This window comes from Cannabis sativa, chromosome 8 (assembly GCF_029168945.1).
Source record: "Cannabis sativa cultivar Pink pepper isolate KNU-18-1 chromosome 8, ASM2916894v1, whole genome shotgun sequence".
Lineage (NCBI taxonomy): Eukaryota > Viridiplantae > Streptophyta > Magnoliopsida > Rosales > Cannabaceae > Cannabis > Cannabis sativa.
Window position 1 is genome coordinate 27228833 of NC_083608.1, and position 72089 is coordinate 27300921.

Here is a 72089-nt window from a genome sequence, read left to right on the forward strand (position 1 = left end):
TCATAATCATTTTGGGTAGCGTGCCTAATTATTTAGGGCGTTACAATTTGGTATCAGAGCGCCATGGTTTTTAAACTTCACCGTAGGCCAGAATTTGAACATGTACATTCGTCGTCAGAGATAAGCTCGACTCATGGTGCAGTAAGTATTGAGAGTAAATACTTGACTGTATGTGTGATCATCTATTTACCGCTTTCCGTTTTAGGCAGTATGCAAGCATATAGAGTATGTATGTGTTATGTGATGCCATGCTATAAATGTTAATTGTTTATGTAGATATGTATGAGGTAAATAGATGAGTTAGGATTTAAGGCAATAAGTGCGTAAGTGTGGTATTGGTGCTTAACTCGCTGGGGTTGTTGATTACAGGGGTACTAGTAATGGACCCTCCGCAATCATCTAGACCACAGGGCGAGCAAGTAGAGCCCGGGGCTACCCGAACCGATTCACCAGCACCGCCTCCACCTCCGCAAAATCCGAGGGATAATGCGGAGGCTGTTAATGCTAATCCTCCTGCTGACTGGCAGCAGATGTTTCATGAAATGCGGAGTGTCATACTTCGTCAAGAAGAAGAGTTGCAACGTTTGAGGCAACAAGCTGTCCCAGCTAATCAAGGGTTACCACCGGCTCTGTGCGGTGGTGGGTAACCAAGGGTATATTATGCGCACCGGGACTACGTGTTCGAGCGGTTTGTGAAGCTACAACCTCCGGCTTTTCTGGGAGGCATTGATTTTATTAAGGCCGATCAGTGGATGAGCACTTGTTACCGTATCCTCGATAATATGGGGGTGACGGGAGCGAGAGGGTGAATTGTGCGGCCTTTATGTTTCAAGATCATGCCCGCGTCTGGTGGGACATAGTGAATTAGACTCGAGATATCAGTGTGATGACATGGGATGAGTTTAAGAAACTTTTTGAAGAAAAGTTTTATAATGTGGCTGTACGGACTTCACACCAGGAAGACTTTGTGAAGTTGACTCAAGGGAAGATGTCGGTGGCTGAATATACTCTGGAATTTGACCGATTATCCAAATTTGCTGGTGATTTGGTGCCTACCGATTTTACCAGAAAACAGAAGTATGTTCGAGGACTGAATGCTACAATCAGTCGAGACTTGAAAATTACCACATCCCATGACACTCTGTATAAGAGAGTGGTAGACTTGGCCTTAATTGCTGAAGAGGCCGAGCAGCAAGTGATGAAAGAGCAGGGCGCCAAAGGATGCGCCATGGCATCGAGCCCTCTGTTGGTGGTAATTTCGGTAAGGGGATCGACGGTAGCAACCACGAGCACAAGCGGAAGGCCGAGGCTTCCGAGGCTTCGGGAGGAAATAGAAAGTTTCGGGGAAACGAGAGGTGGCCGTCAAGGCCGCGGGTCCTCATTCGGTCATACCACGAGTGTCCTAAATGCAAGAAGCATCATCCCCGGTGAGTCTTGCCGAGCCAAGGCATGTTTTCGGTGTGGCATGGTGGGCCACTTTATCGAGAGGCTGTCCCCAAGCCGAAAGAAGAGCCTAAGAAGAATGTTGCTCGGAACCGGGCGACTTTTCACTATAACTCGGGCGGATGCGATGCTAGTCCATCAGTTGTGCCAAGTCAGTTATCTATTAATGGTTGTGCTTATACTGTGTTATTTGATTCGGGAGCTACTCATTCATATGTATCGAGTAGAGTGATAGAAAGTTTACATAAGCCATGTGATATTTATGCTTCGGGGTTTGGAACCATGTTACCTTCGGGAGACCTGATAGTATCCACAAGGTGGATTCGGTCCTTGTCTTTTTGGATTGACGGTTGTGAATTGACTGCCAATCTAATTGAGCTACAATTATACGATTTTGACATAATCCACGGGAATGGATTTTTGTCTAAATATGGAGCAATGATTGATTGTAAGCGAAAGATGGTGGTGTTTGAGCCGATAGTGCTAACCGGCGGTGTTCGTGGGTAAAGTTCAGGGGGCACGCATACCGAGAATATCGTTGTTGAAAGCTAAAGACCTGATGGGTAGAGGTTGTCTAGGGTTCATAGTTACTACAGTGGACACTAGCCAACCTGTGACATCAGGGCCAGAGCATACGAGATTGGTATGTGAGTTCCTTGATGTCTTTCCAGAAGATTTGCTTAGGGATTGCCACTGTTCGGGAAATTGAATTTGTTATTGAAGCGCTCCGGGAGTGGATCCAGTGTCTAAGGCACCGTACCGAATGGCTCCAGCTGAGTTGAAGGAATTGAAGATACAGTTGCAAGAATTATTGAATCTGGGATTCATTAGACCGAGCTACTCACCTTGGGGTGCTCCGGTTTGTTTGTGAAGAAGAAAGACGGAACCACTGCGAATGTGTATTGACTACGAGAGTTGAACAAGCTTACCATTAAGAACAAGTATCCTTTACCTCGAATTGATGATCTTTGTTTGATCAGGCGAAGGGGAAGACGATCTTTTCCAAGATCGATCTTCGTTCAGGCTATCATCAGCTGAGAATTCGAGAGGAAGATATCCCAAAAACTGCGTTTCGTACTCGGTATGGACACTATGAATTTCTTGTGATGTCTTTTGGACTCACTAATGCCCCGGCGGCATTCATGGATTTGATGAACCGAGTGTTTAAGGATTACCTGGATAGGTTCGTGATTGTGTTTATCGATGACATTTTGGTGTACTCTGAGACAGAAAAAGATCATGAGTTGCATCTCAGAGCGGTTTTGCAAAGATTACGGGATCACAAACTTTATGCTAAGTTCAAAAAGTGTGAATTTTGGTTATCCCGTGTCTCATTTTTGGGGCACATAGTGGATAAAGATGGGATCATGGTGGATCCGGCCAAAATTGAAGCTGTTCGGGATTGGCCAGCACCGAAGTCAGCTACAGAGGTCAGAAGTTTTCTGGGTTTGGCTGGTTATTATCGTCGGTTCGTTGAGGGTTTTTCAAAGATTCTTTGTACCCTTAATGGAGCCGACAGAAAGAACCGAAGTTTGTTTGGACTGATCGGTGTGAGAAAAGTTTCTGGAGTTAAAGCAACGCTTGATTACCGCTCTGTACTAACTCTTCCTTCGGATAAGGAAAAGTTTGTGGTATATTGTGATGCCTCGAGACGGGGTCTCGGCCGTGTGCTTATGCGAGTGGGAGGGTAATAGCTTATGCTTCTCGGCAGTTAAAGGAGTACGAGCAGAGGTACCCTACTCACGATTTAGAACTCGCAGCAGTGGTATTTGCGCTAAAGATTTGGCGGCATTACCTTTATGGTGAGAAATGTGAGATATACACTGATCATAAAAGTCTGAAATACTTCTTCACCCAGAAGGACTTGAATATGAGACAAAGACGTTGGCTAGAATTGGTGAAGGATTATGATTGTGAAATTCTTTATCACCCTGGTAAAGCCAATGTAGTTGCTGATGCCCTGAGTAGAAAAGGTCAGAGTCAGCTAAGTTCTATGAAGCAAATCTCTCAACAACTGGCAAATGAAATGACTCGAGCTCAAATTGAGTTGGTTGTGGGGCAATTGGCTAATATTACCCTGCAATCCACTCTTCTCGAGAGAATTAAAGAAGCACAAAAGCAGGATTCAGAATTGATAAAAACCCGAGCTAGGGTTTCGGCCGGGAAGGCTAATGATTTTTCAGTGGATGAAACGGGAATGTTGAGATTTGGGAATCGAATTTGTGTGCCTATGGATGAGAACATCAAGAAAGAAATCATGGATGAGTCTCACACGACTCCTTTTTCAGTTCATCCAGGGTCGACAAAGATGTACCAAGACCTAAAAGCCATGTTTTGGTGGCCAAGTATAAAGAATGACATCGCTGAGTATGTTGCAAAGTGCCTTACGTGTCAGCAAGTAAAAGCTGAACACCAGCGACCTGCAGGGTTGCTGCAGCCACTGAAAATACCAGAATGGAAATGGAAAGATATAGCTATGGACTTCGTGGTAGGTATGCCTAGAACCACGGGACAATTTGACTCTGTGTGGGTCATAGTGGACAGGTTTACAAAGTCTGCTCACTTTTTACCTGTTCGGACGAACTTCTCCATTGATCAGTATGCTGAGTTATATGTCAGAGAAATTGTTCGTCTGCATGGTGTCCCAAAGTCCATTGTATCGGATAGAGATCCGAAGTTTACATCAAGATTCTGGGAAAGTCTGCATCGAGCTATGGGAACTCAGTTAAAGTTCAGCACAGCTTTTCATCCTCAGACGGATGGACAATCCGAGAGGACCATTCAGATTTTAGAAGACATGCTACGGGCATGTGTGCTTGACTTTGAGGGATCATGGGTAAAGTACCTTCCCCTGATCGAGTTTTCTTATAATAACAGCTATCAGGCAACAATCGGGATGGCTCCTTATGAACTTTTGTATGGAAGAAAATGTAGATCGCCCATTCACTGGGATGAAGTGGGTGAAAGAAAGTTCTTGGGACCCGAACATTCGGAAAACAAGTGAGGCAGTTGATAAGATTAGAGCGCGAATGCTCGCGGCTCAGAGTAGGCAAAAGAGTTATGCCGATCCAAAGCGTCGAGATATTGATTTTCAAGTCGGGGACATGGTATTTCTCCGAATATCTCCGATGAAAGGCATAAAACGCTTTGGGAAGAAAGGAAAGCTTAGCCCGAGGTTCATTGGACCTTTTGAAATCCTAGAAAGGATAGGGCAAGTAGCGTACAGGTTGGCTATGCCCCCAGCGCTGGCAGCTGTACATAATGTGTTTCATGTTTCAATGCTTCGGAAGTATGTCTCAGACTCGTCCCATGTTCTGAGTTATGAAGCATTGGAACTTCAACCAGACTTATCATACGAGGAACAACCAGTGCAGATACTTGATAGAAGAGAAAAAGTCTTGAGAAGCAAGACTGTGGCACTAGTGAAAGTACTGTGGAAGAACAGTAAAGTAGAGGAGGCAACCTGGGAGCTCGAGACGGATATGCAGCAGAAATATCCGGAGTTGTTCAGGTAAATTTCGGGACGAAATTTCTATAAGGAGGGGGTAATTGTAATACCCGGGATTAAGAAAAGGATTAGCAAAACCCTAACTAGATAATTATGAGTTAATTGAGAAATTATATTATTATATAGTTCAACATATGTGAAATTATATGAATTTAACATGTTAAGACCCCGTTGGTGAGCCAGGGGCATTTTGGTAATTATGACCCGAGAAGGGTAAATTGTTGAGATTAATTTAATTACGTGCTTAATAGAACTATATTATTATATAGTATGCATGTGTTGTCTTTTCAGGTGTGTTCTGACAGGTTAGCACGGTATAGTCACACCCAGGAATTTCGGGCCGAACTGGGTTCGGGCCCGAAATGTAAATTGAATTGATTATTTGGCATTTTATTTGACATGTGATAATCTGGAATTTATTTGGCAATATTTGAGTATGATTTGGCATTTATGCCCTTGAAAATGAATATGTTGGTTTTATAGCCTTAGGGGCAAAATGGTCATTTGACCATAAATGATTTGCATTGGATTAATTGGATTTTTTTGGGAAAATGAATTTATTTCTGGGTTCTCTTTTCTCTCACCCTCTCCCTCTCCCTCTCTTATTATATTGAATTTTTGCAACTTGGAAATTGAGGAAAAGCTTGGGATTTTGGGCTTGAAACTTGGAATTTCCTTGAATTGGCTTGGAATTGGAAGTGAGGTAGATTCTTTACTGAGTTTTAATTGATTTGCTTGCTGAAAATTCTTTTGAGATGAGCATGAACTAATTTGATAAGCTTGTTATGCATGTATGAGGATTTATAGCTAATTTTGATGAATTTGAGTATGTCTATGCTTGAAACTTTGATGTGATGATTACTTGAGCTATAGATGGGATTTTAGGGTTCCTCTTTACCTTAAATTCAAAATGTGTGTGATTAGTTGTTGCTGAAATTGTTCGGGTAGGTTGAAGTTAAGCTCAAGCTTGAAAGCTTGAATGTTGTGGATTTGAGCATGATTTTTAGGTCAAGTTTGGAGCTTGAAAGTTGTATATGGTTAAATCTGATTTTGGTTGTGGATTTATGCATGAATTTTGTGTTTTTATCCTCTGTTTTGGTTGAGGTTCGAAGTTATGGAAAATTAACATGTTTAAGACCTTAAAAATGGAGTTTTGGGGTGTTCTAAACCCAGTCGTCGCGACGGGATTTTCGGCCGTCGCGACTGGATCTGGCAGTGAGAAATTCTGTTTTTCTCAATTTTGTTTTGGCCATAACTTTTGACTCGGGACTCCGTTTGGGACGTTCTTTATACCGTTGGAAAGCTCTTTTCGAGCTCTATGTGATTATCTGTATTTGAAATGCCATGAATTTATTTTATGAATGTGAAATCAGGGGTTAACCCTATTTGTGAAAATCCCGGATTGTGTGTGACTAGGATTACCGGCACACAGTCGGGAGCACCGGGGATTTGGAATCTCTACTATTGCGGGACAACAGGTAAGACAGTGATTAGCACGTAGAGTATGCGCAGTGGCGCTTATGTTGAGAATGATATGCATGAATGTTTAAGTAACCGGGATTAGGGTTATTACCCTAATAGGAACGGTCTAATAGCCTAGGGTTATTACCCTAGTGATATATGTGTATAAATGCCATGCCATGTTAATTGAAATGAGATTTAAGGATTACGTGCTCAAGGCATAATCAGGTTGGACTCGGTACTCATAACCGAGATGAACCGCTTCTAAGGCCTTAATGTATTTAGACGTGTGATAGTAACACGTGGGTCTACGTCATGTAGATTTAATTAGATGTGTGAGCGCAACACATAGGTCTACGCCACGTAGACATAAATGGGCATGATGAAATAATGATCAGGTCTGTGCTATACAGACATATGTGAATGAGCATAATATATTTGTTATGATTTATCTTGTCTTCTTGCTGGGCTTGGCTCACGGGTGCTCTACTGTGCAGGAAAGGGTAAGGCATTAGCTGATTAGCCATGAGTTTCAGGAGCAGGGCGAAGAATGTACATGTTCATGCCACTTCAGACCAAGCGGGTTATGGGTCTAACAGTGTTGACTTTTGTATTCTGTTTTGCCGCTTAGGTCGGCTAGTAAGAAAGAACTTGTAATAATTTTGTAAATATTTTTTTGGGATCCCAACTATGTTTGAAAAAGTTTAAATGTATTACAAGTTTATTTTCAGTCTGTTTAATATAAAAGTTTAAAATTCTGAGATGTTTTTAATCAGTAATCCCGGTTAGGGGATTAGGGTTTCATAATCATTTTGGGTAGCGTGCCTAATTATTTAGGGCGTTACAATTTGGTATCAGAGCGCCAAGGTTTTTAAACTTCCTGTAGACCGGCTGAACATGTACATTCGTCGTCAGAGATAAGCTCGACTCATGGTGCAGTAAGTATTGAGAGTAAATACTTGACTGTATGTGTGATCATCTATTTACCGCTTTCCGTTTTAGGCAGTATGCAAGCATCTAGAGTATGTATGTGTTATGTGATGCCATGCTATAAATGCTAATTGTTTATGTAGATATGTATGAGGTAAATAGATGAGTTAGGATTTAAGGCAATAAGTGCGTAAGTGTGGTATTGGTGCTTAACTCGCTGGGGTTGTTGATTACAGGGGTACTAGTAATGGACCCTCCGCAATCATCTAGACCACAGGGCGAGCAAGTAGAGCCCGGGGCTACCCGAACCGATTCACCAGCACCGCCTCCACCTCCGCAAAATCCGAGGGATAATGCGGAGGCTGTTAATGCTAATCCTCCTGCTGACTGGCAGCAGATGTTTCATGAAATGCGGAGTGTCATACTTCGTCAAGAAGAAGAGTTGCAACGTTTGAGGCAACAAGCTGTCCCAGCTAATCAAGGGTTACCACCAGCTCCTGTGCCGGTGGTGGGTAACCAAGGGTATATTATGCCGCACCGGGACTCTGTGTTCGAGCGGTTTGTGAAGCTACAACCTCCGGCTTTTCTGGGAGGCATTGATATTATTAAGGCCGATCAGTGGATGAGCACTGTTACCCGTATCCTCGATAATATGGGGGTGACGGGAACTGAGAGGGTGAATTGTGCGGCCTTTATGTTTCAAGATCATGCCCGCGTCTGGTGGGACATAGTGAATTAGACTCGAGATATCAGTGTGATGACATGGGATGAGTTTAAGAAACTTTTTGAAGAAAAGTTTTATAATGTGGCTGTACGGACTTCACACCAGGAAGACTTTGTGAAGTTGACTCAAGGGAAGATGTCGGTGGCTGAATATACTCTGGAATTTGACCGATTATCCAAATTTGCTGGTGATTTGGTGCCTACCGATTTTACCAGAAAACAGAAGTATGTTCGAGGACTGAATGCTACAATCAGTCGAGACTTGAAAATTACCACATCCCATGACACTCTGTATAAGAGAGTGGTAGACTTGGCCTTAATTGCTGAAGAGGCCGAGCAGCAAGTGATGAAAGAGCAGGCTGTAAAGGATGCCGCCATGGCATCAAACCCTCCTGCTGGTGGTAATTTCAGTAAGGGGATCGACAGTAGCAACCCTGAGCACAAGCGGAAGGCTGAGGCTTCCAGAGCTTCAGGAGGAAATAGAAAGTTTCGGGGAAACAGAGGTGGCCGTCAAGGCCGCGGGTCCTCATTCCGGTCATACCCTGAGTGTCCTAAATGCAAGAAGCATCATCCTGGTGAGTGCCGAGCCAAGGCATGTTTTCAGTGTGGCATGGTGGGCCACTTTATCAGAGACTGTCCCCAAGCCAAGAAAGAAGAGCCTAAGAAGAATGTTGCTCAGAACCCGGGGCGACTTTTCACTATAACTCAGGCAGATGCTGATGCTAGTCCGTCAGTTGTGACAGGTCAGTTATCTATTAATGGTTGTGCTTATACTGTGTTATTTGATTCGGGAGCTACTCATTCATATGTATCGAGTAGAGTGATAGAAAGTTTACATAAGCCATGTGATATTTATGCTTCGGGGTTTGGAACCATGTTACCTTCGGGAGACCTGATAGTATCCACAAGGTGGATTCGGTCCTTGTCTTTTTGGATTGACGGTTGTGAATTGACTGCCAATCTAATTGAACTGCAATTATCTGATTTTGACATAATCCTGGGAATGGATTTTTTGTCTAAATATGGAGCAATGATTGATTGTAAGCGAAAGATGGTGGTGTTTGAGCCCGATAGTGCTAACCCAGCAGTGTTCGTGGGTAAAGTTCAGGGGGCACGCATACCGAGAATATCGTTGTTGAAAGCTAAAGACCTGATGGGTAGAGGTTGTCTAGGGTTCATAGTTACTACAGTGGACACTAGCCAACCTGTGACATCAGGGCCTGAGCATACGAGATTGGTATGTGAGTTCCTTGATGTCTTTCCAGAAGATTTGCCGGGATTGCCACCTGTTCGGGAAATTGAATTTGTTATTGAACTGGCTCCGGGAGTGGATCCAGTGTCTAAGGCACCGTACCGAATGGCTCCAGCTGAGTTGAAGGAATTGAAGATACAGTTGCAAGAATTATTGAATCTGGGATTCATTAGACCGAGCTACTCACCTTGGGGTGCTCCGGTTTTGTTTGTGAAGAAGAAAGACGGAACCCTGCGAATGTGTATTGACTACCGGGAGTTGAACAAGCTTACCATTAAGAACAAGTATCCTTTACCTCGAATTGATGATCTGTTTGATCAACTGAAGGGGAAGACGGTCTTTTCCAAGATCGATCTTCGTTCAGGCTATCATCAGCTGAGAATTCGAGAGGAAGATATCCCAAAAACTGCGTTTCGTACTCGGTATGGACACTATGAATTTCTTGTGATGTCTTTTGGACTCACTAATGCCCCGGCGGCATTCATGGATTTGATGAACCGAGTGTTTAAGGATTACCTGGATAGGTTCGTGATTGTGTTTATCGATGACATTAGGGGATTAGGGTTTCATAATCATTTTGGGTAGCGTGCCTAATTATTTAGGGCGTTACATGCTCCTTCTTATTTTGATGCGATCTAGAACATCTTGTTTCTATAGCTCTTGCACCATGCAATTTATCTTGCCAGTAGATCACGAGCTCTCTCTATCTACCCTCGCTGGGACTTTGTCTTCCAAGAGAGATGTTGGGATAAAGCTATCACTTTTTTGGGATTCATCAATGAAAGCCCCATCTCCAGATTCGTACAATTGGCTATCTGAGAAATCACTCATCTGAAAGATAGAAGATCTTTTCAGCGTGGTGTGAGTGCGGTTTAAAAGATGAGTGTCGTCACCAGAATAACAGATTTTAAATTCAACAAAAACAACAAAACTAACATCTGAGCCTCAACAAGTGGTTGGGTGTATCTCAGTGTCTTAAGAATTATATGGAAATATGAACATTAAGTCGCTGAAAAACACCCCACCACTTCAAAACTCGATAGTTCTAAATTGCGACTCAATAAAAAATGATAGAAAAACCAACTCCAAAATAGAACGGAGTGGTTGGGTGTATCGTAGTGTCCTAAGAATTACAAGAAGAAATAAGCATTAAATCTCTGTGATACACCCAACCAATGCCAATCATAAATTTGGAGACAATTGAGCCTAAGTATGCGAGTATGCAAAGAAGCTCTAATGAAAAAAGTTCGCGCATTGAAAGTTTGTCATGAAATATGCAAGAATTTAAGTTACATGAAATAATTTTCCAATTTTTTTTTATTTTGCCTTAATTCACTCAAAATTTTAGTTCTCTCAGTAAGTCCTATCCCTTACCCAGGAGGTACACAAACATTCAAAGAAAATAAAGTAACAGAGAAGTTAAAAAAAGAAATACCAACCTTTTATACGAAGTTTGTTCTTCTGAATTCAGTTGTCATTCTGAGACTCACTAGGTCTTCGAAAATTATTTATGGAAAAAGACAATTCAAAATTTTGAAGGTTAAATTTTTTAGAGAAAAAAAAAACTTCAAATGAGAAATTGAGAATGGGAGGAAAATGAAGTGTGATAATTTTGTATTTGAGAAAGTTAAATACAAATCATTCATATCCGTTGGGATATAGAAACGTGGTAGGTAAATATGAAAGGTCACCCAATCCAACGGTTACTGAGAGCATGCCTACACACACCCTGAAAGGTTTGATGACGTGGTATGTAATATCTCGAAAAATATAATAATATTTATTTAAATATATTTTATTAAATATGTAATTATATGAAAATTAGAGTAAGATTATAATCTTACTTAAGTTAATTGTGAGTTAATTAGTGATTTTTGAGTAATGAATAAATTGAGCGTAATTTATTAATTACAGAGATTTTATTGGAACATGTGGGTATGTTACAAAATCAACCATTTTTTAGTAGAATTAACTAACCCTAGGAGTCGTACATGTGTTGAGGTAAGTTCTCCATCTATTTCTCCTTGAATTTTAAAGTTTTAAGTTGAGTTTGTATAGATTTTTGTATGAATTCGAGTCTGTGGAGTTAATTGAGTTTAGAGCATATTTCTAGGTTTAATTTAAGTTTGTTTAAGTGTGGATTTGATGATTCTTTGGCTGTTAGGTTTGATTTGGGTGAATTGAGTTCAAGAACTCAAATTTCACTCAACTATGGTGATTTTGTCATTTTAAGGTATTATCGAGTTTTAAATACTTGAATATGTTGTTTTTATGTTATTGGTATGTTCTGGAGAGTTTTATTAGGTTTGGAGGTGAATTGGTTGGGTTTTGATGCAAAAACTGAAGTTTTTCATTTCTGCCAGTAGGAACTGGTCGACCGGTTCCATAGGTTACTAAGAAACTGGCCGACCGGTTGGCCAGTAGGGGAAACTCTAGTTTTTTTTTTTTCAAAACTGGCTTTTTGCTCTAGGTGTTTTTCAAAACCTAGTGTAGAGTGTTTTATTGATGTTTAGGTTGTTTCTTAAACCGTATTGATTAGATTTTGTCCGGTTGTGAATTGGGGGCTTATTTCAGGATTGGTTAAGTTATTTATCAAGTTTTGTTGTCGTGACTTAGGACCCAAGATCGTCAAGCCACTCAGGTCGGCCTGCACACCTGAATATTGGACTGAGGTAAGAAAAGCCAATTGCACTGCTTAGCATGTCAAATAAGATTCAATTATTATCGTTTGTGATTCGATTATAATCGAGGTAAAGATACGATAATTACCGTTGTTAGAAATTTGTTATCACTGACTTTTGGAAACCGTTGATAGGTTCCTTACTTATTAGTTGCTTCATTAAGCAACGATAGTGACATATAAAGTATCCAAGTCGGTTTGTGTTATAAGATAACTAATTGATTATCTTTACTGCATATGCTTGAATGACCGTTTAGTCTATATGATGCATTGTTTTAAGTTTATGCTTATGTGTTGATTATGTTTTATCTGCTTTTCTTGCTGACTCTTTGTGACTCACAGGTGCTCTGCGATGTAGGAAAGGGAAAAGGAAAACTGGACCAGCCATGAGTCAGAGGTCTCCCGACAATATACATATCAGCCGCCGTGTCTTGGCTCTTAATGGACAAGATCCATCTTTTTTGTTGTATTTTTGAAATGTAATCATATTTGTAATATGTTGTAAAAGTCTATAAACAAGGGGATCCCCGAAACCAATTGTATTTTGAATGAAAAGTTAAGTTTTAACTTAAATAAATTTTAGTAAAAGTTTTAATTAAACCACACTTTTCCTAAACCATTAGTTTATTATTATAAACTAATTAATAAAAGCACATACATGGCACCCTTATGGGTTAGGGCGTTACATGGCATCTTGGGAAAACAAAAATAGTAAATGCAACTGTCTTTTTGAAACCCTAGACAAGACAACTAAAAGTCATCATCTTGTGACAATAACTCGCATATCTCTCTTTAATAGTTTCCCTATATGACATAGTTGTCAATCGCGAAACCAGGGACATGTGTTATATTATAAAATGTACACGTGGATCCAGTTCCCGAGAAAAATATGACGTGTTAATTAATGACTCCCATAGAGTTAGTTTCGCTTGATCTAAACTCGTAAGATGCTGCGAACATGATAAAAAATTTACGCTTAGCAGGTCGCATACCTTGCTGCACTTAATACAAGAACAAATTAAATTGCTCATCATTTATTCCTTAAACATTTATTCTAATTTAATAATGTCATTTATTGTAAAACAGTTCTAAAACTGATCAGTTATGTAAATCCTAAAGAACATTTGCTTTCTATATAAAGGAGTAGTCTTAATCAAATAAATTAAGCTTTTAAACGTTTATTATGATTTAATACTATCATTTATTGTAAAACGGTTCTAAAACCGATTAGTTATGTAAATCCTAAAGGACAGTTGCTTTCTATATAAAGGAGTGGTCTAAATCAAATAAACTAAGCTGAAATCTTTACAACAGTAGACTAAGCAGACCAAGCTCTGACTAAACCACTATAATTCCCTTGTGTTCTTATTATTTTTTACTTTTATTCTGTTTGTTTAGTAGCCAATAGTTTGAGTACTCGCACGATTTTAACTGAGTGTTCTTATATATATTAGATACTCGCACAAATTTAATATTGTCTAAATTCTTTAGACAACAACGTTAAAGTAACTAAGGTAATTACAATATGTACAAGGTGGCGGAATTTCTTCAATATATCCAATGTAGTTTCATTATTTATCGTAAGCACATGTTAATAAACTAATTTATAAGCCACAACATTCAAATTGCGAAAGACAAACAAAATAGACAATTTAGATATATAAAAAGAGAGAAATTTCTTCCACAGAGTAGAAAGAAAAATGACAAAATAAATAAATCATTCCCATTTGCATCTAATCTGGTGGGTGTGCTTGAAATCATATGTAAAAGCAACGGTTCTGTCCATTCTTCTCAAAACAAAGCTCTCCACCAAAATATAGCAACCAAAGCTAGTCCACTCACCTAATCCATCATAGTTGTACTCTTTCACTACACTCCCTTTTCCCCCGTTACTAACCCATCCAACTCTTTCTTGCTCCCACTTCATTCTCTCAACAATAACCACATTCAACCCTATTCCATATTCTTCTCCCACTCTTTCACAACTTCTAAACCACACCACCTTTTTGGTATTCACATTTCTTTCGTCACATATAGCTTTCAATCCCTCAACAAAAACATTTTCTGTCTCAAGAACAACATTTACAAACACCGTGTTATTACTCTCGTTTTCAAGCTTTTTGCATCCCGAAACCCTTACCCATCTTTGCTCAAGTGTCATTTCGTAGAACATAGATCTCTTTACTTGGTCTTTCAACTTCATGACTTCTTCCACAAACATGAATGGACAATACCATTTCCCAACAATTAGGACTGTAGAATCATCGTTGTTAAGCAACGGAAGAGCACCACGAAGAGCAACGTTAAGACCTAGTGCTTGCCTAAGTTTGTAGTATGGAGGATACATTCGGACAATCAAATGTTTTTTCCTAAGAAAGTTAATAGGAAACCCATCTGAAGCAGCAATAGCTTTGGCTGAGAAAGAATCGTTGTGGCAAGTTATCTCAACCTGCTGATTCTGGTCAAATGGATCAAGTGGCATGGGTTTAATGTCTTTAACTTTATTACTGCTGAAACATGAAGTACTCATGTTCTTTTCTTTAGAATTTGTGTATGCTTTCCTACAGGTACCAATTGATTATCAAAATTATAACCAAATTAATTTATCTGTAAGCCTAAAATAGCATTCTTTTTAAGGAAAGTTGTCATAGCTAGTTAGACTTAATTAATTAGTTATGTAAGAAAAAGCTTATTTATGAAATTTTCTAATACGGATATATATTGAGTTTTTTTTCCTTGAGTAAATATCATTTTGAATTATGTGTTTTGTAAAAGTTATTAATTAGACTTTATTTTATTAAATGACAAAATGGATAATATATTTTCTAAAATGGTACAAATAGTTGTTTTTTTTGTTAAAATAAAGCTTAACAATAATTCAATTTAGAGGTGTTATAACAAAACTATCTATATTTTCTGTATCTGTTCATATTCGGAATTGTCTTCAAGTTAGTTATATTAAATAAAATTATCGAAAATTGAACTTAAGGTCTTATTTTTATTATTTTTAAAAATATTTAGTCTATTTTGTCATTTAACAAAATAGAAGGTCCAAATCGATAAAAAATACAAGTCCAAAATAGTATTTATCCTATTTAAAAGTACAAAAAAAAAAAAGTAATAACTTGAGATTATTTTTTGTTTGAATATCAATAAAGTAATATATTTTTTAAATGACCTTTTTTTTTTGAGTGTTTGAATAATAAATTATAAATATTTACTTATAAAATATTATTAAGTAAATATTTTTTTTCAAATATTATTATTGGAGAGAGAAATTATGAAGGAGGTGAAAGAATAATTACAATTGTCTTTTTTTTTTAAAAAAAAAAAAAACACAGGGTGTATTTTTTTTATTATTATTATTAAATTTTTGTTTGGAAATGATTATTATTAGAGTTTTTTGCGGTTAAACTCTATCATCAATTATTTCATTTGCACTTGACTTTTTAAGCTCAAATTTTGACAGTAAAACTTTCTAAACTACTGAACTGCTTGCAAATTTAAGGTGACATCCATTTTTTTTACCGTTAATTGCCAATATAGACTCCTTATGTGTACACTTTTATACATGTGTACAAATTCATATTGATACAGTTAATATTATTATTTTAAAAGTATATAAATTATTTTAAAATTTATAATATTTTTTATTTTTAAAATATTTTATTTTTATTTTTATAATTTTATTTAATTTTAAAATGAATTTTGAAAATAATTTTTAAATAATAATATTAAGTGTACCAATATAAACGTGTCATGTGTACAAGAGTGTACATATAAGCAGCCCATAGTAACAGTTAACTGAATGACACCTTAAATTTGCTACTAGTTCAGTAATTTGGAGGATTTTACTGCCAAAAATTTGAGCTTAAAAAGTTAAATACAATTGAAACAACAATTAGGAAGGTTTTGCTGCTAAAAACTCTTATTATTATTATTATTATTATTATTATTATTATTATTATTATTATTATTATTATTATTATTATTATTATTTAAACATCTAATTTTGCAATAAAATTTGCGTGGTTTTATAAAAAACAAGATTTTTGAAAAATAAAATTGGGTGAACTTTATATTTGAGATGTACTTTTTTTTTGGTGTAAATAAAAGTTCCCTAAAAGTTCTTACTTTGAAAAATAACTTCTTAAAACAATTTTTAGGAATAAACTAGGAGATCCAAATTCACTAGAAAAATCTTTAAAATTATCTAAAACTTTTCAAGTAAATGTTTTTAATTCTGCATTAAAAGAATATTTTTAATTCTAGATATGATAAGGGTTTTTCTCATAAATATGTTTTTGTTATTTGTTTTTTAAATTTTATTTAAATCTGTACTTATTTTTTTTTATAATTATACATTTTTTTTAAAATACGATAATAAAATTTTAAAATTACAAAAATAAATTTTTAAGCAAAAAATAAAAATATAAGAAAACAACTAAAAACAATAATAAATCAACCTCACAACAACTATAAATAAACTATAAAACAACAAAAAAAAATCAATCACATGACAGCTATAAATAAAATATAAAACAAATAAAAGAATATTGAACAGTTTATTATTTTTATTGTAAAAAATATTTTTATAAATAAAATAATTAAAATGGTAAAAATAAAAAAAAAAAAATTGTACGAATGTATTTTGTAATTTTTCAAAATTTTAATATATTATGTAAAAATTTATATGCTAAAAGCAAGTAAAAATAAACATACCTACATAAGATAATAGTCTATAAATTTAAGTTGCAGTTATTATATTGGATTTTCAACATAAATGCCCCTTTAATTATTCTTTATTTTGAAATTAGAAATCTTTTTCAATAATCAAGTCCTTCAATTGAGAAAACAGTAGCAATAAATTCTATTAGTTAATTTTCAACAAAACTCAAACTATTGTTATGGATAACACTTTTTTTTTTCAAATATTACACTCTTCCAATTACTTTAAGACATCATATTATAAATAATCTAAAATACCCATTAACTTTTTAAAAACATTAACTAAAAAGACTTGAATTGGTAATGTTTTTAAAATATTTTCTTAAATATATATATATATATGTATGGAACAATAATTTATAGATAAATATATAAATTTAATTTTTGACGCTAATAATACTAAGTTATACTTATAGAACTTTAGTAGGTACATGGACATTAAGTGTCAAGTCAATAATTACGTGGCAGCAGAATTAGGCCTGAGCTAAATCAAATTAGGCCCGCGCCTAGAGCCCACCCATCCCAGGGGCCCAAAGAAATATTTCTTTTAAAAAAATATATGTATTTTTAGTAGGGATAAGTTGAAGAATATTTCTTTTTTGTATCCATTAATAAAAAATACTCTCATATTATATTTCATTAAAAAGTACCCACTTTTGTGAGTGAGTTGTTTAATATAGTCTCACTTTCTACTTAAGTCTAGCACATAATTTATATTAACTTAAATGGTATAATGGAGACATCATCTATAAAAGTGGGTATATCTTAAAGAATATAGAAATAAGAGTAAAAATTAAAATAAGTAAAATAAAGTGGGTATACAATATAATTTCCTCTTTTTTAGTAGATATATTTTAATAAAAGAGCCTAATAATTTTTATTTTCTTAAGGCTCACTCAATCGGTCTTGTGTCACAGTTTCTGATTGGGGCAGGTCATTAAATTTTTATTTTTTATTGAAAAATTAATTTAAATATACCAATAAAATAATCACATGTTGATAATGACTTCACAACTAATAAATATCTACAGAGGTTCCAACAATATAATTTAAGTATTATTATGGTCAAAAATTAAAACTAATTATTTATTTGTAAATAAAAGAAAATTTCAAATATTTACCACCCAAATTACTCAATAATAATTGATGAAAACTTGTACTAATTTTTAACACCCGGATATGACTTCTTAATTTTCAGAATATTGATCATCATAACACATAATTCATTAGAAAAAACACACACATATAATAATTATATATATATATAGGTACCCTGTATGGTCGCCATGGGGCACTATGGCATAGTAACGGTTGGAAGACAATGGATGATTAAGAACTGGTATGAAGACGACATCTTTATGCAAGTCATCATCATGCTCAACTCTCAAAATTTTGTTCTGAGGTAGAGGCAAGTTCCTGAGTCTATCGAAGCCAGAGCATCCACAACAGCTCTCGCTCACCTGATCATCATAATCTTCTTCGTTAAACATTACCAGATAACCAGAATGAGGACCTTCCAATTCCGGAGTTATTGACATTGTTTCAGGCTCCCTTCTATACATCGACATAGGCCTTGTTACATACATCTTTTTATTTCCTCTCTTCCACAAACAATTGATTGAATTATGTGATCTGACTTTTATTCTTTAAAGTTGGTACGTGATTATATATATAGAAAAAATGATGATGATTCTTTTGTACTTAATTATGTGTTAGCCTGAGTTTCCTCATTATTTTATTTTCATAAGATTATGTCTTCACATATCATCCGAATAGAATTAAAACTAAATTGGCAAGATATTTAATGAGAGAGAGACTTTTCATATTTATTTTGTGGAAAATTATAATAGCCTATTTGCAATTTCATTAGCACTATATATAAACATTTTATATAATAATAATTTATGTATTTTGAGAAACAACACCTAAATATATTATAACTTATATCATCATCAACCAACTAGGCCATACAAAAAACTAATATTACATCATAAGATAAACATTAAAAGTTATATCCTAAAGAATAATTTTTGTTAATGTGTGGATCACTTGATTTTTTGGCATAAAAAAATGCGAAAACCACCATATTTAAGAGAAATCAATGGAAGCCACTCTTAAGGTTGCTTATAATTTCTACATCCACGTCATAAAAAATGTAAGCATGCATTGTTGGCTTGTCAAGACCCACTCCTAATTTTTTCAATAAGAACTGATGATCTTTGTAAGCACTCAATACATGAATGACCAAAATGCTAAAATAATGGATTGAGATCTAAAATTAGTTGACATATGGCATGGGATACATAATACATATATTTTTTTAGGAAAAAGTCTCAATTACCAAATACCAAAAGCAATAAGTACTCTAAGAAGGTAGAATCGAGAATTCATTCAATTAAGGATAGCATCAGCTATCAAAAAATCATTTATACAACTAGGATTACCTGGCAGATAAAGAAAGTTTTGGCCAAATCATACTACTACTAGCAGATAAAGCAAGTTTTGGTCAAAGAATGAGCAACCACATTACAAGACCTATAACAGTGGATAAAACTAACAACTTTGAACCTATTACAAAACTAACAATTTCATCTAAGATAAGACCCAAGGAAGTAATAATAGCACATTACTTTGAATGTTTAGAACGACACTCAAACAATCTGATTTTAAAACAATGTTGTCATACCCAAATGAAAGACACTAGATAAACACATTGCAAATAGTCAACGCTACTGCCACTTCTGGTTCAAATTACAAACTTCCAATCTCTAACTCGTCGAAGCTCGAACAACTCCCCATTCATTTCGGATAACCATGCTAAGGCCACTACATTTTCCAATCGAATCAATGGTTGCATCTATGTTAACTTTGAGTAATCCTGAAGGGGGAGGTCTCCATTTATCAGTCGCCGGAATTGGGTGAGGCCTCACCAACGGTTGAGAAGAGGGAGCAACCACTGTATCCATTGACACCCGCTTCTTGTTTTGGAAGCTCCTAATGTAATCATGATCCCAATTAACCACTAGGCTTGGCAATAACTCCAAGCTGTTGTGGACTTTTTTGTTACGCTTGTACCAAAATCTCTACAAAATTACCATCACCAACTCAATCTTTTCCATTGGGAGGGGTTCAATAAATCTATACATAAAATTTAGAAAAATCCTCACAACGAACAAGAGGATCCCACAAAGTAAACTCATAGATTTTCCTACAAGACATCAAAGCGAACATCCCCAAAGCGCATGATGAGTAGTTTTTTCGTTCATCTCACATATAGGACACTAGCCATAAGATAAAAGTTCGTGGCGAGCTAGATTAATTTTAGTAGGAATCCAATTATTAGACACTTGCCGAAGAAAAATTCTCAACTTAGGAGGGACATTAAGAGTCCAAATCTTTTTCTAACCCTCCAGAAGGATAAGTCTGATCCAAACCCATATTGCAAAGTGCTAGCTAGTAGCCACTCTTGATAGAATACCGACCTAATTTTTCAAAATTCTATATCATTTTATCTGGGACATCTATGGTGGAACAAAGAATAGATAGAATAGCCTCCGCTTCATTCGAAAGAAAACTGACATGAACTAGATCTCCGTCCCAAACACCTGAAGATTCACACAACAAAGAAACCTTACTTGAATCATCAAAACAACATGGAGAAGAGACAATGATGACGACACAGAAGGAATTCAGTAATCAGAGTAAATAAAAATCATGGATGACCCCAATTGCATAATACTTAGAACAAGGTATTCTCCCAATAGACTGGAACGTAGCTAAGAAATTGATGAGAAAAGTAGCCCGCTTCATCTTCATGCATGAAGTAATGTACAAAAGATGCTACTCAATGCCACTTCTAGGTGCGTCACAAAAGAAGAATCCAAGCTCCTCAAGGTCAAGGTACATGAGGGTTTTCATGGAAACCATTCTGGGGGACAAAGCCTTTCAAAGAAGATATTAAGACAAGGGTATTTTTGGCCGATAATGATATGTCAGAAAGCGTGACAAGAGCCAGAGATTCTCAAAGATACCTAGAGCTGCCCCAAACAAACTCTAAAGTATGCAAACTCCTTAGCCATTCACTGTTTGGGAAATCAATCTCATAGGTTCACTACCTAAGGGAAAAGGCAGAGTTCAATATGCATTAGTGGCAGTAAATTACTTCACCAAATGGGCCGAAGTAGTGCCCTTAGCCACTATCACATCAAAGAAAGTTCTTAATTTTGTGATCAAGAACATCATTTGTCACTTCAGACTCCCACAAAAGATAGTGTCAAACAATAGAATGCAGTTTGATAGTGATCTCTTTACTGACTTCAATGAAAAACACATAATCATTAAGAGCTTTTCGGTGGTTCCTTACCCACAAGAAAATGGACAAGTAGAAGTGGTAAACCAAATTCTTAAGGATATGCTAAAGAAACTCCTGGAGCAAGCCAAAGGGAACTGGCTTGAAGAACTACCTAAAGTGTTGTTGTCTTGCCGCACTATGGAAAAAATAGCAATAGGCCACACTCCTTTTGCTCTAACCTACGGGTACAAAGCCATGATACCCGTAGAGATCACACCACCTTCACATCAGAGACTAACATATGACCAACATACCAATCACCAACGATTGGCCAAGTCTTTAGATGAAATTGAAGAAATAAGAGATAGGTATGAGCTTAGAAAGGCAGCGTATCAGCAAAGAGTCAAAGATATACAACTCCAAGGTTAAAGACATGAAACTTAAGTATGGAGACATGGTGTTACGATGAGTATTCCTAAACACAAAAGACGCAAGAACAGGAGTACTCAGACCTTCTTGGGAAGGATAATACATCGTCACTGAAGCACTAGAATCCAGAACATACAAGTTGGCACATTATACTACAACTTAAATCCAATATTCGTACCGAGATACTGGAATGGGGTGCATCTATGAACATACTACCAATAAAGTATTTGTCTTCAAAATAGCTCGTTTCATAGTGAGATTCACTTTACCATATGCAAGTGAATCGACCACCTCTTAAACTAAGAAGATGTGACGAAGTCATCTTTAGGTTAGGAGGTCTGCACTACTAGTTGAATAGGGCATTAGTGCAGTGAGAATCACTTCAGCTAAGCCTTGATGAAAAATGAAAATCTGCAAATACTTGTATTTAATTTTGAGGAATAAAAATATTAAATAAAGATTTTTTTGGTACTTCAATAATATATTGAATTACAGCTCACGGACCTGAGGACGCTTTCAAATGCTGACTAAAGCTTGTAGAGTTGGTGTTGAGATAACTTCGGTTATTTATTTGGTGAGTTCAATACTACCAACTCACGAATCTCTAGATAAGTGGATAATTGCTCACACGTGTAACAATTCTGTAAGAGTCATGATAAAAAAGGTCCAACAGGATTTGGTATGACAAGTGACCAATAAAGGCACTTCTTTGATCACTTGGGGGCACATAGAATATGCTATGGTATACTAGTAGGGTTGAGTATTTGGGCGGTTAGGCCAACCAACTCGGCCAACCCAACCCGTTTTTTGGCTGAAATAACCCCATTTTATTGGGCAAAAATTAATAGAGTTTAAAAGGCTTCAACTCGTGGTCATTGGGTTGGTAACAGGTTGATTATATTGTAACTTATTCAACCCAACCCGAGTCGGCCCATTAGACAATTTAAAAATAAAAAAAATTATAGACAACTTTTAGTCCACTAGCCAGTGGCCCAGTATGTGTATCCTTTACCCTAACAAACACAACACACTCATAACTCATACATGATAACCATATAACGAAAAAACCCTATCACTCTTTCTTTTCTCACAAAAAAACTTAGCAGCCAAAGCTTTTCGACGTTCACGTGCGACCACGACCACAAACCGCTAGTAGCGTTCAGTCCACAGCAGTAGCAGTTCCATTCACGCACATAAACGGCGACCACCGCTCGGTCGTTGCCTTTCTAGAGGTAACACAGCAAAGCCAAGGTACGAGAGTAATCTATCTCTATCTCTAGTCCATATACAAATACACGCAATTACACACTAGTCAATCCATGTTGGAGCCTCATTGATTTTATTTTTTTCGATTTTGTATTACAAGAATTATATTGTTCGTTGCCGAAATTTGCCTCTCAAGTCATTGTCGAATCCTCGATCTCCTACAATGACGCACAACAGTCACACTCACACCCCACAAACTCAAGTTAATATTCATCTTTAATTTCTTAATTTTTTTTTTCTAATAAATAATGGTATATAAAAATTAGTATATAGTTTTTTTGTGATTAAAATATAATGTATATAATATGAATATTAGTTGTTATTAATATTATAAAATAATATATATATTTAGAATATATAGAGCAATATTGTGATATTTGTGATAAAAAATAAGTGTTTGTTTTTTTATTTGGCTACTGATATTTATTTTATTTTTTATTTGATTATTTTTGTATTGTTATGATCTTGAGTATATAAATTTTTTATTAGTTGCTATTATTATAATTTATTTTTATCGATTTTTCGTTGGTATTTTTTTCTAAATTTTTATTTTTTTTGTATTGTTTTATTTTTGCTATAATGTTGAGTATATGTCATTTTCTTAATCAATATTAATTTTATTTTTTATTATATTTTTATTTATTTATAATAGTTTGACTAACTATATTTATTATAATTGTAGAAACTAAATTAAGGTCAATGAATCATCACCAAAAGCAAAAACTATTGACATTGAGATTGTTAAGTGATGCCAATACGGAAACTGATTTTATATTGTCAATGTAATATTTAGTTTGTTATGGACAATTTCAATAGCTTTAAGATTTTAAGTGACTCTGTAATATTTGATTTTTAATATTCTGTAACTTCGGATGAATATGTTAATGTTAGAATTTTTAATTTTCTTCTCTCTAGGTAAGATTCTGATAATATTCAAATCTGATTTTTTTTTTTTAATTATGGAAAAAGGGTTATAACCCAATCCTAACCAACCTAATCCAACCTATAAAAGAAAAAATAGGTTGGGTTATAAAAAATTCAAGAAGTGAATGGGTTAAAAATCTCTAGGTTGATGTCATTGGGTTGGGTCATTAAAATACTCTGAACCCGACCAACCCAACCCATGATCAGTCCTATAAATGAGAGCCATATGTAATATGAGCATTCAAAAAAAAAATCACACATGTGTAAGTACTTCCATGGTAAAGATAACGTTAAGAAACATTCATGTTACTCTTAGAGACCGAGTTTCTTAAGACATGGAATATGTGCAAGTGTTAAAAGGCCAAGCGCTAACGGATAAAGTAAAAAATAAAAAAAGAAAACAATAGAATAAAGTTTTTATTGAATTAGAATAATTTCTAATTTAATTCAAATAAGTCTAATAAATTTTTATTGGGACTTATCCTTATTAAAAGGACGGCCAAGACGACCAACTAACACAGTAAATCTAAAAGCTAAAAAAAGAAAAGAAGAAGGACTAAGACAGTGTCCTATGAAGCCAAGAAGCTATCTAAGTCAACAACATCTTCAATCTATTCCTCATTCTCTATTGGTGGTGCATTAGTAGGAGGAGGAATGTTATGATGCTAAGGATTGTAGCCTTCGACCCTCGCAGCTTCTTTGTGTTGGATTAAAATCCTCAATATGGGCTCATATGTATATTAGTGTATTGCTATTTGAAGTTTGGCCCAAAATAAAGTGATCATTTTAGTAATTATGGGTCATTGGGTATTAAAGTGTCATGGGTTAAATGTGTAGATACCCTAAGCGATATTTCTAATTTATTGAGGGGCTAAATTAGAAATACTTAAAATTAATAACCTAGCTATGAGGTTATAAATTGGTAGTGGTCCCCAAGAAACAAGTGCCAATTTCTATTCTCATCTTCCCCCATCAAGAGAGAAAATTAGAAAACCTAAGTCTTGTTTTCTTGGAAGATCATTACCCAAAATCACCACAAAGATTATCTCTACAAGATGGATTAAGATCATCACTATCTATGAATTAAGGTACGCTTCCGCCATTTGAATTCTTCTCTTTGAATCAACAAAGGTATTCTTTAGATCTATAGTTATACACTTATAATTATATGTAATATGTTTATCTATAGAATTGAATTTTGTTGTTACATATTTTATGAGTGATATAGAAACTAACAAGTGGTATCAAGAGCCACTTTTGATTGATTCTTTGAGAATTTAAGGTTTATGTTAAAGAAATTTGGGAAATTTAAAAATTAGGGTTATGGTCTTTCCACTTTTTGGCTTGAGATATAAATTTATATATGTTTATATCATGATGATTAAGTAATGCTATTTTTTGGGTTTAAATTTTATTTATTTGTTTTGGTTTCATAATATATCGTTCTCCTCTGATGTATTGATTTTTTATGACTACCGTATAAATATAACTTGATGTTTGATTGCCATTGAATCAATGGTTTAAGATAAGTTATGAATTACAGTAGCACACCCTCGAGATTGCAACAATATTCATTCCAAATTATTACTACAGTTACCAATAAATTCAAAATACATGTTATATCTTTTATCCTAATATCAATTTCGTAGTATTTTTTTTTCATTAAGGGGATTAAGCTTTTGGATATACATATATGGGAATTAAGGATTTGGTAAGATATTATGTGGTATATATTTATTGTATTCATTATGTAAATATATATATGGGAATTAAGGATTTGGTAAGATATTATTTGGTATGTATTAAGGATTTGGTAAAATGTTATTTAGTATATATTTATTGTATTTATTATTTTTTATTTGGGATTGATGTGTTATTATATATTGAGATAAAGTCAAAACTCATTTGAATCAATTTTGTTCAAATTTGGCATACTAAAATTTTAAAGTTTGTCTCTCATTCTAAATGAGTTGATTGAAACATGATGTCGCCAAAGCAACCTCTCTTGTGTAGATTGCTCATGAGGAATGTTAGATGTTTGTGTGTGTATTTCTCATGTAAGTATTGATCGGCCCAAAGGAAGGTTATACTTATTTTGAGGGCACACATACTTGTGGTGATAAATATGTGACAATTATAAGGTTTCCATGTGAACAATATGTACAGTCCAAAGATTGACAAATTGTTTGACAGGATTTATTGTCAATATTTGATTGCTACAACAAGAGTACCGTTTACAGTTAATATTATTGTCCAAAGACTTGATATTAATGGTGTGTTTGGTATCTTGAGATGGGATTTGCCATTATTTGAACTTATTTTGTTATGTTGATTCTTTTGTGAACCCTTGGTTATTTTGTTCTATTTTTTTGCTCATGTTTAGTTATATCTACCAACATAAAGTTAATTCTCATGCCAATGAGATAAATTTTTAAGTAAAGGAAAGATGCAAATATGCTTCTTTAGCTACCTTGTTTAAAGAAAGGATAAGGACAAAGATAAAATTCAGTATGTTGCATATGGAACACTGTTAAAGAAAGTGCAAAAAGATTTTAGATATGGAATTATCTATGACTTTTACAAAAGGAATTAAAATAAGGTTAAAGTGTTCCAAGTATGTCATTAGACATATCTAATGAAAATAAGTTTCTCACTATGGTTTGTTTTGTAAATGATTTAATTTATTGTACCTAACTATACTTAATAAGTAATTTTTTATGAAATTTCTTATGTAAGTATACTATGGAAGATTATCTATGAAACTAAAAGCCAAGTGATGATGAAAGATTCATCTTTAGGGGCAAAAGTGAAACATCTACATATGAGGCTATAAGGATATTCAAACTATGGTTAAAGACTAGTTATTTTTTGGATTTGGAAAAGACTTATACAGTATCATCACCTAGATGAGTTTTGGTTTTGAATTCTATTTTGAATAAGTTAGGACATTCTTGTTCATTTAGAATTTAAAAGTCTTTTCCAATATTGGTTCTACTAGCTCTTTAATTTATGAATTTATTGAAATTTGCCTCATATAAAGAAACCTTATAATTTCTCTTATGGTACAAAATATAAATTGAATCATGAGAATTCTATTATACTTTGGTATAAGTATTAAGATTATATCTCCCAAAAGGAGAATAGAAGGACTTATTTTTAATAGAATTCTTGATCCCTTGATTTAATAAATTTTAGATTTTATAAAGGGGTAACAAACAAACATAAAGAAATCAAGCGACAAAATAAAAGTTTCATTATCTAAGAATTTATGCTATATTTTGGTAGATCTTTCCTCATGGTTTTATGGAATGATCAATAATAGTATCTTGTCTTCAGACTAATGAAACTTGTTTTGTTCATAAGGCATTAATCTTTAGACGTTTCTTTTAAATTTTTTAAACCATAGTTGACAAATCAACTAGGTAAGAAAATTAAAATCGTTGAAACTAACTATGATGGTTAACACTACCATGGGAGGTATGACGAATCAAGTGAATAACGTCTAAGATTATTTTGCACAAATACTAAAGAAATGTAATTTCATCTTCCAATACAAAATGTTAGGCAAACCTAACATGAAGGGTATTTGAGAGATGTAATTAACATTTATCTAAGGACATGACTAGAAGTGTGATAATTCATTCTTCGTCATGAAACTCGTTTTTGGGGAGAAACACTTAAGAATGCAACATAAATTCTGAACTGTGTATCAAGTAAAGTATAAGTTAAAACTCTTTATAAACTAAGGTTGTGGTTAGACTCATAGTCTAACATATAGATATATTCTATTTGTGGATGTTCGATTAAGATGAGGTCTTATAAGCCTCATAAAAGCAATACGGACTCCAAAATAGTAAGGAACTATACTTTACTGTATACTCTAGTAATTAAAAAAGCTACAATTTTTGTGATCCCACATTATGGTTCAATTTTGAGACGAGAAACTTTAATAATTTTAAGGATGTTGAGTTTGGGGGAGAAATAAGATTATTATAGATATTGTTCTTGAGAAGGAATTGACGTTAAACTCAATTCCAACTATCACTTTTGACAATGTTTAGTTTTTCATGACTTTCATTGATCAATAAGTGAATCCAGAACCTTGATAAGACAATATCAAACAACTTCTCATTCAAGATATGGTAAATGTTTCAGATAATCAAACTCAACAACCTCAAAGGTCAGTGTCATTAAAGAAATCCATGAGAGAAAGGACATAAGGAAATAATGGAATGATAGACAATGATCCAATCAACTTTTATCATGCCATGAAGGTTCCGACTCTCGAAACTGGACTGATATCATAAATAAAGAGTACAAATTGATGTGAGACAATAAATTTTTTGGTATTTTTCCTATTGCTATAAGGTGTAAAACTAATTGGTTATAAATAAATATTTATAATCAAGAGGGATGCAAATTGCAATGTGGAGAGATGCACATTATGTCTTGCATGTAAGGAATTACTTATAAAGCATATATTTATTCTTTTGAATAGACTTTCTTTGGTTTAATTGAAAGACTATTTCAAGACAAGCATGACACTGACTGCTCATTATGGTCTTGAGTTATATCAAATGGATTACTAATGTGTCATTTATCAATAATGATATTGATGACAAAAGTTATGTGTGCAACGAGAAAACTTTGTGTCCAAAGATCCAAAGAATATGGTTTGCAAATTAGGAAAATCCATGTGTATACTCAAGTAAGCTTCTCGTGAATAATTACACAATTTTCATTAAGTATTCTCATTTGGTTTTTGAGATAAAAGCTTTTGATGATTGTGTATATATCACAGGTTCAGTGGGAGTAAGAATATGATCCTGGTATTATATTGGTGAACAATTGCTTGCCATTAATGATATACTCTTTTTTATTAGGAATTCAATATATGTTGAGAATGTTCTTGAAATATTCTTGAATTATAACAAAAGAGATATATCAATAAAATATTCAAAAAAATTTGGCATGAAAGATACTATACTGTGTGATAAGCTTGTAGCTAAAGAAAATAAGTTGTCTAAATTATTGCCCTAAAAGCAACCTTAGAATTCAAGAAATATAGAAGATTCTTAATTTACATTAGAATCTAATATATGCTCAAGCATGTATGTATTTGTACTTATACATATTAAGAATGTTGGATAGATATTTAAGTAACCATATAAGGAACTTTCGGTATGCAGCCAAATAAACTATAAGGAATTTAAGGAGAACAAAATACTATATGTTCACTTATCAGAAATTAGAAAACAGAAAATGTTGGAGATCATTAAGATTTCTAATTCTGATCTTATAAAGCTTTTAGTTGTGAGATTTTTGTCACATATGGCTGCAAAAAAAAAAAAAAAAAAAAAAAAAAAAAAATAATTAAGAATGGTATTGAAAGCTATTAAAGATATATTTTGTGACAATAAATCAATCAGGTTGCATTTTAATAACAACATGAACTCTATGAGGTCAAAGGCACATTGACTTTGAGCTAATTGTTATTAAAATAAAGTTCAGAGTAATAAGGTGTCTATAGAACATAATAAGGACAAACTCTATATTTTGTGTGATCTGGATCATTAAGAATATACCACTTAAGGCTTTTCAGGAGCGTATTGCTCATATATGGATGTGGTATTATTTAAGATTGTGCTGGTTTAGTGGGAGTTTGTATTTGAGATGTTCTATCAAGCTGATACATATTTATGGTTTGATTCTGCAGATAAAGTATGGATTTAAGTTTTGAGTACTCTGAATGTATTCTTTCTATTGAGGTTTAAGTATAAGGTTAGAAAGAATTAATAAAGAATTGATCTCAATTAAGGAGGACCAGTTGGAAATAGACATGCTAAGATCACATTTGCATGTAATTTTCATGCTACGCATCCATGATTGATCTATGTCATTTGATTATATTGATATACGTGACCATTGATGGGTTTAGCTACGATAAATGTTGCGAAGGCCGCTTTGATCCTATGTTAGTATAATTAATGGACGAGATTGTTTTGAAATACCTATAATTATGATAGCAAAAGTTAAGCGCTTATAAGGTTACACACTATCAGAAAACATATGTAGCCCAAGTGGGAGATTGTTGGATTAAAATCCTCAATATGGGCTCATATGTATATTAGTGTATTGCTATTTGAAGTTTGGCCCAAAATAAAGTGATCATTTTAGTAATTATGGGTCATTGGGTATTAAAGTGTCATGGGTTAAATGTGTAGATACCCTAAGCGATATTTCTAATTTATTGAGGGGCTAAATTAGAAATACTTAAAATTAATAACCTAGCTATGAGGTTATAAATTGGTAGTGGTCCCCAAGAAACAAGTGCCAATTTCTATTCTCATCTTCCCCCATCAAGAGAGAAAATTAGAAAACCTAAGTCTTGTTTTCTTGGAAGATCATTACCCAAAATCACCACAAAGATTATCTCTACAAGATGGATTAAGATCATCACTATCTATGAATTAAGGTACGCTTCCGCCATTTGAATTCTTCTCTTTGAATCAACAAAGGTATTCTTTAGATCTATAGTTATACACTTATAATTATATGTAATATGTTTATCTATAGAATTGAATTTTGTTGTTACATATTTTATGAGTGATATAGAAACTAACACTTTGACCACTAGCTCACCACCATTCAGGTCAAAATCAATCCTCTAAAGAGCATCAACATTGAAACATTGCTTGTAACATTGGAAAGGTCGTCCAATTGAATGACTATGTGCCACCATTGGATGACCAGGCACGATAGATGGCATCAAAGCATAAGCCATTATAGAAGGCAACATAAGCAATTGCCTTCTTCTCCAGCTCTACCACTTGACTCCCAAGGCGTTGAACCTGGTCCTCTAGCTAAGCAATGCTTAGAGTCTTCTCATCAAGTGACTGACAGAAAGAGTCTTCAACCTCATAATTCTTTTTTTGAGCAATAACTAAATCTTTCTTCAAGCTATTATGTCAAGCTTTGGCATTGTCAGCCACCCCTTGAAGACTAGATACACTGCTCTCAAAGTCATTAATGGCTTCTTCAGACTCAACCACCTGGTTCTCTACAGTGGTGGCATGCTTCTCCGCAGCTGAGAGCTTCTTAGCGAGCTCGACAACCTTCTTGTGTTCATTTTCCATGGTGTAGGCATAATCAACACAAGCCAGGAAGCAAAGAAAGTAAGTCAAATGATGGTGAATATAAAATAGCCAACTCAAGAGAAGACAAGAAAAGATTGTTACCCCAAAGATATTAGTGAAGCATCTTTGGGGAATGACGTGTGGAGGCTTGGAACTAACCAATTTTCTCAACAGAATGTTCTCAACCTTGGATCCAATCAAGGTATATCCACCAGCAAGAAACCAAGTGCCCTGCTCCACCAAATCCAAAATAGCGTCTGGAGTACAATTATTACCCTCATCTAGAGAAATCTCAATTGGAGATGCAGGAGATCCCTCATTAGCCTCAACAAATTTAGACTTCTCTTTTCTAGAATCCTGGACAAGGGGAGCGGGCCTCAATTTCTTTACTATAAAATATTATAAAATATATATTATAACGAGATATTTACGTTCTATAATATAGAATCTACAAAATATTGAAAGAAATAAATTAAAAATATAATATATTAGATGCTTTAATTTTTTTAAAAAAATTTACTATATTTGTTATACATTTATAAAATACTATTTATCGCTTTAAATATATTAAAAAAAATTAATTATTTTTTGTTTTAATATTTCTTTATATAGGAGGATATGTGTATATATTAATATTATATATTTAAAATTAATAAAAGGAATTATTGCATAGAAAATATAAATTGATATTTTATTTACAAAAATACCTCCATAAGGTAAAGACAACATTTATATCTTTTATGTAATTTTAATTACCAAAGTACCACTTATACTATCATCACTTACACAATAAGATGATGGTTGCAGGGTGGTTGCTGCGTGGTTGCGCGGTGGTTACATTAGACGATAGTTGCAGGGTCGTTGCTAGGTGGTTGGCCGAAGGTTGCATGAGACGAAGGTTTCAATCAGACGAAAGTTTTTGGGTGGTTGCTGGGTGGTTGGCTGAAGGTTGCATCAGACGAAGGTTTCAATCAGACGAAATAACTGTTAGCAAAATATTTAGGCAACTGTAATGCAACTGTTGTGAAACATTAAAAATCAGAACAGTATTTTCACGTACGTAACTCTATCTACATGTCTCTTAATGATTTAATATGAATAAATTTACCATTAGAAATTTAGAAAACAACAAAAATACACAAGGATAAATATTTTACTATAGTATTGATGTAATTTTTTATGGATTATACTTGAATTTGATTGTTTGGGAACTCCAGTTCAAATTTTTGAGATCTGCCTTTCATGGATCTAAAAATTGAAGTGAGGACATTAGTTTTATGCAAATTAAACTGGATTTTTAGTTGAATTTTAGTTTTGTAATAGTTTTTCTACACCTTTTTTATGAATTCGAAGCAACCCCTGTTTTGATTGATTCTGGTCGTCTTCTCAGGTGAAGTCGCCGGAATTAATGGTGGTTCTCTTTCTGATTGAATTTTGTTTCGGTTGCGTTGGGTTGCTGCGTAGTTGCACGATGGTTGCGCGATAGTTGCTCAGGAAGCATGGATCCTAGGTTGAAGGTATGTGTAAGTGGTATTTGTGTAATTTTTTTTTTATTTTGGCTGTATATTTGTTTATTTGACCAGTTGGAAGTATTTTTGTAATATTATTACTTTTTAGTTAAAACTAAAAGAAGCCCTTAATAAAATATATTAAAATTTAAGAAAAATAAGTAAGATGTATGTAAGAATTTGAGGTAAAATAGATTGAGCTTGTAGCAACTTATTTTAGACAATAGAAAAACTGATTAGAGTCTATTTGAAAGTTAATTTTGTTGGTTCTCTTCTGTATTTTAGTATTTTAGAGATTAATCACATTTATAACAGTTGATGTAAGTACCATAAGAATTCTAAGGAATTTCCCATTATGTGTTCACCTTAATGTACTCACAAAATAAATTATAAGTGTCCAACTAGTACGTTGCTATAATTTTTTTTTTAATAAAAAAAAGTAGAATTCATGAAAAAACTCGTTGTTATAGAAGAACTTAAAAATCGAGAATAAGCATCTGTCTAAATACAATCTCTTAAACTAGAAACAGAGATTGCTAGGGTATAAACAACACCATTCGCTAATCACAAAATAAGAGTGCAAAAACCACCAACATCAACAACTAATAATTCATATCACATCATTAAATAAGTACTTGAGGTGGACAATGCTTCCAAAAACACTTGGTTCGAACAAAAACTTTCCCCTGTTTTATGAATAATCCGTGAATAAGATAAGTTAGCTTTTATACACTAATATCTCCTGTCATCCTGAAGTGCTGAACTTTACCATGAATGTTGTTCTACCTCCATTAAATTGGGAACATGATCCAAAATTTCTTCAATGCTTGTGGTCCATAATTGATAAATGCATAGCAAATGAAAAATTAAATATATAAAGGCATAACAAATGAAAGAAAACTAAGAAGCCATCTTATTATTATATTCATCATTAATACAATTACAAAATTTTGTATCCACAATCTAAAGAACCAATGAAATTTTTTCACTTAATAATAATAATACTAATGCACAAAGAATACACTAATTTTTCTTGCAGTAGTGCAAAAATACACGCAAGCACGCAGAAAATCAAATTGTTGCCTCCATGACTATGGTGATAATTCATGAAACAACTGAGAACATCATTAACAACATCCAAATCTCTGCCTTAATCATTCCCATTTGGTCCTAATATGATGAGAGTGCCTAAACTCATGGCTAAGTGCTGTGCTTCCATCCATTCTTTTCAAAACAAACCTCTCAATCAACACATAACACCCAAATCTCTTCCAACCCAATGATCCTCCACATTCCTCTGTCCTCTGGACTCTCACTTCTTTTTCTTTCCGCTTAACCCATCCAACCCTTTCTTGCTCCCATTTAATTCTCTCAACAACAGCTAAACTCAACCCAATACTAGTCTCTTCTTCATCACTATTCATACTTCTAAACCACAAAACCCCATCAGCCACAAACTTGTCATCAACTACAGCTTCCTCACCTCCAACCGCAACCGTTTCGTTCTGAACAACAGCATCCACAACCACACAACTCCCTCCTCCATTGCTATTATGTTCCTTTTCACATATCAGTTCCCAATTTTGTTCAAGTGTCATCTCGTAAAACATGTAGTTCCTCATCTCGTCTTTCATGGTTTTGGGAGTTCCTTCTTTGATGAACACAAAAGGGCAATACCATTTTCCTACAACCACAGGCTTGGATTTCTTAGTGGCTAATGGGAAGTTGAAATCAGGATGGTGGGCTCTGAGGGCTGCGTCTACACCATCTGCTTGGCCTAGCTCGAACCAAGGCGACTCTGAGAATGTGAGTTTCCAACCACCATTTCTACCCAAGAATCCTGGAGCAAAACCATCTGGGGCTACTGAGTCCACTTTGAACTTTTCACTACCCCAAGGAGTGAGATATCTTCCGTGGAGAGAAAGCTCCAATTGTTGATACTCATTATGGGGATCCAACGGCTGTGGTTGAGTCTCAGGAGCATATTCGTAAAAGCAGAAGGTTTCCAGCTCATCTTCTTTACAGCATGTAAAAGCTTCCCTGAAGATAATTCCAAAAGGGTATTCGTTCGTCAGTCTTGGTTAAAATCAACACAGTTTAATTTCATCAGAAGGATATTAAAAATTGGGTAAATATCACTACCCATTAAGCTACACCAAGAATAATTTAAAAGGGTATTCATCAATCTTAACGAAAGAGAACAAATTTATAAAAATATCACAATTTAGTATAGATTAGAAGACACAATTTTGGATCACTAATTTAACACGACTAATTTAGCTTCTTCACTGAGTGAATTCCAACAGGGTATTCGTCATATTTTCGAATCAAAAGCTAAAAAAGCAACGTAATTCCTTGAAACAAATATCTGAATTTGGATAATTAAGACTGCCCATTAAGAACCACTCATTAAATTTCAAAAGGGTATCCGTAAAAGTTGGTCAAGAACCAAAAAATCAATCATAATTTCATTTAAAAAAAAAAATTGAAATTGGATCACACATGAACCATTAAGGTTACTTACCCTCTATCTTTTCCAAATGGATGTACAGCATAATATTTGTTAGAGGACAATGGCTGACCAAGAACCGGAATGAACCAGACACTGTGAAAATGGAGATCTCTATCGCGAGCGAAGCCTTGGACGTAATAAACTTCAAGTTTTTTATTCTGAGGAAGAGGAAGTCTCCTAATCCTATCGCTCTTCTTTAGACCAAAACAACATTTGGGCTGAGCTTCCTCATCTTGAATGACGATGATCCCAGAGCTGGGACCCTCAGGAGGAGGCTCCGACAGAGCAGAGGGAGATTTTTTGTACAAAGAGAGAGGCCTCGTCACATACATTATCGATCAAGTTTTGTTTTTTTTTCCTTTTCCCCTTAATGAAACTGCTATCGTTTACGTACGTTTTTGCAAAATTGTAAGAGAGAAAGAGAGAGAGGTTTTAGGTAGAATAACTTGGTGAAAGAAGAAGAAGAAGAAGATGAAGGGGTTGGTTTGTGATAGAGTAGATCGCAGTGGGGCTTATATACAGTACTACTAAGCCTTTTTAGTCTCCGCGTTAAGCTGCCCGATTTGAACATGGTTGAATTTTGACTGTGTACGCCAACAGCCTAATACAGGACCACAATCACTAAAACCCATTATAAAATTATGCAAATGGGATTATTATTTTGAGATTAATTACTTCACTTTATACTAAATATATTAGTTATGAATCGTTTGTGGACCATTAATTCGTTTTGTAACCATGAAAATTATAGTAATTAACTTTCGTATTTAATATTTATGTTCTTAACACCAACTAAAGTCTACAAAGGAGGTTTTTCTTAATAAATATTAATCAGTGCTGAGCTGTTTCTGTTTTTATTTTATTTTATTTTTTTCACTCTCTTTTTTGGTGGAATTTTATACCAAATACACATGCACATAATATAAATTATCTTAATGCAAAAATAAACCAACATAAGACGTAGGAGTAGGAGTAGTCTTTCATAGTGCTCGCCACTCCGAGTAATAGATGGGCAGATTGTGACTTTGTGAGGTGTCTGACATTAGCGAATAGAACAAACAGTGGTATGAGGTTCGATTGAGAGTTTGAGTGACATCAACTTACTCTTCTTCTTCCTCTCACTTTCCAAATTCTTTTTTCTTATTTATATTATTGGAGACTTTGTTATGAGCCTATTACAGAGTAGCATTGCTATTTTCGGTATTAGGGTTGTATAGGTAACGCATTATCATTTATTAAAGATATTTTTAAAATTTATTAAATTAAATTATATAAGATTTGATATTTAATTGTACCAATAAATGACACCTAAAAGTGTACTAGCTACTACTAATGCTTATAGAGCATTCACACTTCTCAAAGATATTAAAAATTTAACTAATTAGTAATTTTTCCCCCGAACTTGGACATGTACTAAATCGTGCCCCCTGAACTTTTTTGGCCGTTAAAAATTCCTCCCGAACTATTAAGATTGTTAAATTTAAGGACTTTTATCTAATTTTAGTAAAAAAATTCTAACATGGATGAAATTTCAAGGGGCATGATTTAGTACATATCAAAGTTTGAGGGACATGATTTGGTAGATATCAAAGTATGGGGAGCATGATTTAGTACATAAACAATCACTGAAATAGTAAAATTGAATGAAATTAGACAAAAGTCCTTAAATTTAACAATCTCAATAGTTCGTGAGAAATTTCTAACGGCAAAAAAGTTCAGGGGGCACTATTTAGTACATGTCAAAATTCAGGGGGAAAAATTACTAATTAGCCTAAAAATTTACACATCATCTTAAAATATAATATTTTATCTCTTCCATATCACTTTTGGCACTATTACGTCTAAAATTAATTCAATAGTAAATATTATTCAAGATTGTTACTATGATCCCACACATTATTCTATAATATATTATTTATAATAATTATAAATATTATTATACTAATTTTTAAAAAAAACTCATATAATACTATAGATAAATAATACACTGTTTTTTTAAAAGCATGCACATCCATGTACAGCTACATTGATCGTCCGATGAACATGAATTAAGGATACTCTTAAAAATTTAGATTACAAACTTGTCAAATCTTCTAATAGTAATTCAAGATCATTGAAAATAAATGTCTATTATAAAAAGCAGACATAATTGTTAGGCAATACGTTTCATTTACATGAGCAGTAAAGCATAAAAAAGAATTTAATTCCAAGTTGGACCCAACTCTCATGGTCTAGCTTGGCCAGAACATGTACAAGTCATCCTTGAAGCTATCAAACTCATGGTTGACCCGACACTGCTTTAAACTTGCCTGCACCATAGAGAACCTGTGAGCCAAATAACAAGACATAAAATAATACAATATGAACAATTGTAATAATATAATTTATACATTACGCCTCTGCGTATATAACTGTGCCACCACACTAAATATTACATTATTTCATATATAATAATATCAGTATAACTAATGTCTATATAGCATAGACCTACGTGTTACGCTCACACGTCTCTTTTCCATTTAAGGCCTTACTAGGGTTTATCTTTGTTCTAGTTATCGATTCTAACCTAGTTATGTCTTACTCGCATAACTTTACTCAATTATTCACATAAGATACTATTGCATATTCATGACAACATATACTTAGGGTAATAACCCTCGGCTTCATAAAATAATCACACCTTATATAATTGCGCCACCGTGCTATACTCTATGTGCTTATTTCAATATCTTACCTAATTTTTAATGTATATGGAGAAATCCCAATTCATAGGTGATTCTGACCAAGCATCAGTATTTCTAGTCACAATGCTTGGATTTTTACACAATAAAGTTAATCTCAAAATCACATTCATAAATATCTACATATAAGACTCTAACACTGGACCAAATAATAGAGCTTGAAATGATAGCTTTCCAACAATATAAAGAACATCCAAAACAAAGTTTGGAGTCAAAAATTATGCATAAAATAAAATAATAAAGATTACACTGTCGTCGCCATCTAGTCGCTACCAATTATTATCACGACCAAATTAAAGCTCGTCGCAACCAGAGCCTAGGTAGAGGCTATCCATGTTCTAGGTTTGAGCCTAGTCGCAACGACCCAAAATTTGGTCGCGGCGACTGGGCTTAAAACCAAAAAAATAGGTTTTTACCCAAAGCCGAACTTAACCAAACCAATTCCAAACTTTTGGTTTAGTAATTGCTTTCTAAGCCAAATTAAAATATTTTCTAAGAATCTCATACAACAATTAACTTGCTTAACACTTTAAATAATACAAGCCATCACACAAACTAAATCACTCCAAATATGAAATCATAACAACCAATCATGCTTAAACATACTCAAAGCTTCACAAATCATACAATCCTAGCTTTGAAATTACAAATAAATGAAAACTCAAAGTTCCAAGAAAATCAACTAAAGCTCATGCTCGAAATTCACATAATTTACAGAGTAAAAAGACCAATACTTAGCTTAACAACCTGATTTTAAATCAAGAGGTACAAAACTCAAGTAAAGCCTAGTTTTCCATTTTATATATCCCATCCAACCATTAACAAAGAAAACATGAAACTTCCTAAAGAAATCCAATTTTCAGTTAAAAAAAAAACAAAAGAAAAACCAGAAATTACAACAAGTTTAAAGGTGAGAACTACCTCAACTACCTTTCCTCAAGCTTCACACCATAAATACCAAGAACCTGCTTTGATTTCTCTTAGAAATTTAATTTCAAACTTGAGATGAAGAAGGAGAAAAAGGGGGTTCGGTTGGGGCTTCAAGACCAAAGAACTAATTTTTAAAAATGAAAACTCATAAATCAATTTATTTCCTTTTTGCTTGAAAGGCTATTTTGCCCTTATGGCATAAAACCCACATAATCAACTAAGGGTATAAAAGTCATTCCAACCATACATAACTTCATTTGAACTCATAAATATCTCATATTTTTACTAATAATCTCATTCATAACACATAAGACTATTTTTGGTTCACAAACCCTATTTGAGCCCAAAATACCCAATTGTGACCATATAGCCCTTACTTGTCAAAAATCACATACAATAAAACAATATGATCATACTATATAATAATATAGTCCATTAGCACAATATGTAATAAAATTATGATTTTACCATTCTCAGGCCAAACTTACGAAAATACCCTAACTCATAAATGGAGTCTTATAAATGATAAATCTAAAGTAATTTCATATAATTAATTATATAATAATATAATTACTCAATTATAATTAATCTATTTTAATTAGGGTTTCTAATCTATTTACTAATCTTGAGATATTACAATTTTCTCATCCTTATAGAAATTTTGACTTGAAATTTACTTGAATAACTTAGGATATTTTTGTCTCAATATCAGACTCTAACTCTTAGGTCGCCTCTACGACCTTGCTATTCCACCATAACACTTTTACTAGAACAAGCATTTTGTTCCTCAAAACTTTCTCTCTTCTATTGAGTATCTGCATTGGTTGTTCCTAGTATGAAAGATCTGGTTGAAGTTCCAAAGCTTTGTAACTCGAAATATGAGATGAGTCTGACACATATTTCCAAAGCATTGAAATATGGAATACATTGCATACAGCTTCTAGTCCTGGGGCCATAACTAACTTGCACGCCACTTACCCTATCCTCTTCAGGATTTCAAAAGGTCCAATAAACCTCAGGCTGAGTTTCCTCACTTGTCAAAGCATTTCACTCCTTTCATTGGTGAAATACGGATAAATATAATATCTCCAACAAGAAAGTCAATATTTCACCACTTTGGATAACATAACTCTTCTGTCTACTCTTGGGTGTAAGCATTTGAGCCATAATCTTATCAATTACTTCACTCATTTTCTAAATAGCTTTTGGACCTAGAAACTTTGTCTCACCTAACTCATCCCAGTAAATAGTTGATCTACACTTTATGCCATAGAGTAGTTCATAAGGGGCCATCCCGATAGTTGACTAATAATTGTTATTGTAAGAAAACTCGAATGGATGGTACAACCGGAATTTCGGTTGGTGCAGCAGGCCCAAAAAAAAATCCCTAAAAATGTGCTAAAAAATCCAATTTTGACCCAAATGACCCCAAACCAATTCTAATACCTTTAATATGATAAAACAAAATTTCTCAAACAAGAAAATCTGAAAAATAATGAAAAATGACGATTTACGGTAAGTTTTTCGAAAATTGCCAAGTAAACTAGAACCGTACCAAAAATGAGTTTTATGCAACGAAATTGAAAAATTCTTTTTCCAGCAGTTTTATAAAATAAAATGTGAGGTGTACAAACTTACGGAATCGAAAAATGTTGAAAAATGAGAGAGTTTGGCGAAAAACACTCTTTTAGGCCTAAAAATCTAAAAATTCAACAAGTGAGGTACCAAAAATTTGTTTCATGCAAAATTCAATCAAGGCAAACCTATAGGCATACTAAATACATTCAATTTCACATATTACAGCATATAGACACATAAGAAAATCAAATATGCAAAAATTCACATGTTCACTTGTTTAAAGACAAGTCCAAAGTTCACCAAAAATCCACATTATGACCTATAATCTTGAGTTTTCAACAAGTATGGTTCATATAGGTCAAGTATCAATAAACTTTCTCATATATGCATATAAATCTCATTAATATCATATTTGGAACAATTATGCATAAATAAGTAAGTAAAGAGATATGAAATTTTTTATAGCTAACCAACCTTATATTTCATTTAAGTTGGTCATGCCTAGCTCTCTTCTAATGAAACTAAATCTCTCATCACTAAGAGGCTTGGTGAATATATCCGCTAATTGGAATTCGGTGCTTACAAAGTCTAGCATAATATCACCTCTTTGGATATGATCTCTAAGGAAGTGGTGCCTTATGTCAATATGCTTGGCTCTAGAATGCAATATTGGATTCTTAGAGAGGTTAATGGCACTAGTGTTATCACATTTTATGGGTGTACACTCAAAATCAATATCAAAATCCTTAAGAGTTTGTTTCATCCAAAGTATTTGTGCACAACAACTACCCGCAGCTATATATTCGGCTTCGGTTGTGGATAGAGCTACCGAGTTTTGTTTCTTGCTAAACCATGACACTAAGGAATTTCCTAGAAAGTGACAAGTTCCACTAGTACTTTTTCTATCCGTTTTACAACTGGCAAAGTCGGCATCCGAGTAGCTAACTATTTCAAAGTTTGAGTTCTTGGGGTACCAAAGTCCTAGATTCATTGTGCCTATCAAGTATCTAAATATTCTTTTAACGGCACTCAAGTGGGATTCTTTAGGACAAGATTGGTACCTAGCACAAAGACCAACACTAAACAAAATATCCGGTCTACTAGCGGTTAAATATAATAAAGAGCCAATCATACCTCGATACTTGGTGATGTCTACATTCTTACCGCTTTCATCTTTGTCCATCTTTATGGATGTGCTCATGGGTGTATTCATGGACTTTGCATTTGCCAAGTCAAACTTTTGAAGAAGATCCTTAATGTACTTAGTTTGACCTATGAATATGCCATCCTTTTGTTGCTTGATTTGAAGTCCAAGAAAAAAGTTGAGTTCTCCCATCATGCTCATCTCAAACTCACTATGCATACACTTAGAAAATTCTTCACAAAGAGCATCATTAGTAGCACCAAAAATAATATCATCAACATAAATTTGTACTATAATAATGTCTTTGGATTTTCTTTTTATAAAAAGTGTATTATCCGCTTTACCCATTGAAAAACCATTTGAAATAAGAAAAGTGCTTAATCTTTCATACCAAGCTCTAGGAGCTTGCTTTAAACCATATAAAGCCTTTTTCAATTTGTAAACATGGTTAGGGTATTTATGATTTTGAAAACCGGGTGGTTGAGAGACATAAACCTCTTCCATAATGTACCCATTTAAGAATGCGCTTTTTACATCCATTTGATACAAGATAAAATTCTTGTGGCATGCAAAAGCTAACAACATTCTAATGGACTCAAGTCTTGCTACCGGGGCAAAGGTTTCCTCATAATCAATTCCTTCTTCTTGATTGTAACCTTGGGCCACTAATCTAGCCTTGTTACGCACAATGACCCCATGCTCATCTACCTTATTTCTATAGACCCATTTTGTTCCAATCACCGATTGATGTGACAGTCTTGGAACTAACTCCTAAACATTATTTCTTATAAATTGATTTATTTCTTCTTGCATAGCTAGAAGCCAAAATTCATTAACTTCGGCCTCTTTAAAATTCTTTGGTTCAATTTGAGAAATAAAAGCAATGAAATTACACAAGTTTCTAAGGGAGTTTCTAGTAGTGACACCTTGAGAAGGATCACCTAGAATTTGGTCTATAGGATGAGCACTTTTGAATTTCCACTCATGTGGAAGGTTAGAGTTCATACCTTGGCTTTCATTTACCTTTTCCACGGGTGGTTCCTCTTTGGGAGTTTGTGAAGGAGCATTGGAAGTCTCTCCAATTTCGAGATTTTGAACCTCATCTCCCAAACCTAGAACATCATCATCTAAACTTTTGCTTGTAGGCGGGTTAGTCTCATCAAAAGCAACATGAATAGATTCTTCAACAACATTAGTTCTTTTGTTATAAATTCTATAAGCTTTACTATGTGTTGAATACCCTATAAAAATTCCAACATCGGATTTCGCATCAAATTTTCCAAGGTTGTCCTTGGTGTTTAAAATGTAACATTTGCATCCAAAAACTTTAAAATAGCCAATGTTGGGTTTTCTTCCTTTCCAAAGCTCATAAGGGGTTTTATTCATGTTGGGCCTAATGAAAACACGATTCAAAATATAACAAGAAGTATTGACGGCCTCGGCCCAAAAATATTTTGGTAATGAGATTTCATTTAGCATTGACCTAGCCATTTCTTGAATTGTTCTATTCTTCCTTTCGACAACTCCATTTTGTTGTGGAGTTCTTGGTGCCGAAAAGTTATGGTTAAAACCATGATCATCACAAAACAATTCTAAGGCATCATTGTCAAACTCACCACCATGGTCACTCCTAACGGAGGTAATAGAGTATCCTTTTTCATTTTGCACATTTTTACAAAATTTGACAAAGTTTTCCAAAACATCACTTTTAAGAGTCAAGAAAATAACCCAAGTAAATCTTGAAAAATCATCAACAATTACAAATGCATAGTATTTACCACCAAGACTAGCAATTCTAGAAGGACCAAATAAATCAATATGAAGCAATTGCAAAGGTCTAGTAGTTGAAATTTCTTTCTTGGAATGAAAAGATGTTTTAATTTGTTTTCCAAATTGGCATGCATCACAAAGTTTATCTTTAACAAACGGAATAGATGGCAAACCAATAACAAGATCTTTTCTAACCAATTTTGAAATACAATCCATACTAGCATGTCCTAATCTTCTATGCCACAACCAAGAATTATCATTCATAACGGTTAAACATTTATTTTTACTATCAAAAGAATCAACATCAATAACATACACATTATCCTTCCTTACTCCAAGGAAAATAACTTCATTGGTTGAAACATTTTCAATGGAGCATTTTGAGGATTCAAACACAACACGAAAAACCTATATCACATAATTGACTAATACTAAGCAAGTTATGTTTAAGATTATCAACAAGAAGCACATTTTTAATACATGGAGAGTATATGTTACCGATATCACCAATGCCCAAGATTTTTCCTTTTGAATTGTCTCCAAAAGTGACAAAGCCACTTTCCTTGCTTTTAAAGCTTGAAAATCTTGATGGATCACCGGTCATATGCTTTGAACATCCACTATCCAAGAACCATAAGCTTTGGCTCTTTCTTGTTGATTCCTACAAAAACAAGTTCATTTGTTGGCTTTTGGTACCCATATAACTTTGGGTCCATTCATGTTAGTTCTAGAACCCTTTGGTACCCATTTAGTCTTGCCTAGATATGAAAATTTCTTTACATGACAATAGGAAATAGTATGACCATCTCGGTTACAATATGTGCATGTAAAGTGAGGTAGACTAGATGATTTCACAAAAAAGTTTCTCAAAAATTTTTGTTTCTTACTAGGATCATAACCAATACCATTTTTTGAAAAACCACATGATTGGTTTCTCACCATGAGATCATAGCCTTCCTTACCTCTAGTGAAGGTATATATGTCATTTTTTAGGCTTCTCACATGGGCTTTCAAATTAATAATTTCTTTCTTATGTGAAGCACATGTAGCACATTGAGATTTAGCTATAAGTTCTTTTTCATTTATTTTCAAAATCTCAATTTCTTTTAGAAGCATGTTGGTCTTCTCTCTAAGGGTTTGGTTTTTAACAAGCAATTTACCAAAATCATCAAATAGTTCCTTAAATGAATTAGACAACTCATCATATGACATATCTAAGTTATCGTCATCATTTTCGCTATCACAATCATTTTGGTTAGAAATGCTTACCCCATCATCAAGTGCCATCATGCACATGTTTGCCACTTCATTCTTTCCTTCTTCTTCGGAGTCCTCTTCGTCACTATTGAGCCAATCCGCCAACATTGCCCTTCCTTTGTATTTGTTCTTCTTTCTCATTGGACAATCCATCTTCATATGTCCGGGCTTCTTGCACTCAAAGCAAATTGGTGGATCATCTTTGCTTTTTCTTTCTTTTGAGTCACTCCCTCTTTGTGGCTTCTTCCCAAAGTTCTTTTTGAATTTCATGAACTTTTTGTATTTCTTAGAGAAGAGTGCCAAGTCCTCCATGTCACTACATAAGCTTTCCTCATCTTCTTCACTAATGGCATGGGAGGAGGAAGACTTGAATGCAATAGTCTTCTTTTTCTTCTCAACTTCCTCTTCTTCTTGAGCACTCATGAAAATTTCATGGTTCATGAGCGAGCCAATTAGTTCTTCCAAGGGAAGTGTTGAGAGATCCTTGGCTTCTTGAATGGCAACCACCTTTCCTTGATAAGCCTTGGTGAGACTTCTCAAAATCTTGGTCACCATATCCTTTTGAGTAAGTACCTTGCCAAGAGAGTTCAAACCATTAGTAATTGTAGTGAAGCGAGTATACATATTAGCAATGGTTTCATCCGATTTCATCTTAAAGTTCTCATATTGAGTGGAATAAATTTGAATTTTAGTTTCCTTCATAAAGACTAGTTCCTTGATGAGTAACTTCAAGCATTTTCCACATATCATAAGCGGTAGAGGCTTGTTCAATATTTTTAAAAATATCTCTATCCAAACCACATATAAGAGCATATTTAGCTTTAGCATTTTTAGAAAGAATTTTCTTATCATTTTCATCATATGCTTCATAAGTCTTAATTACTTCAACACCATTTATGACATGTTTAGCAACATAAGGACCACTAGACACAATATGCCACAAATCATAGTCAATAGATTGAAGGTAAGTTTCCATTCTAATTTTCCAATAAGGAAAATCTACTCCATTGAAGTATGGTGCTCTATTTGTGCTAAAACCTTCTAACATGTTATTTTGTGAATTACTTGGAAACGCCATGCTCTAGATTGTGAAATCTAATCAAATAATTTGAGCCCTTGCTCTGATACCAATTGTTAGCCCAAGATATGTTTCCAAGAGGGGGGTGAATTGGAAATTTAAACTAATTTCGGAAAATTAAAACTTTTAACACAAAATTATGCAATTAGTCAATTAATCAAGTAAAAGCAAGTAGTATGGCAAGCAATATATTAAGACAAATAATTAAACTTGTAAAGTAAAGAGTTTAAGGATTAGAAAATGCAAACTCTCGATTTTTACAAGGTTCGGTAGAACTATGCCACCTACGTCCTTGGTCTTCAAAGCTATGGACCTAGCTTTGAGTTCCAATATCGAGCCAAGTTAACGGGCTTGGCTAACCCTTACAACCGGGAAATTTTCACCAAGGTATTTCCAAACCTCTTACAATAGTTTCGCACCCCCGAGGACTATTAACCTCTTTCTCGGATTGTTAAAGTGCCAATCTCACTATTACCGGGTTGTTTACAAAACCGGTGCCAACCTCACCTCAATCACAATATGGAAATGTGTTTGATATACAAGCTAAAATCACTCTAGAAATATGATGATACAATGGAAACCTAGCGTGAAAAGCAAGCACACTTAAGATGAATAAAATCAAATTTTGGCTCAAAGTGTGTGAAAAGTGTTGGTTTGGATTTCAAACTTAGAAGCTCCTTAATCTCACTTAGATAGGTTAGATATATGTAATAAATGCTCAACCAACTTGTTTTTTGAAAGAAAAATCGAGTTTATATAGTGTTTGATAAAAAACTAGCCGTTTATAGCCGTTAGCACGTTTCCCGAGGTCAGGTCAGCCATGAACCGGAAGTCCGGATGGGAACCGGAATTCCGGATGGCTGACCAGTGGCAAAAGTGCCATTTTTCGGGACTTAAACGCGCATAACTTCTTACTCGATTATCCGATTTCAGAAATTCCAACTTTGTTCTCTTAGTTAAACAAAATGTAATTTATAAATCCAATCAAAAAAATTTTTGAACTATCGTGTGAGAAAACTTGTTGCACAAGTTAGTGAATCGGCCGAAATTCAAATTTATAAAAACTTAGTGTGCTATGCAAATCACTTTAACAAGACTAAAGTAGATTTATACCATTTAATTTTGAGTAGTCTTGATGTAGATGAGCCTCCTAGCTTGATTTGCATGTTTTTGATCCCAAGTTGATTTTTCCCGAGAGTTGACCTTGACTTTGACTTTGACTTTGACTTTGACTTTGACTTTGACTTTCGGGTTGACTTTTTGACTTTGGGATTTTGAAGACCTCTTTTGAATAGGGTCTTGAGTTGTTGATCCCTTGATGAATCTTTTGCTCTTGATATGCTTGTTGAATCCATTTAGTGTTGCTTTCAAAAGTTTGGTAAAAATACCAAAATATTTATTTTCTCTTTTAAATTTGCTACAAAATCAATAAATCATTAGTAACAAATAATAATCAAATATTTGTTAATCATCAAAACAAGGAGATCGAAAAGTTTGAATTAACATACTCTGCTACAGAAAGGATTCAAGGGTTAGAGATCTGAGTGGAAGGAGACATTAATTCCGCTGCATCAATGTAAGGTTTTCTTAACTTTATATGTGTTTAATTTATCGTTTTAGAAAGTTCATATTTAGGGTGTTTAAACAACATACTTGTGAGTAGATCTAAGATCCTGGTAAAATAAATTTCCAATAGTATCACTCTCCCATTGACACTCAGGGAAGCCCCAAAGACAGTCACCTGAATGACTGAATTTTTGGTAGTAGACCTACCGTCTTCCTACAATGTCATTTTAGGGAGACCGACATTGTACACACTTGGGAAAATTACATCTATTAAGAATCTAGCCTTAAAGTTTCCAACTACTACTGGGAACAAAATAGTGAAAGGAGATCAACTAGCTGCACGTGAGTGTTACAATGTGACTATGAGGGGGCGACCCCAACCAGGGGCACATATATTGGTTGTAAGTAAAGTTAATGAAGTGGGAAACATGGGAGCAAGAGAGGTTCTTGAAGTTGAAGAGATAGACCCTCGTGTGGGCGATGACTGGACTGACCTCGATCCCATTGAGGAACTTGAAGATGTTTTTCTTAGCCCCAATGATCCAACCAAAACCATAAAGGTTGGGAAGCACCTGAACAAGGATTTTAAGAAAGTCCTCATCTAGTTCCTCTGTGATAATCAAGAAGTGTGTGCATGGATGCACTCCAATATGGTGGGTATGATTCTGAACGTAGTAACACACGTGCTAAACTCAAACAAGGACACGCATGTCAAATGAAAAAAAGAGGAGGTTACTTGATGAAGCCAGATCTGTAGCCTTGAAAGAAGAAGTAAGTGAGCTCTTGGCCAATAACTTCATTAGTATAGTTCAAATTGAGTAGTACTTGGTCAATTTATTTTATTTTTATTCCAAATCCTTACTGACTATTAATATTTTTGTTTAGTTCAAAGTTTGAATAAAAATATTTATTTATTCAAAAAATAGTTACATTTATATTACCAAACTCAAAAATAAGTAACCAAGGATAATAACCAAACCTTAGTTACTTGGGGGTATAAGGGTATAGATATAACTATACTTGTTTCTAATCCTACAATTTTCATTAAGAATTTTTTTAAAAAAATTGGTGAATTTTGTAAAATCACAAATACTTAAACTAAAAGTTGTAATGGATAGAGAAGGGATTTAATCACAGTTACATGATAAGCACTTCATCTAGAAAAAGAATATCAACTCTAAAAAATTAGTAAGTTGAACATGTGACTCGAGAGAGCTTGAAGAACAAACTCATATAATTAGCTATTTAACTAAGAATAACTTAAAAAAAATAAAGTGTATTCGGTACTTCTATAAAAAGTGACCATGAAATGGAAAACATAAAGTCATCATGCAAATATATAAATAGCTTGAAGTGTAATCAAATGAAGCAAAGAGTACATGCGCTCTTCATAAATATCTCAGTAGGCTAAAACTCTCATGGAGGAGTACCACAAGGTTGGTTAGGAGGGACCACAAGAAGAGTGACTTTAGCCCGAGGTGGTACTTGCTCTACTACCTCATTCACCATCACTGAATTTTCCACCAAATGCCCACCTTGGGAGGATGAGGTGGGTGTTGTTGTGTTAGGAGGAAGAGAGGCCTCCCGAAGTTGCCTTGCTCTAAACTTAGAAACTTCCTCATCTCTATACTCTTTTGATATGTGGAAAAGTGTGATATTTGGGTTGTTTTTCCAAAGCAGTTAGAATTGGTCATCAAAGAGTCGACTATACACATCATCTCTTCGATCAGTGGTTGTTTGAAGCTCCTCTATTTTTGTACCAAGATCAGTGGCAGTGGTCTCAGACTCCATCATTTTTGTTTGCAATTTTTGAGTTTGTTCTTGAAGGCATCCCTCTCCTTTTCAACTCTGAAGACTTCATTCATTTAATGTTGTGCATCAACTTCAAAGTTGTTCTGCTCGATAGTCTTTGTAACAAGATCTTTAGTTGTTGTGGCAAGGTTGTTCTTAAGATTTTTGTTCTCCACCTCAAGCTCTCCCACCTTGGTTTTCAAGGTAGCCATCTTCTCTCGCAAGGTATGATATGTGTGCTGAGAGTGAATAATTCGAGCAACACTAAAAAGAACAAGAACACACAGTCAAAACTAAGATGTAAAAAAGAATGAAGTTATGAAAATCATTCAACATTTTGTTCCCAACTTACTCAAATGATATCTTGGAGACCTCCAGTGAGATCAATCCCCATCCAACGTAGACATCTAACACACCTCCTTTAGGGTGAGGTTATATGAACCAACTCATCAAAATGATGGTGGATCGATGATAGACCTTGAACAATATGTGTGCCAAGGAGTACTTTGAGTTGTGTGGTGTAAGGCCTCATTATGAAAGGGGTTTGTCTCCTTTTGGTCAGAGACAGAGTGTTATTGGTAGATAGAGGTTGAAAACTTTGACCCCCTTCCTGAATTTGAGGAGTTGGAACAAGAGAAAGAGCCTGAGGGGTGGTGGTTGGCCATCATTGGCCGCTGTTGTGTAGCGCTCTACCAAGCTACGAGACATGTCACAATCTACAAAGAAAAGGAAAAAAATATCAGTCACAATATATAAAAATAAACTACAACACTGTGAAATGAGCATAAAGTCAACAGTAAAATTAAGCAAGCAGTAAATGAAAAACACCTCTGGGGTCATTGTCACCCATCATCATAGTATTCCTGAAGTCAGTCTCGGTGTCAATCACCACCTCCTTACTCCTTCCTCTGGGAGAAGGAGGTAAAATTGGGTCGGCAGGTAAGTCACAAGTACCATTGTCTATAAGCAAAGGATATTCCATCCTAATAAGAGCTAAGAGTTTGACATTAGTTGGCTCTGTTGGGATTTATTTTACTAGGATCTAGATTTACTAACAAGTATGTTGATTAACATCCTAAATATGAATATCTCTAATACGATGAAATTAAACACATAAGAGTTTAGAAAACATTATATTGATTGGAGCGGAATAATACGACGCCTTCCACTCATATCTCTAACCCTTATTCCTTTCTGTTGCAGAGTAATAACAAGATCTGAGCCTGGATCTCTTTCTCTCCTTTGGGTTGGTTACCACCGTCTTCCGCACTATGATTGAGTACTTGACTTGCTATGTGTGGGCATGACACTCTAGAAACTTTAGAACCTCCTTCTATAGAATTCGAACCCTTCTCCCTCTCTTCTTCTTCATAATTTCGAGCCTTATAGTGAAAGAGTACATGCCCACCCATAGCAAGTCAAGTACTCGATCATAGTGTGTAAGACTGTGAAGAATCCAACACTTGAAGGAGTTTCGATCTCAGATCTTGATAATACTTTTCGACAGAAAAGAACAAGGGTTAGAGATCTGAGTGGAAGGAGTCATTATATTCCCCTGCAATCAATGTAAAGTTTCTCAACTTTATATGTGTTTAAATTTTATTATTTTAAAAGATTCATATTTAGGATGTTAAACAATATACATAATAATAAATCTAGATCCTGGTAAAATAATCCCCAACACTCTTCTCCTCTCTTCTAGACGCCTTAGGGCTCTCTCTCTCTCTCTCTCTCTCTCTCTCTCTCTCTCTCTCTCTCTCTCTCTCTCTCTCTCTCTCTCTCTCTCTCTCTCTCTCTCTCTCTCTCTCTCTCTCTCTCTCTCTCTCTCTCTCTCTCTCTCTCTTTTGAGATTTGACTACTTGATTCATATATTTTAATCTTAAGATAGCTACTGCAGATTCCACAACACTTGTGATCTCAGTAGTATATCTTTGGTATTAATACAACTAAAAAAGAAGTAGGTCATTACTCGCTAGTTAAGGGGGCTGAACCTTTATAAAATCTCGTGTCTTATTTACTTTTCTGTTCTTATTGTGTAACACGTGGCAAACATCAGTAATAAATACGACTTTGTTGTTGATTGGCCAAATTTAAGATCAATAAAATATATAAATTAAAAAATCTCTAATAAAATCTTATGATTTTTTAAAATGTAGAATATAATATAATAGGTAGTATATAATTAATATGTTAATATTTACTAATGTACATTATGTCAATTAATAAATAAAAAATCTTATTATTGTATTAAAAATAAAGTAAAAAAAAGTATAAACGTAAAAATTCAATTTTTAAAATATAGATGTACAATATAAATATTTTTTTTATTTCTTTTCTTGTAATTTAAATTGGTGACCCATAAATACAAGCCTAGTTTGCTTTAGCCAGCCGGACTTTTCACAATTGCTTTATATTAATAATAAACTTTGAGTCATCTCCATAAAACTTGTGCAACTTTGATTCCACCTGATGTTTTGACTATGCTCATAAAAAAATTGAGTATGTTCATAAAAACATTGATTGATTGAAAGTTCTTCCGCAGGCTAAATTAATGACAATCCTATTTACCACCAGTAATCTTTTTTGAAAAAGAAAAAAAAAAATCATATCAGAGATTAAGCATTTATGATAATATGTTTAAAGCATGTGAATGAACACTCATTTTCATTGCAGTTCTTATAAACGAGAAGAATGAATGTTATGTCACAATCTAAATGGTAAAGATTTAAATAAAGAAAAAAAAAACAGGAAACAAAAGGAAAAGTTATAAAATAATAGAATAAAGGAGTCAAAATAGAGAAGATGAAAACTCGCGCCAAAACAGGATTTTTGTTTCTTAAATAAATAGTTAAAAATGTGTGTGTTGGCTTAACAAGAGAATCTGCCAATGTTGATAGGTAAGTATATCTGTCTACTTGGCCAACACGCTTCTTAGTTCCTATTTCTTACACATATAATAATATGACACAGAAAAGTGATATTACTAACCCCCTACTACGTGCCCTTTTCTGGGAATTTGGAAACACATATTAAAGTTTCTATCTTTAAATTTGAGAAAATATGTTTGAGATCGTAAGTGTTATTTTGCTTTCAAAAGAAGATGGTATTTTGTTAAATTTTATTTGTTGGCCAAATTCAAAATTCAGACTCAAGATTGGAGGTGAATGGCAACCAAATTTAACACTAGATAGTCTATAGACTCTCTAGATTGTATTCTTCTTGTAGAGACAATCTTGGTCTGTGTGTTGTTTTATGTTTCTCTTTATAAAAATAAAAAGTGACATGAGTAAAAAATAACGCTTGTCCAACAAAATCACTATACTAGTAAAAAAATTAACCTCCGCAACCCCACTTTATTTGTTTTCACTTTGTTAAAAGCTAAAGGGGGAATATATATATGTATTGTCCATATGTGAAATTCGTACTAATATAAATAACCTTTGCAAACTTTATATATATATGCATTATTGTTTGTAGATCTCTATGTCTTACATTAGTATGTGCTTAAATATTCAAGCTGCAACCTTTTTAGCATTATTCTATGTCTCTCTCTAATCAACTAGTCCTTCCGAACAAAGACCAATTTGCTAGTATATGTGTTAACGTCTACACTTCTACTTCCAAAGTACATTAATTAATGTTCAAAGAATAAGAAGTCTCATCATATAATAATATTATCCCATTTTTCTCCCCTACGTGTCACCTATTTTCAACCTATAAAAAGTATGATTGAAAAAAAAAAATTATATAAAAAAATAGGTACATGTAACATAACACACATTATTTGCACGCTACCTCCATTTAGTTGAGAATATGATAAAGAATTTCATAACAATAGTGTTAAATTGTCTTAATAAGAGAGGTCCAAGTAGTTTAAAATATTGGCTAATAGTGTTTAAGATTCCCAACTGTAAGTGCCCCATATTCCCACTCTTCAACTTTATTTAATGAAATAATTTATCTCAGCCTAATCATCATCAATACTTAATTAATAAAACAATACAATCTAAAACATTTTAATCAAACATTTGAATGTACATAGAAAGAAAAAAGAAATGAGTTTATTAAGAGGAAAATGACATTAATTCTCTTTTTGCCAATCAAGTAAGTTAAACAAACACAAGCTAAATGGATTATAGAAGAGTATCTGATGGATGGGTATTTTGAAATTTGGAGCTAAATTTTACATTTTTAGTTGTATTATAATAGTGTGATCTAAGACTAATTATATGATCCAATTCAAATCATCTAAAATGAACTCAAAAAAGAACATAAACACAAAAACAGAAAAACTAAATAGAGAAGTGAATTTCTTCAAAGGAAAAAAAAGTGAGTGTGTAGTTTTGTTACAAGTGGGAAAAAAAACAAGAAGTAGAAGATGAATAAGAACACAGATAATTATATTGTTGTTGTAATATGAATAAAACAAATTTAACTTATTCTCTTTCTCATGTTTATTTCTACTACAATTTTTGTTGTTGTTTTTGTTTTTGGAATTTATCAAGATTTGAACATAAGATCTTCATCTTTCTTCCGTGAATTTCCCCAGCTAGGTTGATGCCTGAAAATCCATCGCCAACCCTTCAAGCTCTTCCTCCCTTTCTTCAATCCTGTGTCATTAACGGTGATCCTACAAGAACCTCCTCTATTGAAAATCCCATCTCCCATGGCGGCACTACTCCCAAAAGGGTCTCCATATTCATTGATTCCATACTCACTACCCCTTCTCATGCTCCCAAAAGCAGAATCAGAATCTGATACGTTGTTAACACCCATTTTCATCGAGGAAGAAGAAAACTGATGATCAGTCTTTGAATTTGACTCAGCAGAATAATCAAGTTTCAAATCAATGAAACCAGAATCATCCATTCCACTAAAATCACTCTCCTTAAGCGAGAACACACGTCTGTTGATCCCTCCACCATTAAAACCACCATTGTTATAGCTATTATTATTATTAGTAGTAGTAGTATTATCAACCTCCACAAGGCCTATTCTTCTCATACCGAACTCAGAGACCAAATTTTCACTATCGAAACCACTCTTTCTCGGCTCTGCCTCACTAAACCCACTTCGTCTTCCCGAGTCCAAAACCATACAAGCTGTAACGCTCGAACTCCGGGCACCCGAAATCGAGCTACGGGCGCCGGAAACCATCAAATCTCCACCGTCCTCTGATCCGAACCACCCATTACCACCACCACCTCCACCCCTGAAACTACACAAAGATCTCGATCTTGAAACACCATGATGATGATGATCAACAAGCCATAAATCACTTTTGTCATCGAACCCACCAACACTTTTGTTCCCACAATCTTTTTCCTTTCTCTTTTTGTTGAAAAACTTGCCAAATCTCCAAAACCCACTTCGCTTGATCTCAACGCAGCTACTGCTGCTCCTCCTCAGCACCAGACCCTCCTCTGTTTTTCCCACCTGGGTCTTTCTGTTGTCGTTCTTGACGGGATTACTTGGAAACGACACGTCGCTTCGTTCATTCTCGATCAGAAACGACACTCGGCCAACGCTCCCAACCTCGACGGTGCAGGAGTTTCTGTTGGAGGAGATCTCGGAACAAGAGCAAGAAGAGAGTCTCTGTTCACCGCAGTCGGAGCAAACCAACTTCACGAGGCGATCTTTTAGACAGTAAGCGCAGATCCCAACAGAAGAAGAAGAAGGATGCTTCTTGCATGGCATATCCGATGTCGTTGAGTAATATTCCATGTCGTTTCTGTTGTAAGCTTCCAAAGCTTTGCCTCTCTCTTTCATTTTTTTTTTTTGCTTCTAATACAATCTTTGAATTTTGTGAGAAACAAGGGGTTTTTCTTCTTTCTCTCTCTCTCTCTCTCTACCTCGTTCTTTTTTATTTTATTTTATTTATTTATTTATTTTCTTTGGTAGTGAAAAAGAAAAAGAATAGAGATTTAGGGAAAGCTGAAAATAAATAATAATTAAAAAAAATAAAAAAAGGAGGAAAATGAAAAATTTTAATATATACACACACTAAAACTGTAAAATGAGTTTGATTTTGAGGAAATGAAATTAATAAATGAATGAGTGAGTGAAGTTAAGTTAAGTGAAGTAAATTAAGATCATTAAGACAAGTAAAAAGAGATTTTGTTGTTGGAATTGAGGAGGAAGAAGAAGAAAAGTACTCTAAGATTAAGAGTGATTGAAATTGATAGATTCAGAAGCGTTACCTTTACGTTTGCTTTTCTGGCAAATAGTTTTATGTAAAAAAATAATATTAATATATATATATAAAAAAAAGAGTGATGTTAGAAAGCACCAGTTGCTGCAGGCATTATTATTGTATGTGTTTGGAGAGGAAGTGAATTTTACAGGAAAGGTTTTGAGTAAATCAGTGTACAAAATCCATCCCATAAAAATATAAAATCCCCCATTAAAACTGTATCTGTTCATTTTAAATCCCATCAATGCTACTACTAATGATACTACTACTACTAATAATAATAATAAAGTTAAAATAAATAAAATAAAGAAGTAAAAGATAGTCCCCACCCCACCCACTTGAAAAAAATACAGCTCCTTACAAAACAAAGTCCCACTTGATCAGAAACAGTCATTAAATCAACTGGTTTAAACCCCATCAATGTATGTCACCAGTTTTCTCTTCAAGCTTTTTATATTTATTATGTATTTAGTGTTTAATTTCTCTCTCTTTACCTTTGACTTTTAGAAGATACAAAATGGGGAAAAAAATGTAAAATGGCTTAGGAGGTGGTGGAGTGATGAAAGTTACCCATCAGAGTAGCATGAGTGAGCACGCATATTAATTTGTCTACTCTCTTTTTTTTAACATTCTTATTATTATTATTATAAGTCTTCACCATCATTCATTGAGACACAATCTTATATCATGTCGTTTTCTTCTTCCACCTTCACCACGTGTCCCACCGACATATACGTATGCATGTATGCATAATCATTCATTTATATGTGCTTTCTTTGGATTTTAAGTTGGGAAATTTGATTGAGAAATTCGATCAAATACTCTTCCATTAGGTTTAATTTTTTTTTTAAAAAAAAAATTAAAGCTAATTCATATTGACCAACTACGCCAAATTTTATCTACTCTCAAAATTATCCTTCTTATTTTTCAATACAATCCCTCTTCTCTCTTCCTCTACTCTCTCTCTCGCTCTGTTCGAAGAGCCGAAGAACTACCACCGACCCAACCCCTAACATTAAACATCTGAGATTCTCTCTCCAAGCCACGACCATCATGGCATCTCAAACTCTTTCTCCAACCCACAACCAGACCATTGCAATGTCGAAAGTAAGATTTCGGGTCCTCTCTTTTTCATTTCATTTCATTGTATGTTTGGATTAAAATGTATGAATTTATTGATTTAGGATTAAAATGTATGATGAATCTCTGTGATCTGTTATGTTAGATTTAAGGTTGGATTTGGTCGGATCTATGTTTTGGCAAAAAACTAATTTTTACGCCAAGTTGATGTAGGTCTGATGCTGGTTTGATACAGGTCTGATGCCATTTTGTTGTTAAAATGAGTGAAACGAATGGTTATTAATTTTCCAAAATAGTTATTAAGATAAAAATATGTGAAATCTAATATTAAATTACACCAGCAACAATTTGAAACCTTACGGCAGGGCTGACCCTAGACTACGTCATGTTAGGCCCGCGCCTAGGGTCCATCTTAAAAATACCACATTTTTTAAAATAAGAGCCTAAAAGATGTTTTTTTAAGACCCATTTTTCGGTAGTGTTTGATACTATACTAATGCCACTGATCGAATTGAACTTTGGCAAAATTCTCTCTCTCTCTCTCTCTCTCTCTCTCTCTCTCTCTCTCTCTCTCTCTCTCTCTCTCTCTCTCTCTCTCTCTCTCTCTCTCTCTCTCTCTCTCTCTTCTTTTTTTTTCTTAATTAGTATAATGAAGTGATGTTTTTTCTTAATTTTTTTACAGAGTTATCGATAGATATAAGAGTTTTCTAATGAGTTGTCGATATGAGGAAGAATTGGTGAGTGGTTCTCCTTGTTTATCATCAAAATTTGTCCTTGGATCCATAGGTGTTTTAACAGGTTTGTTTACCGCATAACCCGTATCTTCGAGTAACTGCATAGTGTACTTATGTTGAGAAAGGAATAAACCATATTTGCTATTGAAAATTTCAAAACCAAGAAAATATTGCAGTGGTCCAAGAGTTTTGAGTTTAAACTTCTAATGTAAAGAATTCTATAGCTGACGTAAAGCAGCAACATTAGGTCCAACGATGATAATGTTGTCAACATAAACGAGTAAAGCTATGAATTGACAGTCTATGCCACGAGTAAAGAGAGTATAATCAGCTAGTGATTGCTTGAATTCCTCTTGAAGCAAGGCATCCAAAAGCTTCTTGTACCATTGTTTGGAGGATTGTTGAAGTGAATTTTACAGCAGCAACAATATGAAACCTTACGGCAGGGCCGACCCTAGACTACGTCAGGTTAGGCCCGCGCCTAGGGCCCATCTTAAAAATACCACATTTTTTAAAATAAGAGCCTAAAAGATGTTTTTTTAAGACCCATTTTCGGTAGTGTTTGATACTATACTAATCCCTTAAATTTTTCTCCAAATATGAGATCCGATATTAAACTACACCACTGATCGAATTGAACTTTGGCAAAATTCTCTCTCTCTCTCTCTCTCTCTCTCTCTCTCTCTCTCTCTCTCTCTCTCTCTCTCTCTCTCTCTCTCTCTCTCTCTCTCTCTCTCTCTCTCTCTCTCTCTCTCTCTCTCTCTTCTTTTTTTCTTAATTAATATAATGGAGTGATGTTTTTTCTTAATTTTTTTTTACAGTTATCGATAGATATAAGAGTTTTCTAATGAGTTGTCGATATGAGGAAGAATTGGTGAGTGGTTCTCCTTGTTGATCATCAAGATTTGTCCTTGGATCCATAGGTGTTTTAACAAGTTTGTTTCCTGCATAACCCGTATCTTTGAGTAACTGAATAGTGTACTTATGTTGAGAAAGGAATAAACCATATTTTCTCTTGGAAATTTCAAAACCAAGAAAATATTGCACTGGTCCAAGAGTTTTGAGTTTAAACTTCTAATGTAAATAATTTTGTAGCTGATGTAAAGCAACAACATTAGGTCCAACGATGATAATATCGTCGACATAACGAGTAAAGCTATGAATTTGTAGTCTATGCCACGAGTAAAGAGAGTATAATCAGCTAGTGGTTGCTTGAATTTTTCTTGAAACAAGGCATCCAAAAGCTTCTTGTACCATTGTTTGGAGGATTAATGAAGTTTATACATAAATTTGTGAAGTTTACATTCTAGGTTCGAATCTATAGAAGAAGGAGAATCTAAAGTTAGTCCTAGTGGTAATTGCATATAGACCTCTTCATTGAGGTTCCCATTTAAAAAGGCATTGGTAATGTTTATTCGTAACTTATGTCACTATTTTATTGTGGAAATAACAAGAAGTAATTTCAAGGTGACCATTTTGGCCACTGGACAAAAAGTGTCAAAAAATCAAGTCCTTCTTGTTGTGTGTATCCATGAGCCACAATTCGAGCTTTGTATCTTTGAACAGATCCATCACTGGTAAACTTGATTTTGTACACCCAACAGCTGCCTATTGCTCTTTTTCCTGGCGGGAGAGGTACAATATGTTGGAAATTATTTTACCAGGATCTTAGATCTACTCACAAGTATGTTTATTAACACCCTAAATATGAACTTTCTAAAACGATGAAATAAACACATATAAAGTTTAGGAAACCTTACATTGGGTGCAGCGGAATATAATGACTCCTTCCGTTCAGATATCTAGCCCTTGATTCCTTTCTGTAGCAGAGCATTATCAATATCTGAAACTGGATCTCTTTCTCTGAATCTTTGATGTTGAAACCTCCTTCTTGCTGAAAGTCTTTCTTCACGATCTTCCTCACTATGATTGAGGTATCACTTGCTGTGTGTGGGCACTACTCAAACACTAAGGATTTTCGAAATTGAAGGAAGAAGAAAGAGAAAGTGGGTTCGGCCAAAGATAGGGAGAGAGAGAGGCTCAGTTTTTTCTGAATCAGAAGTGTCAGAAGAAAAGTGTAATTTTCCTGAAGCCTTCACTATCTATTTATAGCATTCCACCAGGGTTAGGTTTGAATTATTTGGCATTAAAATAATGAAAATATCAGAGGGAAAAACCCTACAAAAGTGGCCGGTCCTACATAGTGGATTTGGGCCTCACTTTTTGCAATTTTGCAGTTTTATCTTTTCTGCATCTGATTTTCTCAAAAACGCCAATTTTCTAATTCAACCATTTAAATGCCAATTCTAACTATTTAATAACTATAAATAATTATTAAATAATATTGTCATTTATCATATTTATTAATTGAACCATACAAAGTATCATAATTAACAAATATGCCCCTAAAACTCTTTCTTTACAATTTCGCCCTTACTTAGTGAAAAATTCACAAATAGACATAGTCTAATTTGAGAATTATAATTGATTAATCAAAACTAATTACATGAGTCTTACAAGCAATATTATCTCAACTAGTGCGGGGACCATGGGTCTATATAACCGAGCTTCCAATAAGTAGATCAAGAATTTATTACTAAAATTCACTAACTTATTAATTCTTCGTTAAATCCACGCATAGAACTCAAAATTGCACTCTCAGTATATAGAATGCTCTATATGTTCCACCATATAGACACATCATTAGTTATCCATTGTTATAATCCTAATTTGATCAATGATCCTCTATATGAATGATCTACACTGTAAAGGGATTAGATTACCGTAACACCCTACTATGTATTTTATCCTTAAAACACTTGACCCCGTATAAATGATATTTCAGCTTATGTGAAATGAGTACTCCACCATTTATGTTCGTTTGGTCAAGCTCGAAGGAGATCATCCTTTGCTTACTATTCGCCAGATAGAAGCTATAGATTCCATGTTTATGCTAGCGCTCCCACTCAATTGCACTACCGTGTTCCCAAAATGTACGTATCACCCTGACCTAAAAGTAGGCTTAACTAACAAATCAAAGAACACGAATAGCCTTTCAAGATTGAGCCTAATCATAACAGGATTAAGAACATTTGATCTAGGATCAACTAGGCGATATTGACTTGAATAGATATTACGGTAAGTTTAATAAACCTAAGTCAAAGTTCAATATCGGTCCCTTCCGATGCATACTCCATGCATCCAACCTGAGCTTTACTTTAACCAATGCTCTGGAAAGAACATAGCATTTCTCCAAATGCAAGTAAACTCTTGTTGTAGATTATCATATCAGTAAAACCCTATGTCTGATAAATCTAGGAAACTTTATTCACATAGTCATGTTTACTTTCCAATGTGTTGACGGCACAATAAATAGGATCAAGTATGTGAAAAGGGTTTCAGATGAATTCATACATTATGTACATATAATCATGAAATAAATCATGTGAACCATGCAACATTAAATGTTATTTCTGATATATATTAATAAGTAAATCTGATTATATTGAAATGAGTTTTATTTAGGGCATAAAACCCAACACAATAGACCATGTTTTGTTGATTCTAGGGGCTGTGAGTTCAGTGTTCATGGCATCGAGCCATTGTTTAAATTGGATGGTCTGTTTGTATGTTTGAGATTCCTTTTGAGAAATTACTGCAAGAATAAAAGTTTTGTAAGAATTAGCAAGTCTAGTGTAAGAAAGAAACTTGTTAAGCGGATGAGGATTAGAAGATTGATCTTGAATAGTAGAATAACATTTGAAATCTCTAAGGTAGCTTGGATGTTTAGTGATTCTGCTTGTTCTTATGGGTACAATTGGTGGTGCTTCAGGTGAAACAAGAGGTGCATCGTTGGTGATGGTGGTATTGCAGGTGATGTTGTAGCATTATCATCTTGAGTTGGTGAACTAGATCCTGGAGGGTTAGATTTGTAGGATAATCATTAATAGGTGTGTAACGCCCTAATCTATAGGGACGCCACGTGTGTGATTTTATAAACTAGTTTAATACTAATATAATTAATTAATATTAGAAACTGTGATAATATTAAAAACTTCACTAAAATAAAACACTAAAAACGGACATTATAACGGCATAAAAAGTGTGTTCCGGGAATCCCTGTTATAAAAAGTTTTGCTAAAGAAATATATACGACAACCATTTAAACAAAAAAAATCAAAATACACAGCAGATACAGCAAGTCCAAAACAACTCCTGGCAACTCGGCACGTAGGCCAGTGAGGTCAATATGTACATTGCTGGAGAAGACTGCCACCTCATGGTTGATCTAGCTTTTCTTTGCCTTTACCTTTAATCCAGGTTCATACAATTCGGCCAACCCAAGTGGAGAACTATTCCCGATGATCTCGGCCCTATGTCACAACAACGATAAACTAATAAGTGTTTATCCCAAAACACTGCTTATATTCACATAAGACAATCTAGGGTTTTCTACCAAATCCCGCGGTATAAATACACTAAAATAAAACTTATATTTTGATTCTAAAGCATACACCATATTGTAGAGCTCGTCGCAAGCTTTGAAACGGTATATAGAATGTCCAAAACGGACACCCGAGTCAAAAGTTATGACAAAAATACGATTTCTGATCTCTTAGGAATTTCTAAAAACTATAAAACTCGAGAATCACAATTTTCGCACTCACCGAAACACTATCAAAACTTATCCAAATCACTCCAAACTTCACAGGGTGCATATATACCATAAATATTACCATCCTTACGTAACAGAAATAAAAATCGACCCTTTAAACAGTTCCAAACTCGATTTCTAACTCAAAATCACTTCAAATTCAACAAGTAAACACATAAACTAGTCCCATATTTACCAAAGAAAAGTTCTACAAAGTCAGAATCTCCATAACCTTTTTAAATCATAAAGCCCCTATATAAAACCAATCGTTTTTTAAACTTAAAACGAAATTAAACCATACCTTAAGCTTTCCCTTTTCAAGGATTTGCTATCCTGCTACTACCGGAGCTTAGATCGTTAAGTTTTGGATTAAAAATTGAAAAAAATGGATATAAGAAGAGAAAATTTTGTCGAAGGGAGAGAACGAGAATTTCGTTCCTTTCGTTCGTTCTGTACTGTTATAACTTAAAACTTAATATATATATATATATTTAAACAAAACGTAATCACTGTTTCGTTTTTATATATATAATAATAATAATAATATAATAATAATAATAATAATAATAATAATAATAATAATAATAATAATAATATAATATTAATAATAATATTAATAAAAACTTTATTATTAATAGTTATCTTATTATTTCTTAGCCACTAAGAAATCTCTATTTCTAGGGTATTTGGCCAACTTCGAGTACCCTAAAATACCCCGATATTTTTAAAATCAACTTATCCCAATAATCTCATCAATATTTCTAACTAAAACTGTTGTGATATTTTTGGCCTCCAATCGGGTCTCCAGGGTCGCCAAACTTGAAAATATTTTTATTTCACAAATAATTCATATTATATCCACATATTTCAAATAAATCTCCGTAATTAACAAATTACACTTATTTATCCACTAATCAGGTCTTCAAGGTCACTGAACCTGAAAATATTTTTATTCCACATATAGCTCATATTACATTCACACATTCTATATAAATCTCCGTAATTTATAAATTACGCTTATTTACTCACTTATAGTAAAGTTTAAATTTTATGCTAAAATAAATTAGTAGGATCATAATCCCACTTATTACCTGATTAACACATAATATAAATATAAACCCTAATTAATTACCATTAGACTTATCGGGATATTACAAGGTGTGTTAGTTACCTCAGAGGATGGAAACACAAGTTTTGTAAAAGAATCAATATTTGTGATATCTTCATTTAGTTTATGAAAAGGGTATATGTTTTCATGAAAAATAATATTTCGTAATATAAAAAATTATTTTGAGTTAATGTCATAAAGTCTATATCCTTTAACACCCTGTGGGTATCTCATGAAAATGCAAGTTCTAGCTCTTGGAGGAAACTTTGTTGTATGAGCTGTGAGAGTAGATGCAAAAACTAAAAAACCAAAAATTCTCAAATTGTTATAGCCAAGTTGTTTCTTGAACAATAGTTCATAGGGAGATTTGTTGTTTAAATTTGGAGTAGGAGTCCGATTGATTAAAAAAGCAACTATCATCACACATTCTATCTAAAAACAAATAGGAAGATTAGCTTGAAAATAAAATGCACTGACAACATTGAGCAAATATTGATGCTTTCTTTCAGCAACTACATTTTGTTTTGGGATTTCCACACAAGTAAAATAATGTAGAACTCCATATTGTAAAAACAATTCTTTGAAGACAAGTTCAGGGGCATTATCTGATCAGAACCTTTTGAATATGCAGTTAGATTTATTTTGAACATAAGAAAGAAATTGTGGGATAATATTAAAAACATCAGATTTTTGTTTTAGTAAATAAATTCAAGTTAATCTTGAATGATCATCAGCTAAAATGAGAAAAAATCTATGCCCAAAATGAAAAGTAATATGATAGGATCCCCAAATGTCACAATTATTAAATTAAAAGCATTACAAGCAAAGTTATTATTGCTAGAAAATGGTAATTTTTTTTTGTTTAGCCATTGGACAGATATAGCAAGGAGTATCTTTATGTAAAGAAGTAGCATTACAATTCAATTTTTTGCTAAGTAAATTTAAGTATTTATTAGAAAGGTGACCAAGTCTAGAGTGCCAAACATCAGCAATAATGAAAAGAATTCTAGAATCTGAAGGTGAAGAACCTAGTATCTAGAGCCAGTTCTAAGATTCACCTTTTCCAGTCATCCTCTTGTGGATGGTGTACTGTATGGTGAAATAGTTAGTGAAGAATTTAACATAAAGAGAATTATGATTAGTAAGAAAACTTACTGATATGATGTTATATTTAAAAGTCAGAACATATAGAACATCATTTAGGACTAACTAGGGGGAGATAGCAACAGATCCACTTTTATTCAAGCATGTTATCATTGTTTGGTAGCCAAAGTTTTATGGGAGTAACATTACAAATGAACTGAAAAAGTTTAAAATCATAACACATATGTCTTGTTGCTCCTGAGTCCAATATCCAAAATCCATTTATAGGAAAGGAGCTCATATTAGAAAGTATGATACCTGTGTTACCTGTGGATGTGCCAGGGTCTGAACTAGTCATACCAGATTGTTGTACAACAAGAAGGTTCACAAGTTGTTGGTACTATGTTGCAATGAGTTAAGGCAGTAAGGTTGAACTGTCATTGGAAGAAGTCCCACCCTCATTGTTGGTCTGGATTTGGTTGGTTGTAACCTCTTTTCCTTTGTAGTTCTTGTTGTAACCAGGTGGGTAGCCATGTATTTTGTAGCATTTCTCGAAAGTGTGGCCAAGAACACTGCAATGGGTGTAGAAAGGCATGTTCCTCTTTTGTGGCTGAGACTTATGTCCATTGGAATCAGGTTTGTTCGAGTTATTCTTGTCCCCTTGAAAGGAAAATTCCATGGTAGGATTCTATTTTATAGCAGCAGTGTATTTTCCTCTTTGGTTTTTCTCTTGAGTAACTAAATGAAAGACACAGTTCACTTTAGGTAGGGGATCCATGCGAAGTATGCTACTTTTGACATGAAAATAAGAATCTGAGAGTCCCATTAGAAAAGACATGATATATTCCATGTGATGGTGTTCTTGAAGTTTCGTGACACCACCTTATTACAAATGCAAGAAGGTCGATAATTAGACAATTGTTTCCAAATTGTCTTTAGCTTAGTAACATACATGCTTATTCCTTGATTATCTTGCTTCAAGTTCATTAAAATTTTCTCAAATTATATATGTATGGCCCATTCCTTTGATGATAAGGAACCTTTAGATCGTTCCATATAGTTGTTGGAGATTCATCATAAAAAATACTAAAGGAAATTTTTTTAGAAACAGAATTCAAGATCCAAGATATAAATATTTTTATTTCTAATCCAAGCATTGAACAAAACAAACTTAGTAGGTAAAGTTTTAGGAATCAAACTGTGGCAGTCAGTAGTCCAGTGATCCGTAAGGGGAAATATCTGGTAAGTTGTGCAATCCTACATCGCCTGGGGAAGGTCAAGTGGGATGATACCGAGACTGTGTAGGTATGGGACTACACAGTTGAAGAGAGCTTAAATGGATTGATTGGTACTACCTATATCAACAATGTGCATCTTGTTTTTCGGTAGCCCATCACAAAAGAACTCCACGGTTAAGCGTGCTTGGCCTGGAGCAATTTCAGGATTTGTGACCTCCTGGAAAGTTTTCCCAGGAAGCGTGGGAGTGAGGAAAAAGCACGCTAGAAATACTCGTGTTGGTCTGTGCGGTCAGTCGTCAATCCAGGAAGCAGCCAGAGTGACGTACTCATGTATAAGAGCCATTATTTTGTGGGTGTAAAGGCCCAATGGAGGCTTGAAGCGGGGACGTTACACAAACCATCCAAGAAACTGAGTTTTTTCTTGACAAAAATAGCCAATTGTATTGCTCTACTCCGTGACATGTAATTATCTTGTCCAGTGAGAAGTTGTGAAACAAGAACATTACTAGGATTGTTAGCATGATGCAAATAGTAAGCATCAAATGGATCTTCAAGAAGATTCATCTGTTGGACGATTAATGATTCTGGCCACCTTCCACGATTGGATTAATAGCTTCTTTAATTGCAGCTTGAGAAGGATCGCCACTAGTATCAGTAGGAATGGATTGATTATTAGAGGACATGGTAGAAACGAAGGAAGATCAGGTGAAGAACCCTGAAAGAAAGACAGAGACTAAGATTCACAGAGTTAAGTGGAAAAAACGAGCTCTAGTGGAAGAAACGTCGAAGAAGAAGAAGAAGACATGGTAGAGATGATGGAGAAGAATCAAGATTGGGGGAAAGCTTTTCTTTCCCACTTTTGATACCATATTACGGAATTGAACAAAACAGAAAATGAATTTCATTGAGTGTGAATTGGTATAATACTACAGAGGAGACAACTTATTTATAGGATACAAGAATTTGTTTAACTAACTTAACCAATGAGGATAAAACCTAACTAAAGTAAGAAAAGTAACTTCAGCTAACTAAACTAACATAGACAAATACTCATTGTTATAACTAACTTATAGTTGACACAAATAACCTAAACATAAGAAGGATTTCTTATTAAAAACTAGTTTTATAATCTAAATAGAATAATAACTATAATATGAATTTCTATGTAAAAATAAATGAATTATAATTTCTTTATATATTTTTGAAAAAAATGAAAGAAAGAAAGAAAGCTTTACCATGCTTTTGAGGTTCCTAGGGTTAGTTTGGGGGTGGTCTTTTGTTATTCTAGAATCAGGAAATTAATGTCATTATTTTAAACTTTTCCATTAACCATATCGATTGTATAGTTAACTTTAATGAATGTATGAAGTATCATGTTTCTTGTTTGTATGGCTCACCTTATTTGCATGATAAAGTTCATACTTGGACTCTTATTAATAGACTCTTTCATAATGCCCCTCCTTTACCTTGGTTGATCATGGTGATTTTAATGACTACCTCTCCGTACATGATAGGAGTAGTAAGTCGAACCACCTGCCCATGCTATCACAGGTTTTTAGTGCTTTATGCGTAAGTTCGATCTTATCCCTCTCCAGTTTGTGGGCAACTGTTTTACTAAGAAACATGGAGGCACGTTGGAATGTTTAGATTGGGTTATTACTAATAAGGGTTGGTTGGATTCCTTTCCTAATGCTACCTTATATCACATGAATTTTTATCATTCTGACCATAGAGTCTTAAGCTGGTTCTTAATGATCATAGCTTAACCAAGCCTGTCAAAGGTATATTTATTTTCGAAAACCACTGGCTTACTAAAAGCTCTTTCTTTGAAACTATTAAAAACTTTTGGTTTAGTACTTTTGACCATGATAATGATAATCCCTTGAATAAATTCATTACTAAGCAAAACTGTCGTGTTCACTTTATCACAAAGTTGAACAAATCTTTCAACAACCTAAAGGAAAGAATTAACTTTGTGGATAAAACCTTAGGTGCCTAATTTTCTAAACTTCCCATATCCTCCAATGATCTGCTCAAAACCCGTAGCCTCCAATCCCAGCTTGATGCCTTGCTTTACAAGTAGGAGCTCTTTTAGAAACAGAGATCTAAAATTCATTGTCTTAAAGTTGGTGACAAGAACACTAAATATTTTCATAAGAAGGTGTCAGCTAGGAAGAGAAATAATCACATTAGGTCTCTCACCCTTAGCAATGGCATTATTGTCTCCTCTTACCCTAAACTTTAGTCTGAGATTAGTACTTATTATTCCAATCTTTTCACTTCTCAGACCTTTAACATGGAAGCTATTCAAAGACTACTATCTGTCATTGATAAGAGAATTAGTGAGAGCCAATTTCTCTCTTTGTCTTTGCCCTTTTATGATGAGGAAGTCGAAATTGCTTTTTTTAACATCTCTAGGGATAAATCCCCTAGTCTTGATGGCTTAAATGCCAATTTCTATTGTAAGAATTGGGGCATCTCAAGAGAGATTTTTGTGATGCCATCTTAAGTGTTCTTAACCATGATGCTGACATTTCTAACATTAATAATACCCTTGTGCTCCTCATCCCTAAAAAATTGAACGCATCTAGCATTAAGGATCATTTGCCTATCAGCCTTTGCTCAACTTTATAGAAAGTGATTGCCAAAGCCATTGCTAACAGAATTAGGCTTGTTCTTTGTGATTTAATCAGCCCTTCACAAAGTGCCTTTTTGTTCAACCGTAATATTTTTGACAATATTTTCATAGCTTAGGAAGTTATCCATGCCATTAATCATAGAAAGTAGGGCAAATAGGGGTGGTTTGACCTAAAAATTGAAATGGAGAAAGCCTTTGATAGAGTGGAATGGGATTTTATAAAGGCTATTCTTAATCACTTGGGATTTCCTTCCATCTTAGTTAAGCTTATTCTCAATTTCCTCAACACTGTTACTATTAGGTTCAATATTAATGGTAACATCTCTGATTCTATTGTTCCTTCAAGAAGAATTAGGCAAGGTGATCCTCTTTCACCTTACCTTTTTCTTCTTTGCTCTAAGGGCCTCTCAACTACCATAATGCTTTAGGAAAAGTATGCTCGGTTCAAAGGATCTCAATCTCCCGTAATGCCCCATGTTTTTCACCTCCACTTTGTTGATGACACATTCATTTTCTCAACTGCATCTCAACAATCTTGTGACCTGATCAGCCAAGCTTTCAATATTTACAACTAGGCCACAAGACATAAGGTTAATTATACCAAGTCCTCTATTCTGTTTTCCCCTAACACCCCTTCTGATATCTCTGATCTCTTTTACCACTCCCTTGGCCTTGAGCGTAAGCCCTTTATAAGTAATTATCTTGATGTCCCCTCTATTTTGAACATTCAAAAAAGTTTAATTTTAATTTCATCCTTGATAGAGTATCTTCTTACCTTAATGTTTTCAACTAGAAGCTTTCTTCAAGAGCTGGTAAAGAGGTGCTTCTCAAAGCTGGGATTTAGGCTATCCCTTCTTTTGCAATGTCGTGCTTTAGGATCCCTATCTCCATTTGTCAAAAAGTAGAGAGTCTTATGGAAAACTTTTGGTGGAGCTCTATGGGGAACAATTCTAAAACACATTGAAAAAATTGGTCTTATCTTTGTAACTCCAAGTTCTTTGGTGGGTTAGGATTTAGATCCCTTATTAGTTTTAACCAAGCCATGTTGGCAAGAAAAGCTTGGAGAATTCTCACTAACCTTAACTCTGTGTTGGCCTCTATCTTGAAAGCTAAATTCTTCAAAAATAATTCCTTTTGGAAGCTTCCATTGGTCACTCTCCTTCCTTCACCTGGATACATCTCCTTTAGGGAAGGGACCTTCTTAAGAAAGGGCTTGTTTGGAAGATTTGTTTGGACTATTATGGACCCTTGGATACCTAGCCATAATAATATCCACTTCAAGCCTAACTTCTCCCCTCCCACTGATCGAATTAGCTTCTTTACCAACCACTTGGGAGCTTGGAATCTTACTAAACTTATAGATTACTTTGATCAAGATACCATCTCCCATATTCTTTAGGTGCCCATTGGTGACCCTAGTAGGGAGGACTATCTAATTTGGAAACTTCACTCTTCAGGATCTTTCACTGTTAAATTGGCCTACCATCTTGCTAGGTCAGCCTCCCTTCCCTCTTCTTCCTCAAATCCATGTTTCATTAAAATTTGGTGGATAACTCTTTGGAACTTCCAACTCCCTCCCAAAATCAAACACTTTTTGTGGAGAGCTTTTCATCACATCCTCCCTGCTGCTTCTAATCTCTACTCGAGGAAAATAATTCCTTCTCCAAGCTGTGCTCTTTTTCATTCCCCTATTGAAACTGTAACGCCCTAATGCTAAGCCACGCTACATTGCTTTTTCAATTACAGTGCAATCTTTGCTAATCAAAGAATTTTCTTAAGAAACGTGTCAAATTAAAACTTTTATATTAATTAATAAACTTTATAATATATTAAAATATTTACAAGTGCTGGGATCCCGTTTTCAAACTTTTAACTTAATATGCCAAAATACATAATAAACAGGTCGCACAACGACTACAAAATACAATCCCCAGATGTCCCGAGATCGAACACTCCAGGTCGCGCTGCTTTGACATGTACAATCTCACCTGAGCTCAGGTTCACTCCTGTTCAGCCTTCGCCTTTCCTTTACCTACACATGGAAGTAGAATTGTGAGTCGACAGACTCAGTAAGAAAAGCATATAACATATCATATAATTCTGACTTGTATCTAGGCGCCCATACACCTATTTACAAGGCTTAACAGATGAGTAAGAATGCTCAATACTTAGGGTACATCCACTATACCACATACACAATATACCTTTCTGCACGAGTGTTGGTAGGGTTTGTTTCGTACCCTGAGTACCACTAAGTGATATACCACACACCTCAGCACTTTCCCGTACTTGTGTTGGTATCACTGTATTGTACTCACAAACAATATCCACTATACCAATGCACTCTGTACCATCACCGTACAAGTGTTGGTAGTGCAATTAACACTTTAAGCATGCATATACACATAACTTATGCATACACTCAGACATTCATATCACACATTATATTCAGTTCTTACCTTCTTTCCGAAGTCAAGTGTGCTGGCCGACCTGAACGGAAAGTCTCGTGCCAGATGGATGCCCTAATCACATTTTAAAATCGGGTAAGTTACATGATTAAAACCCTAATACCGGGAAACCCAAAACTTTAACCCTAGGTTTTGTTATACTTTCTATAGGTTATTCTAACTCTGGAAATGGGGAAACACCCAACCAAGGCACCGCAAAGACGAAAATTGAGAAAATGAAAGGCCTGGGGAACCCTGCCAAAACCGGCTAGCCGGTTTTAGAGGCTCTAGCCGGTTTGCACTAGTTTTCCCAAAACCTTTCATTATTTGCTCAATTCTCCACCAAATGCAACCAAACCTTCCAGAGTACCTAATTGGGGTATATACAATATATTCCAGCCAATAAACCAAAGAAAAACTCGTTGAATCAAAACATACCATTAAAGATCAAAGCTTTGAACTCAAAGCTCAAAGTTGCATAAAACCCAATCCAACCATCAAAACCTGCTACAAGGGGCTAATACCAACTCAAATGAACCCTAAAATTCGAACCCTAAACCTAACATCTACTATTATTCAAAATCACAAGTTCAAACTAAGTAAAAAGCTTAAAAACATAAAACCAATGGTCTAGGGTTACCTTTGGTTGCTCCTCCTTGAATCCCTAGCTAAAACTCATAGAATTTAGGAAGAAAAAGTTGGTCCTTGCCCTGATTTTGCCTCAGCCGAAGGAAAGAGAGAGGGAGAGAGTTCAAGAGAAATGTTATTTTCCTTCTAATTTTTCTTTTTGATTTTCTTTAATTGGAAAAAGGATTCTAATTAATCCTTTGCTGCCCAACTAATTGCTAGGTGTCACTAACAAAACCAGCCACCTAATCCATACTTTGCAAAAAGACTAAATTGCCCTTTAGTTTTAAACTTAAGGTATTTCTAAAGCTAGGGGTAAAATGGTCAAATACTATAACCTCGCTCCATCCCGATATTTATTTCCTCTAAAATAATTCCCACTAAGAAATAAGGTTCTAAGCTTACCCATGTGACCAATCTAGCCATCCATCGCATTTTCCGTTGTCACCGAGCAAAAATTACAAAAATTGCATATTTCACATATAAGCTAAATAATTCCCCTAGAGTTTAATAAAATCTCTGGAATTGAGAAATTATAACTCTAATATTTATTTCTAAATATTGGGGTCCACAATTAAATAAATTCATAAATAATTATAAAATAATAGAAATTAGTGCTAATTGCCTTTACTAATCCAAATTACTAAAGCGGTCATTACTGAAACTGTAACCCACACCCTACTTAACTATTCTGGAGATGACTTTCATAATTATTATCATTTTATTATCAAATTTTATATTTATTATTGTATGATTATTATTATTATTTTATATTTTTAATAAATTATTAGATGAACATTAAATGACATATTAAATTTTGTATCAAGATTTGTAATTATGCATTTAAACATAAGATCATCTTCAATGGGAGATGTAAAAGTTGAACTATATTTGATACAAAAAGTAGTTTTGTGACATTTTTATATCAACTTTTACTATTGTGCTCCAATGCATAATTGTAAATCTTGATGTAAAATTTAATATGTCATTTAATGCTCACTTAGTAATTTATTAAAACAAATATAAAACAATACTAATATTTAAAGATATAAAATTAATAATAATAATAATAATAATAATAATAATAATAATAATAATACAATTCATTTAATATAAAGGAGCTTGTTAACTAAAATCAATAATAAAATATTTAAAATGACATAATGTAAATATAAGAGCATAATATTTATTGTGATGCAAATTTTACATCATGCTATGTTGTAATTCAAATTTGGATTACTTTTTGTTATGTGACATATTTGCATCACAATTTGGTACACCATGGAGTAGAGTTTTAATAAAGTGAGACTATATTTTGCATTTGCGTCACTTATTTGCATTTTCATTGGAGATGCTCTAATAGTAAAAGTTGTTGTAAAAATATCACAAAATTATATTTTGTGTCAAATATTGATCAACTTTTGTGTCTTCCAATGGAGATAGTCTAAATACAAGTTAGGTACTATGTGTTTTCAATAATACTTATTTAGTACCCTGTATTTTAGAATCATGCATATTTGATCTCTTAAATTCATTTTTTTGATAAAATTTTATTAATATAATTAAAATGTCTAAAATTTTATGAATTTTAAATTTAAATTTAATTATTTGGTTACATATAACTGAGACCTGTTTGATTAA

At 34.2% G+C, this 72089-nt stretch overlaps 3 protein-coding genes and 1 pseudogene across 3 annotated transcripts; all 4 read right to left on the reverse strand.

The window, feature by feature from the left end:
* Positions 1-13520: 13520 nt before the first annotated feature.
* LOC115700072 (uncharacterized) lies at positions 13521-18416 on the reverse strand. Its single transcript, XM_030627627.2, has 2 exons — positions 17998-18416; positions 13521-14558 (listed from the first exon to the last, which is right to left on the reverse strand). Exons 1-2 carry the CDS (start codon positions 18309-18311, stop codon positions 13715-13717), a joined length of 1158 nt encoding a protein of 385 aa, XP_030483487.2. The 5' UTR covers positions 18312-18416; the 3' UTR covers positions 13521-13714.
* Positions 18417-33169: 14753 nt separating this feature from the next.
* Positions 33170-35441, reverse strand: LOC115699654 (uncharacterized). Its single transcript, XM_030627162.2, has 2 exons — positions 34804-35441; positions 33170-34319 (listed from the first exon to the last, which is right to left on the reverse strand). The coding sequence occupies exons 1-2, from the start codon at positions 35121-35123 to the stop codon at positions 33434-33436; spliced, it is 1206 nt and encodes a 401-aa protein (XP_030483022.2). The 5' UTR covers positions 35124-35441; the 3' UTR covers positions 33170-33433.
* A 4857-nt stretch (positions 35442-40298) lies between these two features.
* On the reverse strand, positions 40299-46313 carry LOC133030521 (uncharacterized; annotated as a pseudogene).
* A 6619-nt stretch (positions 46314-52932) lies between these two features.
* Positions 52933-55264, reverse strand: LOC115701319 (uncharacterized). The gene has a single exon (XM_030629078.2). The coding sequence runs from the start codon at positions 54413-54415 to the stop codon at positions 53147-53149; it is 1269 nt and encodes a 422-aa protein (XP_030484938.2). The 5' UTR covers positions 54416-55264; the 3' UTR covers positions 52933-53146.
* Positions 55265-72089: the final 16825 nt, after the last annotated feature.

What these genes read in the sequence shown, in the direction of transcription:
- LOC115699654 (XM_030627162.2), bottom strand. Translation starts at nt 35,123, where the DNA reads ATGTATGTGACGAGGCCTCTCTCTTTGTACAAAAAATCTCCCTCTGCT. An exon ending in CCATTTGGAAAAGATAGAGG is followed by an intron (nt 34,320 to 34,803) that starts GTAAGTAACCTT and finishes AATTATCTTCAG; the next exon opens with GGAAGCTTTTACATGCTGTA.
- LOC115701319 (XM_030629078.2), bottom strand. Translation starts at nt 54,415, where the DNA reads ATGAAAGAGAGAGGCAAAGCTTTGGAAGCTTACAACAGAAACGACATG.
- LOC115700072 (XM_030627627.2), bottom strand. Translation starts at nt 18,311, where the DNA reads ATGTATGTAACAAGGCCTATGTCGATGTATAGAAGGGAGCCTGAAACA. An exon ending in CCCCATGGCGACCATACAGG is followed by an intron (nt 14,559 to 17,997) that starts GTACCTATATAT and finishes TGGTACCTGTAG; the next exon opens with GAAAGCATACACAAATTCTA.